We start from the raw sequence: 60,948 nt of genomic DNA, 5'->3' as shown, positions 1-60,948 counted from the left end.
TATGTTGAGTCGTCAGTCACAGAAAATACATTTATCCTCATGTAAGATTATAAGGATGATTATTCACAGCAAAATTCCATTACTTTTCAAAACAATCAATGATTTTTATTAACTCCATAACTTTTTCAGGCATGGAAAATGTGACTGTGAAAACTTTTCCTGGTTTTTCATGAGTGTGGGAACTTGTCAAATGCTTTACAACTACGTGTTTACAATAATATTGTGACAGAGCTTTTAGGTAAAAATCACACAACAAAATCACACTAGAAATGCTCTTTATTCAGCCCCAAATCCCAAACACACAAACTGTGAATTACAACAAACCAGCAAAAATCAAGAAAATATACAAACTAGTCTTTTCTTCCCAGCACAGTCACATTTTGTGCATCTCTGACAGAAAAATCACATTGTATAAAAGTAGGTCTTGATTCAAAAGGAAAAACATGTCTGGCTTGATTCTGTAGGAATGTAATATAACTGTATCAAAATATGCATGAAAATAACAGAACGTCATGACGAAGTAATCCTCCTCTAGTATCCTCCATTATCATACAACAGGATCTGACAATAAAACTGTGCAACATTAGTTTACATTCTCATAATTACAGAAAAATACACTGTAGAACAGGAACACAATGACGCTTATTTTATATATCCATCCACTGAGAGAAAACAATTTTAACATTGCAGAGGACAAAGTCTTTAAGTTTGAACGGGCTCCCCAAAACTTTCAGTGTGTCAGTGGCATTCACATAATATTGTAAACAAGCTAATAGCATGTCATAAATGTGCAACAACAACATTTCTACAGTAGTCTAAAACAGAAAAATAAAAATCAAGGGTTCAATAAGGGCATTTGCATTTTTGGCATTCGCATTTTGGGCATTATCCGCTATAGTTTTCTGCATTAAATCACTTCGCTTGTTTGTTTTGGAGAAGGAGAGGCCACTGCAGATAATTCTGTTCACGTTTAAAACCTTGTGAACATCTGGATCTTAAGTAATCAAAGAAATTATGTGAGCAGACATTAGCAGGTGCGTGGCTAACAGCCTGTCTCATACACAATGAAGAAAAACAATGACTTTTTTAAACGCGGAGCTGTTTTTTTCAGTGTTTTTACTGGTTTTAGTCACCTGGTCTGTTTGTTTTGGAAAGGAAGAGACCTCTGTGGATAATTCGGATCTCGGTAAAAACTGCCTGAGTGATGAATACTAAAGGAATTCTGACCAATAGTTTAAGCTGGGTGCAATTTGCAATCCTCACAACTAGATGTCACTAAATCCTCCTAAATCTCACACACTTGGACCTTTACAGAAGCAACAAACTCAGTGTGTTTGAGGTACAGAGGTAATGATGAGAGGGGCAGAGTTTGCTCCATCCATATAACATTGAGGGCAGAAGTATGGATAGATTTTCTCTGTAAAGTGGCAGCCAGTGAAAGAATACATATGTGCTTTAGAATTCACATCATAGAAAGAAACTATTCCCTCATTGTAGTCCACAAAGATGCCCACCTTCTCAAGCTCTTCCTTGAATGTGATTTGTTCTCTTGGTGTTGCGTATGCACAGTATATACCCTCATCAAGCCCAATGGCCCAGTAACCATTTTCAACTGACAAAGCTGTGTTCTGTTTTCTCTTAACAGACTCTCTGACCACTCCAAGAACCCACGCAATCTTTCCTTTCACTTGAACTTCATAGTAAAACTTCCCTGTTCTGAAGCCCTCCTTTGCCAAAACTTCTGGACTAAATTCAAATCTCTTTGGATTGTCGGGAAGATGCTGCACTGTGCCTGCACAGACCACGCGTTTTCCATTTTGGCTTATGACAAGTGAGTAATTTGCTGTTTCAGGGTCAAAAGTCAAGTCCACTGCATGTTCTCTCATTCTCTTCATTTTAATCTCAGGAAACTTCTCCATTATTTCATCAACTTTTTCTTTCAGCGGACTCACAGCACCTCTCACTGCCTCAAAAGACAGATCGCTGTGAACGCAAACGTTGGTCCAGTCTTTGTTTAAAGGAGAGCACAGCGTCGGGAAGCTCTGGAGGAAATGATGGTGATCCTCAGACTCCGACAGCTGCTTCAGCTGGCTGCTTCTGCTCTCCAGCTCAGCGACCTCCATCCTCAGTTCTGTAAGTAGACCTTCGGCCTTTTGCTTTGTTGCTCTATGCCTCTCCTCGATCACCGCGATGAGCTCGGCCTGGCATCTCTGGATGGAGCTGATCAGGTCAGTGAAGACCTGCACACTGGCTTCTTTCTCCTCCTCAGCTTCTCTCTGGCTGATGTCAAGTGAGTTTTCAATCTCAGTTATCTTCTCAGACCGTGACTGTATCATCTTTTGGATATTTGCCATCGTCTCATCTGTTTTGGCCATCACTGCTTCATATTCTTCCTCAAGCGGGATGACATTGTGACTCTTGTGATCAGTTTTGAAGCACAAGACACAAATACAGGCCTGGTCAGTCCTGCAGTACAGTTCTGTTAACTTGTTGTGGTTCCTGCACATTCTGTCCTCAAGATTATTCACAGGGTCTGTTAATGTGTGGCTCTTAAAAGAAGCAACTCTGTGATGTGGCTCGAGGTGCACCTCACAGAAAGATGCTAGACACGTCAGACAGGATTTAACAGCTTTTTTTTCCTGTAAATTCTGACAGATATCACAAAGAACGTCTGTTGTTACAGGAAGTGGTGGATCTGGAGTTGAAGCTTTACCTTGAGTTAACATCTTAAACTCAGCAACTAACTCAGACACGACAGTGTTTACTTTCAGTTCAGGTTTTGGAGAAAATGTAGTTTTGCATAATGGACACTGGTAAATGCCCCTGCTGTCCCAGTAGTGATGGATACACAAACTACAGAAGTTGTGTCCACATGGTGTTGAGACTGGCTCAGTGAAAACGTCCAGACAGACCGAACAAAGGAACTTCTCCTCTGACAGCAGACTGCTGCAGGTTGCCATATCTGGTGAAACGAATAATTTAAAAAAAAATGCATTTACAACTCATACATTCAACTGAATCATCTGTATATATTAGCTTTAAAATATATCAAATCTTCGACAAGAAACATAAATGGAGCGGCTGAACTATATTATCTTTCTTACCTGTAAAATAGCACGTTTTTAAGGTTGCTGCGCCGAAATATCGAAGCAAACTCCACTTTCAAAACATGTCCTTAAGTTCCCTCATTTAGTTTCGTTTCTGCATGTTGACGTCAGGAAAGCGAAAGAAAAGCCCGCCTTACTCTACCTCTGATTGGCTCATTCTGACAATGAACACCAACTCTAACCAATCCGAGCAAAGAAGATAATGAGTGTCAGCCAATCAGAGAGAGAGAAGGGCGGGTCGTTTCTTCGCTAGCGGCTGTGGGATTTGCCAATATGCCCCACACTTCCTGGTAACATTTAACTCTTTCGACTCCATCCACATCACTATAGTATTAATTTGTAAAGTTAAAAAAACTCGTACCATTTTTTATTGCCAAAATATTACTAATAATATTTAATTTATCTTGTGGCTGATTTGCTCATTTTGCTCATTGCTAATTTGGAACTGAAATTTGACTTGGCAATCTCTAAAGATATAATTCATCTACATAGAAGTATTAACCCTTTAGGAACTGTTTGGTGCATTTTACACACTTTGCATTCTTCATTTTTGAGAATTTTGGCTGTGCATACAGCACATTGCATACATTTTGACAAGAGTGTGTATTTTTGTTTCATCCTGTAATTTCCAGCTCAGCTCCTACAATAAGTCTAAAATACATTGTGTAAACAAAGTTGTTACATTCATACTGTGCCACTGAAACTCATTCAAACTGCAATTTTTGATCCCACAGCCCTCAAAGCATAAAACATACACTTTATTATTTCGGGGTGTCATTCTGGGCTTTTTCCTTGACATTTGTATATTTAGCTTTAATTTATTTCATCTTCAACAAAAAAACAAAGCATAGAGTTTAACTATATCTCTTTCTTATCTGAAAAGTAGCAAGTTTTAGCAAAAGCATGCAAAATATCAAAGCAAACCCCCCTTTAAAGACGTGTCCATCAGTCTCCCCATGAAGTCCCCTCTCCAGCATGTTGGTGTCAACCGGTCAGGACTCCTCCCCTGCCAGGCACTTCTGGTCCAATTTAACTCTTTTGACTCCATTCACAAGCACAAGTTTCCATTGCTTTTGGTGTTTGTCTTATATTATGGCAATTTCCTGCTTCACTTCTATAAAAGGGTTTTGGTTCATGTCCAAGAGATTCTCTGGTCTAAGATTAATGCACCGTCTTTTCCAAACCCAGCACACAACAACAGGGTCTGAAAGTTCTCTATTTCTTGATAAGATTCTTTGATATCTCTTTTTACATTTTGTATCATCCACCTGAAGCGTGCCGTAGATACCACCGCCTTTGTCATTGCTTTATAATTGCAAACTACAGCTGTGCTTTCTTAGGGGAGGCCAGTCTGTATTGTGGCCTCCAGGTGAGTCTGACCACAAGAGGTCAGGCACAACAAGCAGGAGAGGAGTGGCTCAAACTTTGCTCCATTGCACTTTTACAGGGAACTCCTGGGAGCTGAACCTGGGTCTACATAAAGCTACTCATTTAACTATGCTAACAAATCGTTTAAACTGCTTTAAAACAGTGCTGCTCTGAATGCAGAAAATATCCTTAATTTCTCAGTATCTTCAGAAAAATAGTACATTTAAAACATCCTGAGATTGAGAATAGTATTTCCCAATTATTCCAATCGACGGATGTTTTTGAAAAAATCCTTGGAAATATGTCAGTTGGAATGGTTAGGGGATCTGAACAGAAAAAAAAATATAGCAAGACATTTATTGCATTTTATATACTTTTTCACACATTCATCAATTCTCATTTTTTTCTGTGCAAAATTTCCCCACAGGACAAACACTCAGCTGTGTACCTAACGAGACAGGCACAATTCCATGAAACTGATGTTAAAACTTGGCAAACATAAAGTGAAATTGAAATGAATGGATGCATGACCCTGCTGTATTGTGCACGTCTTTTTTGTCTCTATTTTTACACACAGACCTCTTTTTCTCTTTGTCACTCACACACACACCAGTGTACGTTATGTTTGCTTTCTCCTTGTTTGTGTTTGACGTGCATGCTCAGTCATGCTCTGCTCCTAACCCCCTGTGGGAGAAAGCATTACAGGGCTTAGCGGGACACTAACTAACTGCAGCAGAATGAGAGTGGACACAGAGGCACTGGCTGGGCATAGAAATGAGCTGGCTTTTGGGAAAACCACATTTCTGTTTGTTCTACCATGTGTCACCTATGCAAATATGAAGAAATGGAAGCGGACAGGCTCCAAATCCCTATCCGCAGAATGATGATATTGTGTTTCATGTTCTGGTTGGATGATGCATACTAGGAAAACTTGACCTAATGAATGACATCGTTTGCTAAGTAATGTTGTTTTGGTAGACTGATTGTTGCCAGTCCAGGTAGCCATTGCAGAGTTCCTTCCCCTGCAGCCACCATCTACTCCTAATAGCTTCCAAGCTTATTGAATTACTGAGGTGGAAAAAGGGGCAAATGCATAGTGACGAGTCTGTTTTGGTTCAAGAGGAAATCTCTTGCTGTGATAAGTGGACAGGGACCTTTCAGCTACTTTGTTTAAATGATATTATTGACTTTAATGTCACGAAAATACAATCAGGAGTTAATTTTTTCAAAGAGTTTCTCCTCGCTTTTCTTTTCTTTTTCCACAAATAGAAACAGATTGATTTACGTACACATTGGCCCTGAAAAAATGACTGCACACTGAAGTTTTGTTCACTGCAGTCCGTTGCTCTCTTCCTTTCTTTATCCTTGTGTATCCATGTACGCCTCATTGAGAAATTCTTCAGGGGCAATGTGGTTACATTGTAACCAAGGTTATGTTGTTAATGGCATGGTGGTATTCAGCCTATCTTGTGGTTTTCAGGGTAGCAGCTCCATTTCCTTCTCTGTCACTCCTCATTGTGACCCTTTCAACAAGTTCACACTGTGCTGCCTTCAAGGACAGTCAGAAATGTGACAATCATGAAAACAAAAGTCAATGACAACTTTTTTGTTTGAAACTTTTTATGTGGCTTATGATGGAAAGTAATTTAAAGTGCATTTGCCCAGGTACTTATTTTGAGGTACTTGTAGTTTACTTAGTATTTACCTTTAATACAACTTTCTACTGTCCTGCATTTTGAAAGCTAATATTGTACGTTTTACTCCACTATAGTTTATGTAATTGACAACCTTAGTTACTTTGCAAATCCAAATTATCAGTACAAAATATAGATAGAGTTCTGATATAATATGAAAGATTAAGCTACCAAACAACTCAGTAACTGTGTAATGCAATATATGATACATCATTTTATGAAATTGACTTTTTGCATACTGATTCCTTTTAATCTGAGTACTTCAAGCACATTTTGATGCTGATGCTTTGTAGTTATACTTAAGTAAAATGCTGAACACAGGACTTTTACTTTTAACAGAGTGGGTTAATTCTCTGTGTAATATAGTGTCATTCCTCATTTAAATAATTTAAAAAAAAATCAAGCCAGACAAATTCTCACCATTTTATTTACTTTTTGACTTTTCAGTGTATCCATTATTTCCACACATTCTAACCAATAATCAATAATTATAATTTGATAATATAATATGTATTATTTTGAAATGGGACATTCTGCATAATGAGCAATTTTATTTTTAGTTGGCTTAATTTAAGTACATTTTGATGCTAATACTTTTGTATTTACACTTAAGTAAAATGTGAAATGCACTGTGTTGTACTAATATTGTTTTTTCCACTACCGGTAGCCAAATAAACGTATATTTTTCTAATATTTCTATCATACTAACTTAGTAATAGATTTTTAATTAAAATTTGTTAATAAAATCTTGCAATGCTAATTTGACACTTAAAATAGCTGCATTTCAATTTTTAGATATCCGCAAAAATATACCTCAACCTCTATATTTCGCTCTCTGTCGATATATATGACGTTATATTGCAAACTTTATTTTTTAATTCTACTTGTATTGACATTAATTGTATTTGTAGTGTTTGTGTGTATGGAAAACATCACTTCTCTACGTTGTGAGATTAATATGCGCATGGTTCCAAATACAAATACATTTCATAAAAAATATATAGAGTTGTCACATCTGAAGCCAAAATGAAATAAAATAAAATAACAGTAAATTCTATCTCTATGATTTGGTTCATTTTGTTAGTCTATTATTTTTTTTTCAGTGTAAAAGTCCTTTATCGCCTCTCAACGTCAATAATTCCGAGCTTCACCTGAAGGCAGCATCAGACAAACCTGCTGTCGGACACCCTGAAAGCAACAAGCTAGACTGGACAAAACGCTCACTGCTGCAGTGCCGCACACCGTGATTTGACGGGAACAGCACCAAAACGAGGTTGTTTATCCCCATCCAACGTTTGTCTGGTGAGTTTTTTCTCTTTTGTGAGACGAAAACGTTAGTTTGTCGTCGTAACAACAAGGTACTGTGGTTAAACTTTGTCCTGAGCATCAACGACGCAGGTGGAGGGATGTTTTTTTTTCTCTCAGGATGCTCGAGCCTACACCCCGTCCCGAAAAAGACAGGCATGAAAGTTTGTCCTAACCCGTAAAAGACGTTTATTCACTTGTGTTGTGGACGTCGAAGGACACCTACTGTGGTCAAAGTCCAAAATCTCCGAGGCAGGGCATATTATCAATCGTGTAGAAACCATTTTACGTTGACAGATAGCATCTGGATGAACGGTTAACCGCTAACGTTAGCTAGCTTTAGTGCTATAAAAATACCACAGTGACACGTGCTGTCTGTTTAAACGACTGTATTTGAATAATACATTAAAAATCAAACAAACAGCACGACATTGATAGTCGTAAATTGCATGTTTTCTTTGATAGCGATGGATAAAACTTTACTGGTGACTTTTGCTCAGAGCATCAATAGTATAAGTCGCTATGTATGGACACAGGTGACTTAATTAACTTTAACTGTCCTCTTTTAGATAAATGAGGACAGGGTTGTCATATAACCAGGGGCGTTTCTAGGATTTGAGGACACTGGGGGCTTTGCCTGCATCAGAGTAGGGGGGTCCAGGGGGATCCGAACCCAGGCAATGTTTTTAATTTTTATTTTCATTTTCTTTGATGAACAAGCAACACTTTTATACTTTTTTTAATGCATGTTGGCACCTAAAGCCTCCTGCAGACTGTGAGATTTTTTGCATCCTTTTAAGCTTAGTGCAAGCTACGTGGTGCAACATGGATCTTTATAAACTTTGATATGATATAAGGTGTGATGCATGCAAACTGAGCAATTGACATCACCTACTGAATCGCAGGCTACGACCTACGTCCATCGACATCAACATGTTTTTTTGGTGTGCGTTATCCATTTATGCGGCAGTAGTGTTAAAGAAAGAGCCACGACCAAAGATATTGCCACATTTCTGTCATGATGATTATCTTTTCTTTGAGACAGCCCAAAATCGCATAGTGCATACCTTGCTTAGCACAAACTTAAGAAATTTCTCACAGTTTGTTCTATGACATAAAATATGTCAGTGAATACCCCACTCACACACTTTGAAGCTGCGGCAAAAGTGCGACTGTAGTGTAGTTTGTTTAGCCTAACAATAGTTTTTCACTTTTGGTGATTGGAATCAGGCTTCAAAAATCCAGAAAGGGTGTTCATTCATGGAGACTGTCTTGCTGAACAAAACATGAAAGTATTATAAACACTTCTTTATAGGCACAGGGTTTATTTTCAGCAGTAATCCAATCCAATGTAAAAATCCCATAGGCTTTTAGACGAGGAAACCGGTGTGACGTTAGCCTCTGGGTTAGCCTACAGAAAAAGCTCATCCCTAAGGCACTCTATCAACTTTCATTGTACCTGGGTGAAGGCAGATGCAGTTTCGTAAAACCCAAGCATATCTGTATAACCACTGTCACTGTACCACTGGAAAAAAAAGTTCTTTATTGTAATGAGGATGAACCAGCCCCTTTCAATAAGGCCACTGGGATGGTTATGAAGTTTAGACCTGGGTAAGTATCATGAGAAATTCAACACTTTCCCTCCTAGACAAATACAACCAGCCTTGACTGTTATAGACTGTTATTAGACTTATGCTGGTGTATATTCAACAAACACAAAACCGGCACTATTTCCACAGCTGCTATTCCCTAAATGATACTGTGTAGATCATTTTTATGGGTCTTAGTGCTTCCTACCCCATGGCCTTGTATTTACAGAGATAAAACTGTGCTCAACTCAATTATATGCATAGGTTTATGATCTGTTTAGTGCTGTGAATAATTTAAAGATGTGGTTTGTGGATATAACAAGAGATGATGTTTTGAACTTGCATGCTGCATCATTTAACAGCTAATAAGATGTACCCCAGTGGAGACCTTGATCATAAAAGTACAGCAGAAGGAGTTAGAAAATGGGCAAAATTGCCAGTAATAGCATACCATAGTATTAGCTTGTTAGCATGGCTTGTTTCTTTTCCAGTTGGCTCTCTGAGATTGTGACTTGATACTACTGTGTGATCAGTTGGGAGTTATGTGCAGCTCGGAGGAGTACAGATGTGAGAACAGTAATTTTATTTGACTTGGTAAAGCATGCAGAGTTTGAATGCTGAGAAGGAGACTTGATGTTGCTGCTGAGATGCTGCGTTTGTTGTGACATTTGACAGGCAGCAGTATCCCTTTGGCAAACAAAATCCCTCTGATTATGCTCACCTGCTGTGGCACACATTTTATGCAGAGCTGTCATATGACAATAAGCTGAGTCTTGACATGAGTAGGTCTATTTTGCCTGACTAATTGGGACGGCTGCAGTTACCTGTCATTGTTTGTGTTAGTGTGTTTGCTTTTTGATCCTTTTGTTCCGTTTCATTTTTCTTTTCCTCAGATTAAGGTTGTGGGATTTGGGATGTGGAAGCAAAACTTGTGTTTTATCAGAAAGAACGAAATTCAATTATTTTTCTGACTTTATATTCGGTGTCATATGAGCAATATGCACCTGCAATTTGTTTTTCACACAGTTTATGTGTTTCCCATTATCCTCTGCAATTTCAGAATTAAACTGGAGGAAGAAAGATGTCTGCGGTTTATAAAGATGACCAGGAGGACTGGCTGACAGTGTGTCTCAAGTACCTGCTCTTTGTTTTCAACTTTCTCTTCTGGGTAAGTGAGAGTTGGGAGTGTTCAAGCTAGCTACACTCACAAAAACCTTACAGGGAAGAAAAAAACTTTACAGTGATAACACTTTGTCATCTATTTACTTGCAGTGTGATGCTCGAACAAAATTGAATACATTTTGAATATCCCTCTGTGTCCTCTGTCTAAATTCAGAGGTTTATGCGGGTCTGTGAATGCAGTGCAGGCAGAGCTCTCTCCATGACTTCTTTTATTTCTCAGCAACAGTTTGTGACTCATGGTGTGGATATTGATTTGTCAATATTGTATATGTGTGTGCGTATAATATACATATATATACATAAGTTATTCCAAGAAAACAAAATAAACCACAGTTAATAAAGAATCTGAAAAAGGCAGACATTCTTCATGAATTGAAGTCATTGGGAAACCCGTCACAACAGCAAAACTATATTAAAACACCTTTTTACAAACTCTCACACAACAGTAAAATGTGCAGTAAAATAAGTCACATGTATGCAGTCAAATATAGTCAGTACTTCCCAAACACATGCATTTTCGCTAAAATGTTACAATTTAAATCCGCTCCATCCAGCACCCCCTGAGCACGCAAGTGCATATGAGCTATCTGGCTGTGCATGAGACTGTTTGTACTGATCTGTTTTAATTTACATTTTTGAAGTTTCTAAACGGATGTTTTGAGATAGCTTTGCTGTAGTGAAACGTAGCACCTGTTCACCTCAATTAGTCAAAAATGTTTGCCTTTCTTTGGATTCTCTGTTCACCGTGAAGGCATGGGGGAAAAACAAAGTTTCCTTATAAATTCAATGTAACACACAGTGAGTAATTAATAAACAGGTGATTATTTTGCAGACAAAGTATTACATGGATGAGATTTATTAAAATGCTCTTGTATAGTTGTCATGAATGTTGAAAATAGCTAAAATGACCAGAAGTTTGTGTTCTTCTTGTACCAGGTTGTAAACATGTTTATTTTTGCTGTAAAGTTGGGCATTATAACATAGGAGTCTATAAAGATTTACTGGCACTGGGAACCATCCTCAAGTGGCCATAAGAGGCACTGCAGTTTTTGGCACTGAACTTCTTTTTTTCAGTCCTGAAATGTTTCTTAAATACTGCAGACAGACAGAGACAATCAGGGAGAGGATTAAGCAGTGTTTTGAGTGGGGAAAAAGCTGAGCTATGGCCTCGGCCCAAAGTGAGTCATAGATTATTTAGGGCTTGTCAGTGTTCGATGGGAAACAGTATGTCAGACCTGCTCTTTGGCACCACACTTTATGATACTGCAATTCGCTCCTATAAGTGTATGCTCTTACAGCTACTGTGCAGAGTGTCTGGGTCACTTTGAAGCATTTTGAAGTCTGAGGCAAAGAGAATATTGTGTACAGAGAGAGACTTCAGTTGTGTGTGTGGGAGAGGTTAAAGAGAGAAAAGGGATCAGACTTGGGTTTATACTCGGTCAACACCTTAAAACTCTCCCTTTTCTCCTTGGGTCACAGGCTCTACTCCATATTCTTACTCACATCACTTTTTAAGACTTTGTTTTTTCTTTGTCCATAAGTGCAGCATGATAATGTGCATCAGTCATTAGGGCAGTAGATGTTTTGGAGGATATTTCCTGTTTTTTCAAATTCAAAAAGAGCAGAATGCAAAACACTCAGCTAGTCATCTTGCTAAATAAAAAAACCATCCATTTTGATACGGACCCAGCAGATTGGATTAATGCATGCCTTCTAAATAGGATTTTAAAGGATTTGTATTCAAGCAGTTTCGATACTGGATTTGGATTTGATAAAACTAACTGGCAACCTCCAAGGCTGAAAAATAAAGTCAATATGTAAGTGCCAGAAGCTGTAGTTCCTCTAATGACCTCTTAAAACTGGCTCCAAAACGGAGTAAATCCTCATAGACCCCCATGTTAAAATGCAGAAATAAACATGCGTACAGCCTGGTACAAGAAATGGTTTTGGTCTCTATAGCTTATTTCAACATTTATGACAACTGCACAGCTTGACAACTGTACAGGTTGGCTGAATTTTTTAAACCTTTTATGAATGCCCAAAGTTGCGCATATTTAAGGGCACGCTGCTGTGAGGTCTCACTGCAGTGTGTGTGTCACATCCACACTTTGCTCCTCCACAGCTCCACCCTCTTGTTCAAATATGGTTACTTCTGGCTAAAACAAACACAAAGGTGATGGCTGAAATGCTGAACTCGAGGCTTAAAAATGCCAGTCCATTAACCAATGGGTGTGGTAGCAGTAGCTACAACCATTATTTATACAGTCTGTGGATAAAACCAAGCCATGGCAGTTTAAATGTACACTTAAATGTATACTTACCTGCAATTCTTGAATAAACAAAGGATTATATGTCCAAAAAAATGTCTTAAATTTGGTTAAAAGTTATTTATAAAAAGATTACATTTAAGTGTCTGATACTTGTAGACATCCAGTTGAAACATACGCAAATTTATTACAATTCAGTTGATTTCTCAAATTTTACTTCAAAATAAAAGTGCTACATATGCAACAGTTTGGGAAGAGTCTTCTCCCTCAGGCCCCTGTTTATCCAAGTGGTACTTCTTGGCTGTGTTGTTGTGAGTTTTATGGATCTTACTTTTGACGGAAATGGAATGGGAGGATGAAGGGGAGAGACTCTCTGAGGCATTTCCTCTCTGTCCGCTTTCGAAACTGATGAGAGGAACAGATCCTGGACGCCACCCTGGCTCTGTTATCCAGGATTGTTTGTGAGGAAGTGGTCATTATGCCCTGATTTGACCTTTGAAGTCCCACCGCTCCTTCGACTGTTATTCTTTATGCCTGGCCTCTTCTCACTGTTTCTTTTTGTATTTCCTCTCGAAAACCTCTTTTCATTCGCCCACTGTCCTCTAATGACGTTGCATTTTGTGACTCATCTAATAGCATTGAACTTGCTTCCTATTTGTCACTTTCTGCCCTGTAAAAAGCTGTACAGTTTTTTCTTTATTTGTCTTTCTTTTAAGAGTGAAGTGCCATGACACGGTACCTGTTTTCACAATATTTTCTTTCCCTATTCAAGTCATCCATATCTCATCTTTTTCCATTTTATGAATCATACCCTTTCACCGTGCTTTTATTGTGACCTTATCATATCTTGTCATCTCTTTTTCTGCACTGAGAGCTTTTGCGTTGTATCTCTTTCTTTATCTTTATGTTCTAATACCATTTTCACCCCACCACCTCCTCTCTCCCTCTCCCCTTCTCTGCCAGGTGGGTGGAGCAGCTGTTTTGGGTGTAGGAGTCTGGACACTAGTGGAGAAGAGTGACTACTTGAGTCTGCTGGCCTCCAGCACTTTTGCAGTCTCAGCGTATATCCTCATCCTGGCCGGCAGCCTGGTGGTGGTTACAGGCTTCTTGGGCTGTTGTGCTGTCATCCGGGAGCAGAAAAGCTGTCTGTCCACGGTGAGACAGGGGACCCATGGGGGTAGGGGTCATGTATGTGACAACAGAATGTTAATTTCGACAGATCTGCAAAATTGCTTACTTAATTCTTCAAAGTTTTTGATGCCTTGACAAAAATAAAAAAAATAGTTTGCATAGGTGTTTGCCTCTACAAGTAAGAATTTAAGATATGTTATGAAGAATTAGTGGTGTAACGTTCCACTGATCTGGATCAACAAATTGACTTAATGACCAGCAATGAGTAAGAAAAAGTATAAATAATACATGTAAATTGTTAAGCTGCTAGCCACTAGGCTAATGTATGCAGTGTAAAAGTGCTTAAGGTAAATACTGTGTGACGAGCCAAAAACAATTGCTTTGTCTGTGAACCTTGACAGTTGTTATTTGGCTGAGCTGTCATGTCGATCCCTGTATTATGGCTGTTGGGTGAAGTTTGCCTTCATGGCTAACTGGCACAAAGCCCTGAAAAAGATGAGATCAAAAAAGATCATTGTTTGGGTTAAATTGAAAATATTTCTTCCAGAAAGAGCATTCTGACAGACAGAGTTAAGTTATCCTTTGTGCTGTTGGATGTGTGCCAGTGGAGTCAACTTAAAGTAAACTTAACTGCTTTTAACTGGTTCTAGTTATTAAGATTATTTATATGATATTTTCATCTTTTATGATCAAAAGCAAAAATCAAAGGCATATCAGCTTCTTCTGTAAAAGCATGTGTTAAATGGGCAGATGATATCCTCTCATATTGATACAAGGCCCCTGAATTGAATTGAATCAAAATTGTATCGTAGCAGACTTTATGATGTCGGCAAATATTGTATCCTTGTTAAAAGAATCGATATGATGTCGTATTGTGATGACACTGGTGATTTACAGTCCTATTACAAATACATTGGGTATTATTTTCTCTGAATACTAGTTTCTGTACGAACAAGAAATGATATATTAAGTACGTTTGCTACCTTTTATATGTGAACGGTTTCTCTATTTTCTGCATTGCATGGTGGGACAACTATCAACAGCACAGTCAAAATTCAAGCAGATTTATTTTGCATCCTGGCAGCTTTCCCAGTGTGACTACGCTGGATGCTCATTTACGGATGAGTGCAATACACATTTAGCAAATATTGTGATATAGAAAGGTTGGAGATTCCTTATGTTACACATCTGAAATGCTGCGCTGTCTCATAAGTTATGTAATTTGAATGATGATGTGGGCAGCACAGTGTTTTCAGGTCCAGGCTACTTGTTAGTGGTCTTAGATTGTCATGTCTACACTGAGAAGCTAGATGCTCGCCCACACGCATGCAATGGTTGCTTGTTTCTCTCCCAGGTCTAAGGTCTAACACTGGATGCTGACAAATGGCTCTGACAGGGACCTTACTGTCCTCATTATTTTACAGAGACAGGGCCCGATGGGAGAGTAGGCAGGCGGTAGGTTAACGTTCACTGCCGCAGGACTATTTATAGGTCTGTCTATCTACTGTTGATGGATGGAGCAATAGAGGAGAAAAAGGGGCTTGCAGGATTGAAGAGGTGTAGAGGATTTGGAAGTCTGTCGTGTGTCTTGATTGAATACCGACTGTATCGATGATAGTTTTAGAGTTTTAGGAGATTAATGAGTGATTTCAGTATGTGTTTGTGTAAAAAAAAAAAAAAAAAAGAAGAAAAGATTGAACGTAGCATTTTGTGGGGGCAGCAGGCGCACAGAGACTGAAGTGTTTGAGCAGAGCTGAAACACGCTGAGCAGGCTGCATGACATAGTTACTGAAAAAGAGAGGAGAACATTTGCTAAAGTGTCTGTATATTAATTCAGTGGGATTATTGCTCCCTTGCAGCTTTCTATTTGACCAGTGGTTTCACTTAGTTTTAAGAGTCACGCGGGCTGAATAGTAGCATCTGTTGCTCAATAACGGTCTCACGTGAAGCACTGCTGTTTCTGACGTCGCACTGTTGTGTTTGCAACAGGTCGGCCTAATTAATGCATTTCCATTTCATGGCATGACCCGTGTTTATGTGTGTGGTACATGAGCTATTTTATAACCACACAAAAGTTTATCCTTGAGTTATTTTAGCTTGAGAAAGCTGCAGTTTTGATCTTACTCATTCTGCAACTGTCAGAGCACCCTAAATGTGTGGGCGATGTATTCGCTACACAGTTTATATAACTATCCCCTGTGTTTCAGTACGTACAACAGTGCTTATCATGACAGATAAAGCTCACAATTAGAGCCACCAGTATTTATTTTTCGACATTTTAGTTTTTAGCTGCTGAGGAATTGATCTTGTGTTTTATTTAAAGAAGTAATCCACTGCTGGAAAGATTTTCATAAAACTGGGCTGTCTTTGCAGTAAAAAGACACAAATACTTTTGAAACTGGTGCTACATGACCAGAGAAAATCAGACAGAAAGGGCTGCGGCGTTCACTTTTGCTTAAGAGGAACCAGACCAATAAATGCTCCAACTGGTGGTTGACGTAAAGCGAGCCTGTTCATTTTGAGAAGGCCCCCCAGGAAAGCTGTTCAGCCTTGCTTCAGTTTTTTCCAATTGCCACTTGCCGTATTGCTGCAGAAAAATCCCCTGCGGCTCAATTACGAATCTTTCTTTGATGAACTTTTAAGCCATGGTGGTTTCATGTTTGTAAAACTTTCTGTAAGCTGAGAAAAGCGATTTAAAAATCTGTGATGTCATCACAATGTGAAATCTTTAAGTCAAGTGGGAACTTGCAAGCGGGGCCAGCGGAAGAAAAAGAATGCGTATATTCAGTAGGCTGCCTACTGCAGAAATAAAGCCACAAGCTACAAACTTTTTATTGGCTTATGTGCCAGGGGAACAACTCAATTGGAATGAATAGGTGCTATTTTGCTATTGTATTATCATGCCTTCAAACATATTATCTGAGGTTTTGACACAACACACAATATTGCAGCAGAGTATAAACTAACTATCTCACATTTTAGTTAATAAGTAAGCTAAAATATGTTTCTGAAACCATTTTAGGTGAGAAATAGGCATCACAGTTACAGAATCGGCCAAGTACTTCTTTAACTTCATGAATCTGATGTCTGATCCATTAAATTCCTTTTTTACTGATAAATACAAATGGACGTATGTGCTGATGATTAATATTTATTTCTACTTAATTAACTTTTTGCTGAGATGGTGTTTTGAAGTTAATAATGATACATAATGGAACTCGTTTGGAGCAGTGTGGAGGGCTCTTTAAAAGATGCCCGAGAGAAATCTGATTCTACAGCCTGTCAGATTGATTTCTGCTTCGTCTGTTTCCGTGCGTCATTTCCATCTGCGTTAGAAGTGACAGATGCAGCACAGTTGATGGAAGTTTTTATTGAGCCGTCACGAGCGTCAGCAACTTTCTCAGATGAGGTAGCTCAGCAGAGAACTGCTCTGATGACTATGAAGCTGAACTATCTGGATGAAAGTGAGTTTTTTTTGTCTTAATTTACTGAAGTGCCTCCTCTCGTAACCTCTCCCTGTCCTGTTTCATTCACAGTATTTCTTCTGCCTGCTGTTGATCTTCTTGATAGAACTGGTGGCTGGAGTGCTGGCTTATGTCTATTACCAGAGGGTAAGTGAAAATATTTGTATACATTTTTGGTAGTGGATGTTTTGGGTGCGTGTTTTTCCGGGGAGAATGTTTGAATCGCTATTTAGATTTGAGTGGCACAGATTGTGTTGGCCCTCCGGGTGTGTGTTGAAGAGCAGCACTTATTGCAAAAATAGTTAAAGCTCTGCAGTGAAAACTCTGAAACAGAACTGTAAAATAGAGACTAAAATGCTATTCAGAGTTTTCTCTCCTTCAGGGGGATGTTAACTTACTTCCTGATTACCATCTCAGAAAAATCAATTTTTTTATGGCTGAGTTCAGAAACTGAACAGTTGTTATGGCAGACACAGACTCCAGGGCATCATTTAGGAATGCAACAATTGTGAAATTCTGAGCCTATAACAATGTTTTTTTTTTAATTTATTTTGCTTTTGTTGGTCTTTATTCCTCCTTTTGTACCAGGAAAACAAAGAATTCTTCTATATAGTAAAATAACTGAAGTCTTTTTAGCCCAAAAGAATAGAATAGATATTTTTTGTCCACCATAGTGGAAATTTGTTATTTTTTTTTAAATTTTTGTTTTTTACATCACCTTTAAATGAGGACAAATTCAATCATATAAATTTATAAAACAACCTTTAATATAACTGTCCTCCACATGAAAAACATAAAAAACCTGCTTCAAAAATGTTTTCAATATATATTATATATCAGTGGCTTCTAATATCTGTTTTGTATTACTATAAAAATATCAAAAATACTTTAAACTAATACTTTATTTACTTTTAGTTCCTCACCAAAAACTAAATTTTACAGCAGTACATACACAAGTTTGCAATTCTATGTGCCTGTCAACGAATATATATGGATAACGCCATTTGTTTGCTGTGTTTCCTTGGCTCATCTGACCCCCCTCAGTGATTTTATTGCAGTCAGCTGATTTCTTTTTCTCTTTTTTAGTCTTTTTTTTTTTTCCAAAAGCGAAAAGGTTTCTCACTGATCTTTGTTCGGTTTCAAAGGACATGGGCGATGATGAGTCAGAAGCAGAAGATCATTTAGCTTTTCTTTTTAGCTCTTCTTGCTTCTATACATGTATATGGGTTGTCAGATGCCACCTGCACTGAGCGTCTTGCTCAGTGTCTGGGGTTTGTCGAACACACAGTTTGAAGTATCTTGTTATCTCACAAACATCTGCCTGTCACTCAGCTAGGACTGAAAAGAGCACCATGCTATCTGCGGGCAAGCTCCGAGATTTATTATAATGGAAAAGGGTTCAGCACAGGATAGAATCACTTTAAAGATAAGGGCTCTCATCCTCTCTCCCTGTTTCTTGTCTCTCCAGTGTGTGTGCACACATGGGTGCACACAAACATATCCACACATCAATGGCTATATTTAAAGTCTATTTTTTGCAGTGTATTTTTCATCTGTCTTTTCTATCGCAGCTCTCACAGATGCGTGGGAGTTGCTACCTGTCTATCTCGTCGTAATCCACCCACTCTTTCACTTTTGTCAGGCTTATCACTTCAACACTCTCTCACCTTTTAAGTCTTTGCTCATGCACATTTTTTTTGCATTTGATGTGTTGCATCTGTAACAAATGAAGCAGCTTGTGGTTACAAAATAAATTTAGTTCTCTTCCATGAACACTTCTCCTCCTTCTTAAGCTCAAACACTGTGTTTTCTCACTGTTTGCGGCTCTTTCTTTTTGTTCCTCATTTCCAGCTGAGTGAAGAGCTGAAGCAGCATCTCAACCAGACTATGAGCGAAAACTACGCCCAGCCAGGGAGGGAGGCCATCACATTAGCCGTGGACAGACTACAACAGGACGTATGGACAATATTTATAAAAGCCTCTGAGGCTTTGTTTGAGTTATGAAACATTATATGCTGCACTTTTCTTCAGCTGGCATAGTCAAGTAGAGTCTAACTTTGTAATACAATACTGTGCAAAGGTCTTAGGCCACCATAGATTTGTTGTTTTAGCAAAGTTGTAATGAGGATATATATATATTTCTCAGTCTCTTTATTAAGATACAAACAAAGAACACAGAGAACATATATATGCATACACCAAAAATGCTGACAAATGCATACACCAAAAAAAGTCAGGACATATTGGTTTCTCCAGACTGACGTCAATATTTAGTGTGAAACATGGAATCGTACAACGATAACAAACGGTAGCGCAGACAATCAGTATTAAGCTTTGGATATGACCTGAATACAATTGGATGTATATACGCCAGAAGATTAACATTATCAATCTCATTGTCTGCCTAAGAGAGTTCAAGACATGCTAAGTGGAAAGGCATGTCACACTAAAGTTATTTTATTCTGAAATATTTGTGTTTTTAATACTGTATACAGATTTCCTGTATGTTCTGGTCGTATTTTAGTAAAGAGACTACTGACAAATAAGGATATATATGTATAATCATTACAACCTTGCAAAAATAACAACGTTTAAGGTGGCCTAAGACATTTGCGCAGTACTGAAATTCATTTTCAATGACTCAGTCTGCAGCTTCCAAATATGAAGAAGTTTTGTATTGCACTGAGATTCTGAGTTCTGTGTTATCCTTTAGGGTTTGCTCATAGTATTGCTCCAAATTGACAAGTGAAATAGTCAGAACTTAAGTCATTTTGCCCAAGCCCCTGAGACAGAAGAGGGCAACTCCCTTCAGTCGCAAGAATTGTCAATACTTTAAAGAATAACGATTTGATAAATTGGTTTGAACTGAACAAATCTGAGTTAAATTGCTTAAAAAAAAGAGTGACTTTTGCTTTTCTAATAGTGTGACATCATGAAATCAACCCCTTTGCTCTCCTCTTTCTGTCTCTCTAGTTCAAGTGCTGCGGCAGCAACAACTCCCATGATTGGATGGCGAGTGTGTATATTTCATCAAAGCAGGCAGAAGGCAGGATGGTGCCCGACAGCTGCTGTAAGACCATCACCCCTCACTGTGGCAAGAGGGACCACCCCTCCAACATCTACAAGGTGGAGGTTAGTGGACTACACACTTTTTGAAATAAAAATGTCATACGATGAGCACCATGTTGAGTCAAACTCTTATATAAACTTGTATATAAATATAATGTTGGATTTATGGAATTTTCTATTGACTGACTAAAATGTTCACCGCACATTGCTTGCTGCTTGAAGAAAATATCACTGGAGTGCTTTTTAGATTTTCCCATGCCCTGGTTTTTCCCTTCTTGAACTAAAATAGAGACAGAAAGAGAGAAAACACTTTAGTTTGAAGCTGTTCTTTGATAAAATGAGCTCCCTGGAAATGAATAAAAGATGAGGTTTTGAATGCTTATCCATGCTGCTCAGGTGGAGTTTTTCCACTGTCACTTTCAGCTCCCCCTCTTGATTCACACAGTACAATTATACGCAAAGGTGTGAGGATACACCCTTAGAGTTAAACCAAAACACGTCTATATATCTCATACTATATTTAGGTCTAAGTTTAAAAAAAAAAAAAATGTGAGGGGGGAGTTTTTAGCCTTAATGGACAGAACATCTTAAGCGTGACAGGGAAAGAGAAAGGGGACAACATGCAACAAAGGGCCGAGGCCAGAATTGAACTGCAGCGAGGACTTTGTGTACAGGGCACCAACACTACCAACTGAGCTACCTAGGCGCCCCTAGGTCTAAATTCTGTTCTGTTGGGGCCTTAGAATGAATGAAAAGAATGAGTCCTACTCCAGACACATTTTAAATAATGTAAAATACTTGTGCTAATTTTAATATTTTAACATTGTTTTTACATGTAGTAGTTTTAATAACAGGGTATCTTCTCTTTCTCTAAAGAGAAATTTGCTTGCGCTTTCCTTTCTAATGCAAACTCTAACTCTCTGCCAAGTCCACTTTGTGCTTGCTGGAGGTTTCAGATGTCTTTGGTGGTGTTGTGTCAAAGTCTGTTCGTCCATCAATACGTTTCCTGTATGAGATGGTGATTGGCTCTTGTATATGTGACATACCTAATCTAGCCTGCTGGGGGATGTTTGAATCTCAGATTTTAGAGAAATGCACCTCTCTGGTGATAAACATTGCACAAGATCAGACATTTTAGGCAACATCAACAGAGGAAAAACACATTTTTGAGTGAAAGGGGGCTTTAAATTATAAATAGCCTTGAGTAAACTAGCTTGTATAAACTAACATGTTCTCTGCAGGATGGGTTCTCTTGTTCACAGTTTGGAAGTTAGCCATGCAGAGCTGCAGACAAGGCAAGCTTTAAAGGCTGTGCAGGCCTAATGGCTGTCTGTGTAATGGTATGCATTATCTGTGATATGATTTTAACTCTTTTAGCCATTGACTCTGCAGGGTGGATGCATCACTAAGCTGGAGCAGTTTCTGGCGGACCACCTGTTGGTGATAGGTGCTGTGGGAATAGGAGTGGCCTGTCTGCAGGTAAGTAAAATACGATATGTGCTGCAGCTCAGATCGTTGTTGAGGAAGCAGAATGCTGTTCCGCAGTCTTAAATCCGAGTAAACTGTGTTTCATACTGTCCCAGTGATTATTTTATCAAAAATTAGAGACCGCTTTTATCTTTGCATATGAATACTGTCCTTTGTTGAAACAGCCCAGACAAATGGGTTTTAATTTTTCCATTAATGAAAATGTACCTATGAAGGTCAACAACCTCTTAATGGAAACTTCTTTTCACCTCCCTCTAGTCTCTCACTAGTCATCATTATCCGATTTTGTTCATTCCTGTTATTTGATTTATCCCAGCCTGAGATGGATTCGAGCTTTTAAGCCTCACAGAGGTCAACGAGGCGAACAAGGGTGCCTTTTTATTGTAATTCTGTGCTGCCTGTCAGTCCTCTTGTATCTCTGCACTCTCTCTTTGCAAATTAACTTGAGGGAAACTTGAGACCAAACAAAACTGAACTGATTCTTTCCAGTGACATTTATATGACCGATATGCCCTTCAATGTCCATGACCATTTTACGTGAGGTTCTGGATGAACAGTTTTAATCAGGAACATGGGAACACAGAACAAGGCCAGACGTTCTCTACTGTAACTATTGAGGTTTAAAAAAAAAAAAGCTGAGAGATCACCAGTCTGTGACGAAGGAATTTAAAAATAAAGCTTGCTGTTATTTCAAGATCGTTTTTCATCCCCAAGTGATCTAACCGAGATTATGCTGGACTTACAGATGAGGTGCTGAACATACAGAACATACTGGGATAAATAGATGTAAAGCCAAATTGCTATTTAAGCCTGTATAGCAATTTAAAATGTTTTAATCCAAGCATATGTTTGCCATCCTTTTGCACTGTAGACTTACTGTACGCCCTGTCTTTGTCAACTGTTCCAGTCTGTTTTCATGTGTGTATACTTTCTTGTCTCTAGTTACTGACTGAAATATCACAGATTTGTTTAAATTCATTTTAAATCAACTAGTTTTTGTCACTTAATCTCGTGTGACCACACTAACCTGTCTATGGTGAATTGCACTGTGTGTTATGATGTGTATTTGTGTGTGTGTGTGTGTGTGGTGTTACCGTAGCTGGCCGGGGCCGTCTTGACAGCCTGCTTTATCTATCTGCTCTATAAAGAAGAGGAAGAGGACTTCGGTACATTGTGATTTAGCTCTAGGGCAGCTTTGTGGTTTAATCAACTGGAGAGAAAAAGGTTGGAAGGCACTGTGAAAAATTTGATATCTGACTGCATGTTTGTCCTTGTGGTCGGCCGCTCTGTGTTTAATCTGTGGGCTACGTGTGTGCTAAATGAACATGTGTATGTTACATGGTGTTTCGCTGAGTGTGAAGCATGCAGCTGCCTGGCTTTGGCTGTTTATTGCAGATTGTTGCCCTGCATGTTGTGATAATGGGCTGTTGTGGCTGATGAAGAAGTGATAAAGGTCAAACACATCATGAGAATGGCTTGATTAATCAAAATGCAATTGCTTCTGCAAGCTGATGTTGGCAAGAGTCATGTTTTGCATCTTTACACAGGGGGCCTCAGACTATAAAGTACCTGGCTGACAAGGAACTGAAAATTGCCTACGGTGAAATGTGTGTTTGCAGTATGTACCAAGGTTTTAGTTGTGTATGTCTCTCAGGTTTGCGCTCGACTCTTTGCTGGCCAATGTGGCTGTAAATATTACAGAACTTTGGCCATATGGAAAACACCTAAATTTAAAAAGCAATAAACACCAAACACACAAAGAGACAATCGGACTACCATGGAAGTAGTGTATGCTATGGACTGCCTCGGTGAATGAAGTTATGAAAATCCTGCAAAATCTTGCAACATATCTTTCATGTCATACTGTATTGGGCTATTTAATATGCGATTAATGAGTTTATTTGGCATATTTCCCACTGGACATTTTGCCTGTTGATATTTCCATCTTCTGGAAAACTTGCAAAACCAGCAGAAAGACCTTATCACTGACCTTATCATCACTCCCCAGGATATTTTCTACTTATATGGCAAATTATTGTGAGGGACTTTGGTACGCAGTTTTTGGATAATTATCTTTTATTAGAAGGCGTAATCACCATACCTGTATTTGTTTTAGAAGAGATACTGCACTGTATACTAATGCTGTTTTTCGCTTCATTTTTCTATCATTTCTATTCACACACCTCCAAGCACACCATCATTTAGGAAGAGTGTTAGTGTTGTTGCTATAGAGACGTGTGCTAAAAAAGATTTGGCTATCATGAATGTTAAATTTCTTCAATGTTGATTGATTGGAGCTCTTTTTAAGGTTCCTAGATAAACATTTTTAACAGACATCTACCATCCAACAGGACCTGAGTGTTTTCTTTGTTTCTTTTTTTGTTTTTACTGTTACGTCATTTCTTTGTTGTATCAGTATCCTCCTGTCTTCTGAAATGAGGCCTCAAGAAAACAAAAAAAAAGCAGAGACTGTTTTTTCTAATTTTTCCTGTTATCTCATGGTTCTCTGAGCCAAAATATACTCTTTCTGCATATCCATCACCGGTGGTGGCAGAGAAGTGAAAAAAATCATCAAAAGCCTGCCTGAAGAGAGATTGTGATGAGTCAAAACACAATGCAGACTCGCTCAATAAGGCTTTCTCAGAGGGCTTTTAGAGACTCAGAGATTGAATCTGGGCATTTGCCTGTTTATCCATCAAGCCTGGCAGGCCCAGTGGCTTAGGTCAATATCTCTTTCTGCTGTTCTTACTTTATTTTTGGACCTTTTCTATAGTAGTACAGTATAGTATATAGTGCTTCTGTGAGTCAGATCTCATCTCTTAAAGGCTCTGCACTCATCTGTGTGCTTACCCTGGTGCCGAGAGATTACAGTATCACATCATGTGTCTTAATGAATGTAGAAACCCTTGACACTGAAACAGCAGCGTTGGCTTATTTTAGAGGATTTATACACCACAGTTTCATTTAAGAGAACACCATATTGGAGTACCATTTTGTAATAGGGTAGTAAATACGTGACTCCTTTTGTTAAAAAATATCTAATTTCTAGCTAAAGCATGCAGTTTTAACTTTTGATCCACAGTCCAGCAATTATGTGATTTCTGGGTCAAAACCATATTTGTCAGCGACGTAGCAAGTAGAGTCTTACTTAACTTGAAAAGGGTGAATGTATCAAGTAATGTTACAGCTGCAGTGGATAACCTTTTTAGCAAATATGACAAAAAGTAATTTGTTTATAACTCTTGTTATCCTGACCGCAGTGCATGAGCCAGATAATCTAAAAAAAAAAAAAAAAAAAAAAAGAAAGAATTTTCCTCTGCCTTCTCTTAGTGCGCCGTGCTGTCAGTCACTGCTCGTGAGCTGCGGTCAAACCTTCAAACCAGGCGGTGCTGATCAAATAACAGTCAAGATTCTGTTACTGCATTGCCTATTTATCAACTCAAATGTGTACAGAAACATAACTTTGTGTATTGTTTAGCTGTAAAATGAGAGTCTTTTTTGACCAATGGATGGATTAAGCTTGAATGTTTTCAACCAGGTGGCTGGGTCACAAACTTTCTCATTTACTACAATATGTTTCTGTACACATTTGAGGCAATAATTTGGCATTACAGTTACATAATCTGGATTTATATTTCAGTGCTACATGGTTTGAAAGTTTGACTGAAAATAACGAGCAATGAGTGACATGATTGACAGCTGCGTTAGTGACTCCGTGGTTCTGATTGGTTGTTTTTTCTTAATTCTAGAAAATGCCTCTAGAGGCACTAATAGGAGGAAGAGCAATATTTTTTTTCATAGAGAATCTGTCTCATGTATTGCTGTCAGGATGCAGTGAACGTCTTAGCAAATACGACATTTTTTAATTTGTTTTATAATTTTTATAAAAGTTAGCTTTTCCTGACATTAATAAATGTGGTTTGTACTTGTTAAATTGTTAACATTAACATAATGTGTCTGTGGTCAACATTAGGCCCTGATTTCTGATGCAGAATGCAAAATTATGGTTATGAACAGACAAATTATTTGATGCACAGTGTTTAGCCGTCATTGTTTTACTTAATATTGCTTTGTCACCAGAGTTTAGTTTCGGTTCTGGAGCATTTTGCTGTAAAGAAAATGGACTACTAAATCATCTTTTTGACCCCAGCGCTTTATTTGCATTTGTGAAAGCCTGTGCACACACATGTTGCTGCAGCAATGGATGCTTGGCTGCTGCCATCCCCATAGTAACCACCTTCATACTTTCCAGCCGTCTCTAACCCCCATCACCTTTAACCCCTCTCTGTCCTCACGGTCAATAGCATTCAGGCCTCCCGCAGTCTTCCGTGGTGTCATGGAGCAGCAGTTTCTGACCCAACACTTCCTGTTTTCAGGTCTGTGGGATGGTTTTCACCAGCTGCTTGTACAGAAGGATCAAGATGGACCCTTACTGAGTACACCAGACCCACAACACACCACCTTCAGCAGGGAGATGGAGCAATGACCTGCTGACACTTAAGCTACAACCTCTGAATCTTGAACTCTGACCTAAGCCAAGCGCAGAGACATATTCCAGGTCACTCACATTGCAGTCAGAAACAAATTATGCTGTTCATACAAAGCATATCAAACCAGGCTTATACATTTCTGACTGCGATCTTTGCTTACTGGAACATGTCTGTTTTACATCATTGCCTTGGCTTGGATGCGTGCTTTATTTTGAGCAGGACCAAAGAAAGGGACATACTCTTAATGCACTCTGCTCAGTTCAACTAATAATCCAAAGTTTACTCTGGTGTCACTGCTAATGAGGAAAGGTATATCTGGTTGTATAGTTTGTAAACACAATGTGCCTCTTTCACAATTCTGCTGGTAGATAATTATGTACTAATGCTGTGCCTGAAATCTTAAAGGGAGCTGACAATGCACTGTGATACACGGCAGCAGTTGAAGTTTATTATCTTTATATTTGTAGTTATGGCTATATATTTCTGAAAATAGCAGCAGTGAATGTTAAATTGTAGGTTAGCTATTTAAGTGTATGGTTGCAAACATTTAGACCTTATCACAATCTAATAAGCAAAGGAAAAAGTCATTTTCTCAAATTTCTGAATCTGCAACTCCACCTAGTGGTTAACACTGGCCATATACTGTACTGTGTGTGAAATTATAACTGTATGCTACCCTTCAGAATTTTGCAATACCTCAAAATAAGCTATTTATCTTTGTGTGACACTAAAGATAAATGTACATGTCAGATGGATTTTAACATTAACAAACATTACTTTCTGTGGATTGTAGACCAATTTTCATCCTTTCCCTAGACACACTCAGCTTTCAATCTCTACAGTGAAGCAGCTGACCTTTATGAGAGCTAAAGAAAGCATATACTATGTTTCTTTTCACTGCCTAATCTATCACTTGCCATCCCTTTTCCCATAGCTATTACTCATGCAACAATGAGTGGCCTTGTTGCTGCCGTACTGTTGAAGTGAGAAGACTTGGCTGGCCTATTATGGGTTATAAAGTAAGAGAAATATGTTCTGTGTTGTTTCTGGTTCAAAGATGTAAAAATGAAATATTTAGTTGTCATTTTTGTTTCATTTATATTCTTTGCAATGATGCAGCAGCTAAACCAAGACTCTATAAAGGGACGTTGTGGCTCTAGTTTTTCTCCACTGACTAACTCAAAAGGTGCTAAAGTATGTTGATGGTTTATGATGAGATATGACATTGGCATGTGCTCCGACTACTGACTGTGCTATTGAAAATATTGATACGAAACTCAAATAAAAGTTTAATTATTGCTGCATTAACAGATCGCATTGTGTTAATGGAAAACACATATTGAAAAGTGGGCAGCAATGATTGCTGTTTGGCAGTAGTTGATGAGACTATGATCATGAGAGCATTATGTCAGTGAAGTCAGTTTATTTTTCTGGGCAAAAGTTTGTCCCAGTACAATTTGTGCAGCATATGACATTTCTCCAACACAGCCTCCTATGGGCTCTGTCAGTTGTAGCAGTGAACCACTAGAGGGAGACAAAGGTTTTCCATTTGTAGGGGTACAGGTTTGCAATTAAATTTTTCGTGTCAAATAATCCTGCTGGTTTCTAAAATAGAGCATAAATCGGCTAGTTTGATTGCACCTAATGCTCAAAATGACATTCCCTAATGGCAGAGAATACTCCTACCTGATGGTTTTGTAGTACTGTGTTTGTAAAGACTTATTTTTGTCATCTCTGATGTGTTCAGGGCCTCACAGAACCTTGTCAAATAGGATCAAACATGTTTGATATTTTCTACTTTTATATGCTCCTTGGATGATCCTTTTTCCGGAGCTGAAAAGTCGTTTCTTCTGACTTTGGTGTGCTCATGAACTTTAATGTAGACACAACATTGATGCATTGATGCTACAAAAGAGATGTGTTGTAATTAATTGGTCAGAGCATTTCAACAACACATTAACAGTTTGATTTCATCACAGACTTGTTGTTACACCAGAACATCCTCTAAAATTTCTTAAATATTATTTTACCTGATTTATGCTAATAAATAACTTTTCTAACTAATTCAGGTCACTCTACATGGACAGAAAATAAGAGGTACAACCTAAAGTGATATTTCAAATGACATATAACCAAAAATTTGAGGTAGAATATGTGAATCAATGAAAGTCTATTACCATCAACCAGAGGTGTTGATTCAAGTCACATGATTTGGTCTCAAGTCCAACCCAAGTTACAAATGGATGACAATAGACTCAACCTGATAAAATACAAGAAAATAAAAAAAAAAGACTTGCAACTCAACTTGGATTTTAACAACTTCTGACTTCACTTGGACTTGAGCCTTTTAACTTATTTACCTTACTTCCCCCAAGTACAAAGACTTAACAACTGCATATATGATGTCTACTCCGTATCTTGTGTACAAAAACTTGTGCAGACTTGCCGACTTGTGTTCTCACTCGTGGGTGTGTTGACATGACTTTATCCAGTCTGATCACATTTAGTGAGGAGAGTATTATCAGTTGTTTAGGACTCAAAACTCAAATTTCAGGACTTGGAACTTGACTTGAGACTTTGTTGACTTAGTTGACTGTCTTGACTTGCAAAGCAATGACTTGGTCCCACCTCTGCCATCAGCTGAACATTCACTTTGGTCCTCCATGTCTCTGCATATATGACATCAACTCAACTTCTGAACCAAAATTTTCGCCGACACTCTGAGGTATTGTTCTCATTTGAAGGTGTGTTCTTGGAATTTTCCTAGTCTGATTACATTTAATGAGGAGCGCATACTGACTTGTTTAGGCCTCGAAACTTAAAGTTTAGGACTCGGGTCTTGACTCGAGACGTGCCTATCTTGACTTTGGACATGAGGCTTGAGTGCAAAGACTTGCAACTTGGACAGCAATGACTTGGTCCCACTCTGCCTCTGAACATTTGGCCACGTTTCTGCATATATGACGCCAGCTCAGATAAACTTGTGTACCAAAACTTTCGCCCACCTTCCGGCTTTTTGTTCCAACTTGAGGGGGTGTTAATGTCAATTTTTCCAGTTGGGAATTTGTCTGCTTATTCCGGCACCACATGAATGCAGGGATCATTTGCAAGTGTTTTGTTGTGTTTTTGTACCTATGAGAACTAAACGTTATGGTATTCATACAAAAAATGATTCACTTGTCTGTTTTTCATAAGGGCCCTCTTATTACGTCAGATCCAATTTGCTCTTCTGAATAGTCCTAACCGTTCTCGGCGTGTTTTTACAGCCGCAGTTTTGCGTGCATCTTTTAAAACCTGTCTCCTTGTATTCACTCTGTGGACATTAGTGTACACACAATAAGCAGTGTCAGAGTCGTGCAAGATAATGTAAACTGCAGTGAGATCTCAGGTTGAGATTGGTTGCATTATCATGAAGTGTGTGGGCTACATTAAGAGGACATTGTGAAAGCTATTTGTACGTGTGGGGTCTCCCACATTTCCACATCGGAAAATCTCGCAGCCCAAACCGCATTTATTCATTATGCAGGGCTAGTGCAGTTTTGTGTGGTTTTAGGCTCTTGTTGAGGCAAAGTCTCCACATATTAAACACAATGCCATGCACAAAGAGTGTGCGCGTTATTGTTTGTGCTATATTGTTGCCATATGACCTAACTACTTGTCATTGAAGCACAGCGTTTCCCTTTTTCTTCAGTTCCCCATGGCTCCAGATTCCTTACAAGACACTTTGTCAGCTCAGAGCGATCTATCATCGTCACCCATTTAGGAAAAAAGGGCAAAAAGTTTTAAAAGAGTTTGGATGTTCTCCAACAGTTTGGCTTCAGTGAGCCCATAGAGTCTGTCTGTCCCTTTGTCTTCATCAGCTATAGGAGGATGGCTCTCATTTCCTGCAGATGTCACACATACTGCGATGCAGAGAAAGGGCACACTAATACTGACAAGATAGAAACACACATACATGCGTACACACACACACACACACACACACACACACACACACACACACAGCTCAGAGGTTGCACACATTAGCATGTGGTTTACACCCTTTGCCAGAACAGACCCATAAGGGAGAATTAGGAGCAGCTGGAGATTCACTACTCCCATGTGTTGAGGCCTCTTTGCATCACAAGCACACACACATTCTTACTCTCTTTGTCCTCTTCACATTGTAGCCGTAGGGACAATATTTCAATGGAACAGCCCATGAAGTTACTAAAGAACACATGTTGCAATATCACTTATCTGTCGACTGTGAATGTGCGTTTGCATGTGCACGGATAAAGTAGAATACAAAGCAAATAATTCCAGAGATGAGCCCAAAAAAAAGTACAGATGCCGTTTCTGAATTTGAAATGAACGCATTTAATTGTTCACAGTTCTATATATGTCTCTTTGCACGTGAGTGTGCTATAATGCTCTTGATTTATGGGTTGTCTGTGTCTTTAAGGCGTTTGTTGTGCTCTTGTAAAACATATTTTGGCAAACACAGCTATGGTCTCAGTAAGTGCACCTGTGTTCAATATGTGCAGAAATATTTAAGCAGGAGTTGTGGTGATCGAACAGTGAGGTGCCTTAAGCATAATAGATGTGTGGGAAAGGGCTTCTGTAACACGTTTTGTTCTGAATGTAGCAAGTCTGAAGTTGCACAAGTTCCACAAGTCTTCTTCAGGATTTATGGAGGGGAGTCTCCCCCTTTTGCGATGTCTCCTATGGGACCTTATAATGGAAACAATATGTACGGTAGTCAACAACAAGAGAAAAATAACTTTTGATCCAGTTTGAATTGACCCATGAATTACAGATATGAGGTTTGTCTTATTAAAAGATGATTTTGCAATTCGAGAAAATCACAGTGTGTGTTAAGTATGTCATAGTACCATTTAGTTTTGTGTGAAACCATAGGTGTCCAACAGACATCACTAACACCAGCTAGCTTCCTAGCTAGTGGGCTTGGGTGGTATCTAATTTTCATACCTTGTTGAAATTTACAGGGTATACAGTATATGCACAAAATGTCAAGACAGGTTGTATTCTCTACTTATATATCCTTAAACAGAGAAATACAACACACTTTCTAAATTCAAGTTTCTCTCTTTCACTGAACTAAGACTAGCTAGCTTAATCATCTTATTAATTTGACAGAAACAAAATAAAACTCACCAAAACTGTTTCAGTCTTGTTAGTCATTTAGTTAGTTTGTCAACTGTTCTGTATTGTAGTCAACAATCACCAGCACTGGTTGGTCCAAATAAACCCTTAATTTACAAGTTAGATGTAAAAATATGCTGTTGCGGTATCTCATTGCCTTGGCCAGCTGTTTTACAGTACTGTAATGTTATCCCAACCACTCGTGGTCGCTGTGTTTGTCAGCTCAGCTGCTTGTTGCTAAGCAGGGACTACTTTCTGATCTGAACTACATACATTACATCCTCAGTACAACATCCCTGTATGAGGGTCTCTATGTTTTGATGGTATTGAAAATCACAATGTCGTGGATTAGAAATACCCTGCTTTATTGTCACACTGGGGTACTTCTCAACTTATCTACCTACCTCCTTACCTTGTCCTACACACTTATTAGGACTGGATTTGGCAGTTCAATACAAATTAACAAAAATCTGGTTTGTTTTCTGGTTTTAAAGTTTGAAAGGGGCTCAGTACATTTTTTTCTGATGGTGTTACATAGGAATAGTATGGACTTTGCCTCTCTGTTGTGCCGGTATTGGTTATTGAAACTGCCTCTGTTTTTGTGTCTGCATCAAGATTAGGAAGACAATAAGTGTCTTGTCCTGAGCTGAACTTCGATTACATCAGTGTCCAAAGGATTGGCGCTTTGTTTGCCCATTACAGCTGACTAAACCTGCCTGAAGCCATGTGAACATACAGACATAATAATGACAACAGTTTGTGAGGAAGGACTTTGAAGTGAAGTCCAGAACAATTATACACACTGCTACAAAGTTGAGTCAGATTAGTTTGAATGGCAGTTTGCATTTGTCAGCTATTAAAGGGGTCTGGAAAACTGACTTCAAAGCAACAACCAACCAAAGTCCAAGGACTAAATTATTCTATACACAAACTGCAGGTGCATGGATTTACCTCCACATAAACACCATGACAGAGAGTACTTGTGTTTTGAGTTTTTAACTGCTCACCATCTATTATTTCCAAGCTACATTTGTGATTAATTCTCAATTGATAATGTGAAATTTAGTGTCAGGCTTGGTGTGATCAGAAACAGAACCAGTTCTACATCAGATCTGTTTTCTAAATCTACCTTGACCTTCATACTTTGACTCACCCCTCAATGAGTTTCTGTCAGGCCTGCAACACATTGCAGTAGCTCTTGCCCAAAATGTGTTTGACAGATTTCTACAGGGATCAAAGGGAAGGAGACGGCCTGTGCAGATAACTGGACCTCAAGGCTTAGGAGCCTGGGCCCAGTTATACAGAAAGAATCTGATTTTGGCGGATTGGATCAACACATGACAACAGGTTATTTAATGGGATCAGATTATGTAATCCATTCTTGGTTTTGATCAAACCTTCAGTGTGTGTTGTTCAGAACTTTCTTAGCAGATTCGGGATACCTTTGATCAGAAAAATAGGGATTATCCTAATCTCACTGGAAAGGTGGATTCAGGCTGGATTATAGGAACAAAATCCAATACAATTTATAAAGTGGTCACATATATATTCATATATTTTACACATTTGTTAAACTGTTACAGTTTTGCTTATATTATAACTCTGTATTTTTTACACTGACACGGTCAAAAGTAGCCCTCAACAGGCACTAGCATTCATGTAGTATTTGTGGAGGTGGTCGGTTGGTTACACTAAATCAATAGGAAATCCTTTAACTCGACTTTGGAAATACGAAGTCAACACTTCTTTTTCTGCATGAAGTCAGGATTTCAGTTGTTGATTTCGAACTATGAGCATCTGGGTCTTTGTTTTGAGAGAACTTTAGGTATCAAAGTAGTGTTTCCCAGTGAAAGGATGTGGCCCTTACAGGTTGCAGGATAAATCTGAAGGACTGTGAAATGATTTAGGTTTAGAAAAACAGAAAAACACATTTCTGTAAATTGCTGGATAATTTTGCATTTTTAGGTCCAGTTAAAACAATTTAAACTTTTGTTGAACTGGCCACCCCTTGTACACAGTGCAATCTATGACTCGGGGTCGCAAGTAAACAAAGCTTCATTTTAAGGGGTCACATGCTAAAAGGGTGGGAGCCACTGTCTCAAAGCAGACTATATTTGGGGCTGTGAATGGCAAATCTGCTTTGCCATTACTCTAGGTGACATATTTTATGGATATTTAATATTATCAGAGTTCCCACAGTCATGGAAAACTTGGAAAAGACATGGGATTTCAAAATCACATTTTCCAGACCTAGAAAGTCATGGAAATAGTGTAAATTATAGTATGTATATATGTGTCAACATGTGACAACATTTGGTTGTTTTTGTTTATTTGTTCATCACATCTTTCACTTCACGTATACAACTTTAAATAGCTATATTTGGGTTTTTTTTTTTAAATTTTTAAAAGAAATTGTTTGTTGAACTTAAACATTTTGCGTGATTTCTTTCTTTCTATTTATTTATTTATTCATTTTTGTTTTTGTCAATTTTTATAGAAAACATAAACTCCTCAGCAGATCTAGAGAACCAGTTTGGAAGGCATGATTCTTTAAAAAGTTTTGGAGATGTTTTCTTTTTCTTTCTAAGTCTTCTGCAATTTTTTGTTTATTTGATTTTTTTGGGTTATTTTTATAGACAACTAAAAAATTTGGTTTGATTTTTTTTTTCTTAAAGTTTTTGATGGCATTGCTTCTATAAATTACCCAAAAATGACAGTGTTTATCACAGCCAGAAACTATAAAAACAGAAATTATGGTTAGATTTTCTAATTTCTGACAGTCCTTGAACACATTATGTGGGATACTGAAATGATGGTGAAATATAGAGTCTGAATCTTCCATTTAAAAAATGCCAGGCAAGCGGGGCAAGAAAAAAAACTGTGTGTCCTTGAAGATTCATGGAATAGTTTTTAAATTGCGTGACAATGTGTGGGAACTCTGTATTATATTCATTATGTAACAATAACACTGACATATTGGCCAACTGTTTATTTTTTTGAGAAGTTTTCTTATATTCCTTAAAGGCAAGATGGCCGGTGACCCCTCTGTGAAGCTCTGGTAACCTCTAGTGGGGGTCAGGACCCTCAGGTTTGGGAGCCAGTGTTTTAAGCTTTAATAACAGTAAAGTACTCAACTCGCGCCAACTCTACCAGGGCTTCATCACGTTGCCCAAAGTCGGATTTTGAAGCACAAATTTGTGTCAAAATGGCGCCTAGCCATAACCCGACTTTTGGATGCATATTAAATGTCTTCTAAACCATACGTGTGATGTCAAACTAAGTCCATACAGCCCGTGAGAGGAAGACATGGCAGCTTTAAGTTTATGGTTTGTCCTGACAGCTAATTACTTTTTAACTGTGACTGCATACCCCAGACCCCTAAATGTTTCTCACTGGCTTCCCAGTCCCCCCACAGTTGAGAAAGCTGTGGTTTCCGAGGTATGTGTGTATGTGTGTGTGTTTCCACAGTGTGTGTGGGAAGGTCTTTGTCCATGGGAGAATGAGTTTAGATGGAAACAAACCCCAGAAAGTGTTTCAAGACAGCGTTTCAAAAGCCTGCCGTCTGATAATGATGATGAGCGTTGTGTTGATGGGGGCGTTGATTGATACCAAGCAGATGACGGGGTGGTTGCAAGGTTACTCAACCACATTGTGATGTATTGCACCTCAGCCACAGGTACCATAGTGGTACCTGGTGGAACTGCGATAAAGCAGGAGATGGTGTAAAAATGGATATATAAGGCTGATGTGTCCACACCCTCTGATGGAAACTTCTGCGTGTCCAGGGTTCCCACGGTCATTGAAATCCTGGAAAAGTAGATGAATTTCACAATCTAATATTTCAGGCTTGCAAAAGCCATGGAATTACAGAAAATCATTGAAAGTTTTAGAAAAAATATGGAATTTTGTTGTTAAAGTTGTTACATCTTCGATAAGTCACAGAACCGTAGGACTGCCACGCCAGAAAAAAAAAGATCAGTATAAGGTAATAATGTGAAAAGTTTTTTTGTTATAACGTTTTAACATTTTAATTAAATATTTTAATGTTATTATGTCATACAAACTTACCAACATGATCACTTATCACGTTTTAACATGAAACATTTCACATCACAACGTAAATAGTATCTTGTTATAACAAGAAAAGTAAAAACCTGCTAAAGTTTATATGAAGTAATAACATGACGGTATCTTGCTAAAACATGAAAAACATCTTGTTGTAACGAGAAACTGTTCGCATTATTACCTGGCATGACAGCAGGATGCTTTGGTAATAACTAACATTTGGATTAAATTTATTATACATTCTGTTTGTATTATATGTTTTGAATTTGCATTAAATTTTGTTATTGGTCCTTGACAAATTGTGGAAAAGTTGGGAAATTTTGTCTATGAAAATGTATCGGGGCCCTGAATCTCATAAAGTTAGAGTGATGTCCTATTGTGTACTTGACCAGCATCAACCACTCTGATAAATACTGACAGTTAAATTAACATGCTTACATAATCTAGCTTTGTGTATCAGTGTGTTTGTGTAACACCCATAGATTGTTGTGATTTGTGGTATGTGATCAGATTTGCTTACATTACAGTCGGATCGACAGGCTCGTTTCCCAGCGTGAGTCAAAGAGACGAATCTGCTGGGTCGAGAAAGAACGAGCTTCAAAGTGATGGATGTTGTGTTGCTTATATGTGGTAAAGCGGGCCAACAACTAGTCTCTGGAATGCCATGCTTCAAGTATGTCAGGAGCGCTGGACTTTAACATGGCTCCATCGGCATTCACTGATGGTGTCGTTACACTGTAATTTATATGGGCTGAGTGGTGTTTCTGTTTAAAGCGACGGTTGGAGTCTGTAAACTTTTACAAGCTGGCTGTAGTCTGTTTCTGCACCCTATGGATTGTTCTGTCATTTGGTTTGCATGCACAAAAATACACTCAGCTTTGTAGAGTTTTGTGTATTAAAAAAAACCTTTTAGCAGCAACTTCAAGAATAAACGGCAACAAAAGTGCTGTTTTTTGACTAAAACAACACTATTTGAGTCTGTATGTGTTTACCATATGCATTTTTTAGGGGTTATGTGTGCGTACAGCTGACGCACATGCGGTTTTGTGTTGGCGTGCGAGATGTCCACATGATATCGCTAATTTCTACCTTTCCGGTCAATGAAAAACATGACACGTCAGTTTTTTAGAAATGAAGAGCAGCGGCGTTTGTTTAAACCCCAAGCTGCGAGCTGGGAAGGATAAGACTTGTATAAAAACAGATTAGTCTGTCAACCTGTGTTTGTTTATACTCGGAGATGAATAGAAGAGGAAGAGGCGGATATGATATTTGGAGGGGAAGTGTATTTATCATACGGGGGCACAGGAACCAAATAGCGTGAGAGGAAGTTTTGCTTCTCCCTCTGAGATTGATGGCGTGGAGGAGAGCATGGGAGAGACCTTGACTTGGTCATGAGAGTGGCGTGAGTTCTGAGACAGAAACGGAGAGGCAGAGTTTGTAATCAGTAAACAGGCTCTCCAGTGCCCTTTAGGAAGTAAACACTTAAACATGAGGCGCTGTGCCATTACAGCGCATGGCCTTGAGAGTCAAGATAGATGCAATGAAGACAGATGGCAAATTGGTTGAAAGGGAGGAGAAAGATGTTTGGACTTTGAAAATGCACAAATTCAACAGAGAATTTGGACTAAATGAGCACAGGCATCATACTGTGACGCACAGTCTTTGTTTCAGAAAGCAGACTCATTTGCTGAATGGCGTTTTTGCATAACTAGAGGCAAGATTCCTGCTTAGTTTTATCAATTTAATTGGATAGTATGCAGCACTTCAAAAGTTTACTTTTTTACTGAGACAGGACTTTTTTTGGTCCAGTCTTACATCACCACAATCACATATGAATTACATGACCTTTAAGAAGGAGTTTGCTGAATGCCTCGCACTAGGGCTGTCACTTTTTATTCAAAATATGAGCATTTGTGATGACTTGTAAGTATTGAAAATGTACAGTCTATAAGTGCAAAAGATTGTTTAATAATAATACTAAGTTATTTAATGTATCACTTTTTAAAACATGCTGTTATAGTGTTTCACATTTTTATAAAATGCATAAAAATTCTAGTACATACGTACACATAAATAGTAAATACATACAGTATATAAATCCATACAGACACGTATTCACAAAACAAAAACAAGACTTACATTTGTAATTTATTTATTTAAGAAGGGACACTGTACATTAATCCACATTTAAACGACTGTAAATGCAACCGAGTTTGCTGGGGAGCTACACCATGACCAAAACTAATGAAGAATTTAAAAAAAGCCAACCTATAGAAATGAGTTTTCAGGAGCAACTTAAAACAAAACACAGATTTAGCTCTTCTGATAAAACAGAAAAGACGCAAAAGCACGACCACCGCTGGATTTAAAAATAGGGATGGGGGACAGATAGAAAGCCTTGATCAGATGATGGATGTGGCTGACTGGTGGAACAGAGGCTCACCATCTCTGCGATATATGCAGTAGCTAGAACATGCAAGACTTTTTAAGTAATTTGTTAAATTTTAAAATCGCCATAAATTTACAGTCAATTAACAGAAGACCGTTTATAAGCCAACAGACAGTTTGCAGTAGCTTGCCTTGTGATCCAGCAGAGCATGCTCTTACATTGTGTACTCTCTTGACCTATCTGTAAACTAAGCCTGCTGCGATAATTCAGGACAACGGAGAGCAAAGCTGTCTTGAGCGAACAATCGCGACACCAAAGAGTCCGAGTAGCAGTATGTGAATTTTGGGTTCTACACCGTAGATTGGGGAAAAAAAGAACAAACTTTCAGCTTTGTACAAATCAGCTGACTTACTCTACAATAACGGCAAATCTGCGCACTCACCTGCTAACATTAGCTTGCAAGCGTACAACCTTATCTGAGTGCCTTCTATTAGGCAGAGTAACCTTCAGCAGGCCCTCTCCCAGAAGCATGTAAAAATCACCACCACCACAGCTAAGAAGATTTATATGCAAGGGAATCTCAAGAGCTGTCGTTGAACGATGTGAGCAACACGTGCATGATAACTGGTTATGTCAAGTAAATGTTATGTTAAGTTTTGACATAGTAAAGTAAAGTGATGTCAGCGTTATTTTGCATGTCATTTCATATTAGTTCCACCTTGATTTTTGGAAAAAGTGAAAGTCCTGCCTCTCACATGATTGAAAAATTTCATCTGATAAAATGAACTATGCAGGACAACTTGCGAACAGAGATTGTTGCGTTCTATGTCCAAGTCAGGAAATCATGTCACTTAGTTTTACATTTTTGACATGTGAAATATTAGCTAATTTCAACCCTAATACAGAGTGTTGTAACATCCCTTCCAACAGTTTGTCTTCTTCAACTTCTCCAGCATCTGTCATCACTCATGTCATTCATTACTTCCTGAAGTATCCTATATATTTTTTTTATAAACTAAAGTCTTAAAATACCTCTGATAGAGTCAGAGGAATGTAAACCAAGCGAATGAATATCCTCTTGCTGCGGTTCTTAGGGAAATCATGTGTTTACAAAAATTGCAAATAGTGTAATTGACAGTTTCACGGCAGCAGTGCACTTGAGGTATTTATCTTTATCTCCACCTTGATGTAAATATGATTTTGACATTTTACAAAGCTGTAATGCAGGTTTGGAAACATAAACAGTCGTATGGTATTTCATGGGAGTGTGATACTGTTTATGCATGCGGCTCTTGAAGCGTCAACCTTAATTTTCTTCTCTGCGGATAGAAAGGTACGTGTAAGGCCATGAGGTGTGCAGCTGTGGGGGCTTAACAGTCTTTACATCTGGATATTCTTTTCAACACTGGCGAGGATGAAACGTGTCTCAATAAATCAGCATTTATCCAGCGAACAGGATTTTCAATGTTGTAGTTGTCGGTCCCGGCGGCAGCTGCTGCATCCCATCTGCGAAAAGTATCTGCAAATTAAATGGTTATGTGGTTTATAAACAAAAATAGCTTCAGGTTCACTGTTTTTTCATGAAAAGTTGCACTCCTATAGGAAAAACTTTCCGGTTTGCCTGTATGAAGAAACTCAGTACTGTACGCCACTGCAAAGCATTCAAGACTTTGAGTTTACCCACCTGGCAGTTTGGCCAGAAAAAAATAAGTGGGCTTACCTTCAGTTGCACGCACTATTGAATCTTGTAAATGTGAGTGAAATCTGCACTGCCAACACTCTACTACTGACCCTAAAATAACATTATTTGATTTCAGTCAGGGGTTACATAAAGAGTGGTGGTTCTTTGTTCATAAATTTCCCTGCAGCTGCTTTGTTCATTTAAAAAAAACCCTCAGTATTAACAATCAAAGTCCTATTCTTCACCATATTTGGTTGTTTTTAAAAATGTACACAGAATAAATATGTATGCTAACAAAATATAGAGAAAAAGTATGCAGAGAAAGTCTTACCTCACAATGTATATTAAAGATCTGATTCAAACTGTGAAATGTAGAAATGTTAAATGTGCTAAGCGCCAATAAAAAGCTCACAGAAGTGTATCATTGCCACCCCCAATGCCTGCTGTGGTGAGTGATGAGGTCCGTATCTATAGATGCTAAAACGTCAACTCTGTACAAACTCTATATTTAATTAAATATAATATTTTAATATTATATTATATAATATTTTATTATATTATAGTATTATTTGGATTTTTTATACTTTTATACATCATAGTGAGATAACAGGAAACACAGGACAGAGAGATGCACCAAAGATTCCCTGCAAGTCTTAAACCAGGGATGTTGGGGCTCATGGTCAAGTTGTAACCCCTGAGCAACTTGAGTGCCCCAAAATTTATTCTGCATTTTATATTGATATTGCGCAAGTTTGGTTTTGATCTCTAAACAAAATAAAACTACTCACTGTAGGTTTTGTTAAAATGTTTCTAACATCATGATATGAAAAAATAGTCTGAGCTTTCGTGCCTATATGCAGCTGATTGTTCTAAAAAACGTTTCAAAGTCAACGCTTACATTTGGTTTTCCCTCTCAGGTGATTTGAATTCAAAACTATACGGGCAAAAAGATTTATTGGTGACAGTCTGAACTTTGAGTGTGGTTTGCTGTTCAGACAGTTCAGCAGACATTGGTAAGCTGTTTCTTCAGTGTGGCAAGGAAAGTTTCACCAATACTGTGACCGCAAGTGTGTGGGGGGGTGTTGTGGGTGTGTGTGTGTGTGTGTGTGTATATTGGAAACTCTGGATGACTCTAAAATGGGCATACCATCGTGTAGACACTCAAACACACACTTGTATTTCTCTGCCAGAATAGGATCCATGCTACACATAACACAGACTGTCTCTGACACACATGCCTCACATTACTCCTGGCGTCTTCCTCGTTTTTCACAGTGAGTTGTGTATGTTTTTTGTGTGTATGTCCTGGCTCATCTATTTACATATGTTTGCATGGGATATGTACCCCATGTGAATTCAATTTCCTCTCTAGTACATAGACTAAAGAGCTGGCACGAGTTTGCATAAAACCAGGATTCGATATCAACCATGGCACAATGGCAGGTGGCCATAAAAGTTTCTCTATGACCACAAAATATCTCCTGTAGGTGGTCGCTGCAGCCACTAAGTGTTATGAGGTATCCTCTGAGAATGAGCCTGCATGTCTCAGAATACCACTCTGATCAAAGGTCAAATGAATAAAGAAAAAACCACAGTACTAACAGTACTCGTCGCCAGCTAGCCAGGACTCAAGAGTCAAGTCTGACGGCGTCCTGTTATAGCCAGTACATAAAAATATGAGAACCTATTTCTGATTAGATACAACAAAAAAACAGGATTAGGATGAAGCCGAGTGCCTACATGTGATTCTTCTTTTATCCACCAGGTGGACTCGGTGCTCTAAATGACCATTTTGGCATTGAGCAGGCAGGCATCCGTTTCCAGATTCCCTCCTTGTTAGAAGTGTAAACCTTCAACTTGGGCTGTGTGCTGATGGCTGTGATGATGGTGTGCATCAATGGCAAACAAGTGAATCATTCAATCCTCAGTAAAACAAGAACAGGCTTCAACAAAACATTGTGTGCCTCTAAAGAAGCGAAGAACTGTTTGTTCCCTTTACTTCTTTCTCATTGTTGCATTCTGAGTCTTTATTGTTGCGCTCATTTATGGTGCTGGGAAAATGCTGTGTAGAAAATGAAATTGCAGTTATGAATAAGTAATTATGATTTTTGTTTTTTTTTTAAACACAAGAAACAAACAGAAACAGATGCAGGGGGCAAGTTCACATGGGCACTAAAACAATCACCATGGAGACCGGGATTTAAGTGTGTTCGTGTCCTTTGTGTTGTAAGCACATGCGTTTTTGCAGGGCTCATGTGTGATGCTTCACAAAAGCTGACCCGACGTCTATTACAGAAGTGTCTCTCTGTGTAGGGACGAACATGCCTCCATTTGGCGAGCTAAATCAACCATGTCCGTCTCTGGCCAACTGGTGCTGTGTGATGATAGAGGAACACTGGTGAGGAGAAAAACATGGTAGGTGTTAGTGATCATCACACAAGCATAGAAATGGGATCTGAAGAGAGAAATGTCTTAATGAATAGAAACAGCGTCGCAAAAAGCTCCTTTGAATGAATTACTTAATCCCGCTGTTTGACTGCTATCAGATTTTAGCAATATTATCAAGTGATTCTACGAAGTGACAATGACAAATCATACAGTCAGGGAATCCTCTCACAACAAAAACGTCTTCCTCTCCCAGACACTTATTGACACGCTTCCATTTTAATTCATTTTAACCACCGTGTGCCTCTTGAGACAAAGAGTGTCACTGCCTGCCGCAGATTTCTGCCAGTGCTCATTATGCAATCCTAAGCTTTGATAATTCCTCCAGTGCACCGTTTAATTAGAAACACATGGCCCTGAGATCGCAGAGGAGTACAGAGCTTCTAATGTCTATACAGCCTGCGCCATGAGTAATTGTTTCTCCCTCGCCAGTGCCGAGCCATTTTTTAACCTGCTGACAGCCAGCAAGCAGGAGGAGGAGGAGGAAAGAGGAGGAGATGAAGGAGAGAAAAGATGTGAGATAAGAATTAGTTTTTTGTTGTTGTTATTTGACTATAGGCTAGGAAAGGATTTGAGGAGATGTGAGAAGCAGAGGCAGCAGATGAAGAGGCCAGCTATGTCCTCCTTTTTCTTCCTCTCTTTTTCTTCTCAGCCAGGAGTTGTTAAGACTGAGGGAGGTCCCAGGTGAGCTGGAGACCAATGGAGGCTGACATCATGACAGGACACTTCATCAAAGCCTGCGGAGGCTGTTTGGATACCTGCCCGGGCTCAGGAAGAACTGTTATAGCTTCTCCTATATACTGCCAGGCAGCGCAGGAACTTTACCGGATCACGAGATTGCGATAGGTCATGTAATGTGTGTGTGCGCAGGCGAAAGACAAAGTGCGGTCATTCATTTTTACTGTGACCAATTGAGGATATCTCGTAGACGTTTAATCTTTTTCCATTACTTGTCACCCCTTTTTCCTCTCCGTCTGGGATAATTGATTTGTTGCCATGGATATGATATTACTTTTTGTCTCTTCTTACTTTTTGAGTTCATGTTTTTTGCAAATGGCTTCCTCAGTCATACACACACGCACTTAAGGCAAATCTCTTACAGGATGAATGATTATACAGCAAAGGACTGATTGAGTGGGAGTATTAAAAGAATTCTTCAACTCGCAAATGACCATTTTTATATCAGTTAGTTATCCTGTAGAACCTTGAATTCATGAAGATTTTTTTTTTCCTCTTGCCTTCAGTGAACAAAGAATCCAAAAAGATGCATATTTTTCATAGAGGTCTGCGTTTTCCAGCAATACTATATCAAAATATCTGTTTATAATCTCACACAACTCATGCAGTATGATCAAAGTGTTATTAATCCAGTCACATTCTCAGTACCCTAACCCAAACAGACAGCTGTTTCAGATAAGGAACAAACCAAGAATGTATGTGTATCTATGCTCTCTTCAAAGCCAGGCTTCATTGACAAAAACAGTCATTTTTCCTCGCTAAACATATGAGCTGTTGGTCTGCCGCTGCCTCGATTAGTAGTTTGTTTGTGTTATTGTGTGACTTTGCTGAATCTGAACAAACTCCAAAGTCACACAATAATGCAAAGTAAGTAATCGAAGCAGCAGTAGATCAGCAGCTCCTGTTTACAGGGAGGTAAAATGACTGTTTATGTCAGTGGAGTCTGGCTCTGAAGAGAGATTAAATTTCACTTTCCATTCAGTTCCCTGTTGGAAAGGAGTGTCTGTTTGGGAAGTACTGAGCATATGACTGGATAAATGAGACTTGTATTATATTTCATGAGTTGTGTGAGTTTTTTAACAGATTTTTTGTTATATTTTTCTGTTGTTGGACCTCTAGACTTCAGAATAAAAGTTTTCTTTACTATTTCAGTGCAAAAGAGGGTGAGTAACTGATAAACAAATGGAAATTTCTATTTCTGGTATATTCCTAAATTAATAAATGAAGACTTTCCTTCACAATAAAAATGCTCAGAATAATGGATATATCAAAAAAGGATAATTAACACTTTATCAAATAAGTCTGATGACACCAGTGCTGGAACAGTAACTTGTTTTATCAATAGTCAAGCAGAAATTGTTTCATCAGTTAGGGTATTTATCACACAAAAAGCTAAGTATTTGCTGATTGCAGATTCTTAAGTGAGAGAATCCTCTGCTTTTCCCTGATTTGTATTATTATAAATTGAATATCTTTTGTGTTTATGATCATTTTGACTGACAAAAGAAGCAACTTACTTAGATATTACTGAGCTGTGGGAAAACTTGAGAGGCACTTTTAACTATTTTCTGATATTTTATAAACTAAATTAATCCCACCAAGTGACATTACTGAGCTGAATGTCTGTAACCAAATCCAAATCTTAACCATCATTTCACACATTTTGTTGGAGGTGTCAATGGCTAACGCTGAGGACCGAGCTTCTATTCTTGGTGAGCGGATTTCTACTTGTCATTCACCCTCATGTCGAACTTTGCCACGCTGTGCTCCACGCCTATCTCCTCTTTGTCAGATGTCAGTCATTCCTGGCCAGCGGCTGCTACCCTGCTGGGCGGCGTGTAAGCCGAACTCAAATGCCCACAGCTGTTCGCGGCCCCTTTAGATGGAAAGATGGAGGGAGAGGAAAGAGGGAGGAGAGCGGAACTTGAGAGTCGTGATCAGCTCCTCAAAAAGTCACCAGTGAACCCTCTCCCCGTCTTTCTGCATCTCTCTGTGCCCTGTCCAGAATAACCATTAGGCCGCTGTGGTTGCAGCTCACATGACTCAAATCCTCCTCTGCGGGATCTAACTGTTTGGCACCTTTCACTAGTGGGTTGGTGATGTCACAGATCCGGGGGCCCCTCGCTGTCATCGGGAGCCGGACTCCGGCGCTGATGTCACAAAACTGGCGTTGTCGCGAGCTAGAGCCGCTGACGGACAGCTTGGTGTGTTTGTATGGCGCAGATGGTTGGGGAATGGAGAGGAGGAGGAGGAGGAGGAGGAGGAGTGGGGGACTCGGGTGCCAGCACGCGAGGTGGCAAAGACTCGTCTTATCAAGTGGTGCCACATGCGGGCTCTGATGTGCCATTGTGACAGGACGTTTTTCTCCCTTTCATCTAATTTTGTCTCCTATTGTCTATTTATTTCCCTATTGTTCCTCTTCGCCTCATTCTCTAAAGTCATTAATTAATTTCTCTTTGGCCTGTGTTTTTTTTTGTTTTTTTTTTGCTCACTCTTGCTTCTTCTTTGTCTTTCTTTCTTTGTCTCCCTCTCTCTGGCTTCTTCGCTATCTTTTTTCTTTCAATTTGTGTTTGTGGTGGTTTATCTGAGTCTCTCATCGGTGCTCTGTTTAGCTGTTTCCTGAGCTGTCTCCTCCATTTCTAATTGGAACGCTTTTTAATCCCTCTTTGTCCCTCTCATGTGCTGTTTCCCTCTCTCCCTCTTTCCCTCTCTCCTTCTCTCCATCCCGCCCGTTATTCTTTGTCGGGGATTGTGTCTTTTTCCCCTTTGTGTGCTCTGACAGGCCTCTTCCTCTCATTGATAGCGATGGCAGGCTCAACCCCACTCTATAATGCTGCTGATATTTTTCCCACTGGAGACCCCACTGTTGCTGCTGCTGCTGCTGCACTCCCCTGCATCTGAAAAAAAATGGACAGAGACACCCGCCTCCCTCCCTTCCAATCCATACTTCTCTGTTTCCTCTAGCTCTGCCAAGCTTCTACCATTCAGCAGGGGAGCAGTTCAACAAGACTGGTTTGTTTTGGAGAGTCACTGGGCCCCAGCCTCATAGAGATTAATGCTTAGACAGACTGGGATGACATTTATGAGGCATGGACCGGAGTAAGGGATAGAAGACGGGGAAATAGTGTGGGGTAATGGTGTTGGATCAGATGTGACCCTTTGCAGACATACATGACCACTTCAGAGAGAGACACAGAATGTGTTTTGGGAATAGAGAAAGAGGGAAAGACGCCACATCTATACGTACAATGAAGTCTTCATCCAAGATGAAGTCACCATCACAGCGAGCCATCCATGCATTAGCTACATCAGCATCATTCAGCAGCCCCTTTTGCACTGCCTGTTCAAGGCGGGAATATCACGCTGTTATTCTGCCTCGCTATTCTGTATAATCGTGTAATATGGGGACAAACTTGTATCTTCTTTAAAGAAGTATTTCACCAATATAAAGATGGCCCTAACATAAAACTAGGCTGTTCCTGTAGTAGAAAGACACAAATACCTTTGAAATTAGTGCTGCATGACCAGAGAAAACATAGAAAATGGTGTTTTTGGTCAAGAGGTAGAAAATCTACAACTACCAGAATGCTATGTGCCTAACGTAATGTGGAATGGTCCGTGTAAACGATGGTGGCGTTACAGGATCTCGCATTACAGTTAAACAGTAAGCTAAAACATGTTTCTAAAAAAAAATTTGAGGCGAAAACTATACTGCTGAGTAACTGAATATTGAATTTAGAAAGTGCTGCCATATGTTGTATGTCACATGAGAGGCAAAGATGTGGTGTTACGCCCATTCATTGTTTCCAACAGGATGAGAATCTATGTGAAGCTTGTGTGGTAGCTTGTGACAGGGATGGGTCAGCAAACTTTCCCTTTTAGTTGGTCTTGTGTGTCGCTTTTTTTATTATTCTGTGCCCTCTCTCTAAATTTGGACGTTTTTGTGGGTCTGTGAACGTGGAGCACAGTTGGAACACTTTCTATTTTTCCTCAGCAGCAGTTTGGGAAGTTTGAATCGTGCGTGGATGATTGTTCACTCGACCCGGCAGAGGTGATCAGTTCAGTTTAGATCGATGAGTGAGAGAAGCAGCTACTGCAGAGGTGCAGCAAAATTAACGTCTATGTATCCCCTTAACTGTGCCTGCCGTTCCTCTTCTACGCCCATGCTCATAGTATGGTCTGCGCTCTGAGAGTGTGGTGCAATGTACAACTGAAAATTTATTTAAGTAGTGATCCTGATGAATGTTACAACTCCAAAAACTTAAAATCAGTACTTAGTGGCCTATGTTTTGATCATGGAGGGCCGCTATAAATCAATGAATGTGTGGAAAACTATGCTGTTCTGCCTCTTTTGCTTTCACAATGCTGACATGCTATTTAAAATGACACTTGGAGTGGCAGAATGCTGCTGTGGTTTGGTTCTGTGTAAAAATGCAAAGGTGGTTAAGAAGGGACTTATAGTGAATAGTGGCCCTATGGCAAATTCTCCACGTAAAAAGGACTGGTGACATGCTAGTGGTCAATTTGACTGATGACGACAAACTCCAGAGCCAACCGAGTGTTAAAGTCAGCAAAATAATTCATTTGCCCAGAGTAACCATTAATACATGTATCGACGTAACCTTCAGTTAGAAGCGATCGCTGCACTTGAACAGACTCACACAGCAGTCATGAATGTATCCATAAATGTCTCCAATTATATCCGCCTGCTGCAGAATGATGTATACCGCTCAATCGCCGTAAACCAGTGTTTACTCTGTGCTGCACTCTAACATGCACAGCAAACAAAAGGGTACTGGGGGGAGAAGTTATCAATATGGATCCAAATTAGAATGGATCTGAGAAGAATTAGAACATGCACATTGCTTTCTCCCGGCGCCGGGCTCCATCACTCTTCACAGCCATGTGATCAATGGGACTGAGATGGTGTAGCCAAGCTGCTATCCATTCTCATTACTGACACCGCCGTCCACTCCTGCTATCTCCGTGTTGTCCGCCAGAGGCTGAGAAAGAGAGAGAGAGAGAGGGAGAGAGAGATAGAGAGAGAGAGGCTGTCAGTAGCATTGTTGGAGGGGATTTGCAATAGTGTTGAAAGTAGGCTTTAAGTTGACATGTTCTTTGCAGTCGAGTTAGTGTTTTTAGTGCACGGCCTTTGGCTGAACTTCACGTGTCTTCTACATGTAGTGATGAACTTGTGCAGTTGTGTTTGTAGGAGTATCACTGCTGATGAAAACTTTGTCTCTGTTACAGTATGTTCCTTTGTGCTGCACTAAAACTAGAACACATCCTATTTTCTGTCTATTTTAAAATATATGGTGTACACAGCATTGAAGGGACAGTTTACCCCCAAATTAAAACACATATTTTTCCTCTTACCTTTGGAGCTATGTATCTTTCTAGATTGTTTTGGTGTAAGTTGCAAAGTGTTAGAATATTGGCCGTAGACATGTCTGTCTCCTCTCCAATATGCTGGAATTAGATGGCACTCAGCTTGTGGTGCTCAAAGTGCCAAAAATACATTTAAAAAACTCAACAACAGTGCCTTTTTCCAGAGATAATGATCGTGACTGCTCATTACATTTTGGTGTATTACTTTTCATAGGAAAATGTACAAACAGTGCATGAGAACAGTCATTAATGTAAACATTAATGGCATCCTCCTCCGCAGAGCTGTAACATTTGTTAGCTTTATGGTGCTAGGTGAGCGAGCATTAGATGCACGCTTCCTTCTACAGTGATACAGTTGAAAAGTGTAGTTAGGTAGAAAGAAAATAGTTCCTACATAACACTGCTCATGAAAAGGTCTGAGGATTATCTTGAGTAACTGGGTCATTATTACTGGAAAGAGACATTACTGTTGAGTTTTTCATTTTTTTGGCACATTGAGCACCACAATCCGAGTGCCATCTAGTTCCATAATATTCAAGAGACGGCAGACATCTCTATGGCTGATATCTCCAACATTCGGCAGCTCACACTAAAGCAATCCAGATTAAGAAATGGAATTACAGGTGAGAAAAAATATGTATTTTTGTTTTTTGGGTGAACTGTCCATTTAACCTCCAGGTTCTGTGTGTATTTATAGTCTTGGAGTCTTTTTGTTGTTAGCACAGAGTATCAACAACACTGTATGCATTATAAGGAGCGCTGGAAAACTTGAGTGAGCAAGATGGACACGACATGCAATTCCATCCAAAACATGCAAAGAGCAGGAGTGGCCTTTTGGGCTTTTTCCACAGTGAAGTCCTGCAGAGTTCATATTATCATCAGCCACTCTATAGCAAACATTCCTGCTTCTTCTTTGAAGTTGTCTGAATCAAGCAGAGTCCCACTGATTAAATTCTGCTTCCCAGCGATTTCATGAGGTCATTTGTGTCCCATAGTGAGTAATTGCTTACGATGTACATATGCATGCTTGCACAGTCACATGCTCACATACATTAGCGCAAAACAAACATGGACCCACATACAGAATAGGAACGTATGGATTCACAACACAAAAGGCTTTGTCCAATGAATCTATACCCACTATAGCCTGCAGATGTTCAGATGCAGACAAGAAACAGGCGTTTGCACACGTGTGCACGTGCGCTCACACTTATGTAGCCCGGTCTGTTGATTTTCAATAACTGGAGCTTCTGTAAGGGAACATGCCAGAACACAAGATACATCTTGTCATGTCTTAATTCAATTATTGTGGAATTCTAAATATCCATGCCTGTTTGTCTTGGTTGAGTTGCACATTCATCACAATTACGTCAACTAAAATCCCCGCTCAGCTCTCGACAAACAGCTCCATTGTGAGTTGGAAGCCTTTGGGTGCTTGAGGGATCAGGGTAATTAGATTGAAAGGGTAAATTATTTTTCTACAAACACATCAGAGTGCTGTTGTCATGTAAGAAGCTAATTGTTTTGGGGGCAAAGAGACGCACCAGTTGGGTACAAGAAGCCTTTTGTTTTACTGTGTCGTCTTGTGTAGTCAAACATGGAGCTGTTTAAACAGCCAGAGACATTTGATTTGAGTATAAGAGTACTAGTATGACATATGGCATGGTCCTCAGGGCTTTGTGGGTAATCCAGACATGCCAGAGGCTATGGGAATTGCCAATTGGGAATGTTCAACACAGACATATCTTTTCCCTGTAGAACTTTTTTTCTAGTTAGGGTAACTTGTGCAGCAGCAGTATTTATATTTTAGAGTGACCTTTGAAGCACCACTTGTGTGGTGATTCATATCTTATCCGAGTTGCACCTGCAAAGAAGGACAATATCATTACTCACCCGGGAGAAAACGGAAGTAATGAAATGTTACATCTGGACCGTTCTCGCAAAACAAAGCACTGAGCCTGCAATATGTACACAATATCATATTGTGTTGTCATGTAAATATTTTGAAGTATTCCTGTTTTATTAATCCCGAGTGAATTGTTATGACTGAGAATGGGCCACAGAGGCAACAACGGCTGTGAAAGGTGATATCGATTCTGATGAATGCCAAATGCGCGCCTCTGGAAATGGGAGCAATTTCACAAGGGCCGAGGGCTGCATTAAAGCACAGCGTGGCTCTGGTTTCAGCCAGTGTTCATTTGGGAAGTGCTGCATTCGATTCATTTGTCCCTGTGTGTCGTTGCGCAGTCATGGCAGGTTACTGATGGCTGTGGCGGTGGAGCAGTCCTCCATCACGGCTGACGGGTGTGACAGTAATGCAGACCGTAGCTGCTAATGGGACCTCCGGGACTTTCTACTGTGTGCGACATCAATCAGGATCCTCAGCGCGCTCACTCAAATGGCCCTCCTCACTCACTCAACACATAGCAGATGTCCCAGTCCGATCCTCCAGCATACGTATAAATAATGCCAAATGCATGCTAATGACGTTGTTCTGTTGCTTTGACAAAACAAATCTCCATAATGGCTGCAAATGGCTGTAAGGTGTTGGGCGTGTTCTTGCATCCTGTTCCATGCGGTTTAATAAGAATTCAGTGTTTCTTCTGCAATATTTGATATTTGTGTGGTCGAACTAAAACTGTACTCTGGACTGAAGTCCACGGCAATTGCTGATATTAGTGAACCATATCAGTTGTTGACAAGCTGAGTGTTTTATTGCACTCTTAAAAATAGGAGCTCCAACATGTTTTTTCGTGACGGGCTGTGGTTTTTCCCCAAACCACTTGCATCTGGAAAAACCTTTTTTTTTTTTTTTTTTAAAAAAAGAAAGGGCTCCTTAAGCGTTCTCTGTAAGATAAAAAGGGTTCTGTAAAGAACCATTTTCATCCAAAGAACCCTTTTAGGAAGAAAGAGTTTGTGTTGTTTGTTGTTAAGCATGTGTGTTAAGAGATCCTCACCCTCAGATATCGAAATCTTTGTAAAAGGTTCTACAAAGGACCAAACAAATCCATCTCTTCCCTTTTCTTGAAGGTTTCAGGTAAAACTAAAAAGAAAAAAGGTCCTACCCACAAGCCCCTATGAGAGATTCTACAAGGAACCTTCCCATGGTGTAAAGGTTCCACCTAAAACCCTCTCAGGGAGCAGTCCTTTGGGGAAAATCTAAAGAACCCTATACGTTTGTTTGTTAGCGGCTTTATTTTTAAGATTGTACAACAGAATTTCAGATTACTGGTGTTTGTTTTTACATTCAGTTTAATTATTAAAACTTGATGAGTAAGATGATGTAGGCTACTTGCACCTTGATATATTGAGAACAACCACAGTCAGAGCCTGAGGTATGAGTATACTATGAACTGTTTTTCACAGATGGGAAAATAGCACATGCTTCTAAAATTGAAGGACCATGGTGACCTTGTGGTCAAAGCGAAGCCATGAACTCCTCGGTATTCCTCGGGTCGTGGACCGTTGTTGCAGGCCATCTCTCTCCCTCTCTTTATTTCCTGTCATCTCCCGTCAATCTGCACTGTACTAAAGGTTCCCTGTTGAGTTTTCTTTGAAACAAACAAAAGTTTCTGTTAACATTTAGAGTTACTCACCTAAACACATTGTGTGTCCCTTAAAGAGTAAACATTTTCTTACTCATAAAAGATTGCTACATTATTTGCATCCATGTTAACTAGCTTGCAGTCTTCTTTCATGCTTTTGTTTTGGCACATTATCCTGTATATCACTGGAATAGCATAAAATGATGACTGAATTTTCTAACCAAGACTCATTTAAAGAAGTGTCCTACTCAGCTTGCTTGCTGGGTGACACCATCAGACCTGGTTTAACGTTTCTTTTCTTTGCAGTGTACTGGGGACATTTTGGTCCCCAGATTTTTCTGGAGTGAATGCTGTTGACTTTAATGCTACATCTTTGTAGCTGAGGACATGCAAACAGCAGCATGGAGGGAGAGAGAGAGACTGCACTGTGAGGTTACGTTCACAGTTCACAGAAAATTAAAAGGATAGTCTCTGGCTTTTGTTGATATCTGGTTTTGGCACAAAATGTTGTACATTTGTGATCCATTGTTAGCTTGTTTAGGATATGACATGAATGCTGGTGTCATACTGATCATGGAGCCTGTTTAACCTTTAAAACTTTGTATGAAAAACAACAAATCATCGCATATTTGTACTGAACTGCCAAATCCGATACGACTGGCATAGATCTGTGTTGGGTTCAGCCCTATGTGTCAACGATATGCAAACAACACATGGACCCAAATCAGCGTGGATAAATAATTTTAGGGAATTGGTGGTCAAGAGAGGTAGGTAAACATTAAGCATACTGTATATTTGTCAGCATTGCTAGTTATTTCAAATAGCTTTCAGTAAAAAACAAACAAAAAAGACAGATTTATGCTTAATTATCCACACTTAAAGGGTACATCTGTCTCCATGGTGCAGCACATACCCTGTTGTGGCTCACCTTACCGCATTGTTCCACCAAAGGACGGGGCCAGTCTGTGGTGGTCTCAAGGGTCCTCTGTGTGCAGTAAAATGACTCACCTTCACAAAGGATGCCACAAGTTCTTCTGAGTTAGTCGAGATGTCACTTTCTTCTTTCCCTTTTACCTTGTCCCTAAGGCTGGGTGCTGAATCGACACACCAGTGTCTGCTGGAGCGGAGCATCGATCCCTCCCCCAGTCAGCACGTCCTCGGGGGGGAGGAGAGAGGGAAGAGAGCGATATGCTTAGAACAGCATAGCCCCTCTTGTATTAAAAATGCTGAGACAGAGAGGAGATGCGCTGATCTGTGTAAGATACACTCCTGAACACAGCATGATGGACGCGATAGACTGTAACCTTTTGGCAGAGTATCAAAGTGTCAGGTACAACAGCTTTCGGTCTTGTTGTGGTTCTTGTTGCAGTTGTAATCTTTGTGTGGAGGGCAAAAAGCCTTTATTCTGAAAGTCCAAACAGCTGTGGTATATTTTAATACTACCTGTTCTCAGTAGTAAATCACAGCTTCTTTTCGGGTGCACATACGCTTTGTCACCTCAGCCTTTCAAAAACAGGATAGTCCTTTTGTCTCAGTGTACCTGCTCATTTCCTTTACTGGATTAAAGGGCCACAATTCTCCCGCTACCATCATTTTTACCCCTTTTCACCCAGACAGGGAGGGCTTTTTGTAGTTGGTCCCCTCCCCCTGTAGGCTGTAATCACCCTGAGAATGGGGTAATTAGGGCCACTGTAGGGTAATTACCAGAGCTTGAGTTGTTTAATTACGGCCTTCTGCGGAGCTGTCTGATGCCGGTGACAGTGGAGGCTCCACTCACTGATGGAGTGATTTCATCCTCTTGACTGCAGCAGCGTGTGAGGGACGGAGAGAGATGGAGACGCGGTGATAGAATGGGTGGGCGTGAGTGGGAGGGATCGCAGGATTGAGAGGGAGAGTGAGAGGTATGGGCAAAAAGCAAAAGATGCGGGGCTGATGAATGTACACGTCTAGAACAGCGAGGGGAGGCAAAGCATCACAAAGCAAAGCAAAGCATTTCATATCTGAACAAAAGTGTGCCATTGTGTGATGTATTTTGCCCAAGTTGTTTTCTGTTTTTATTATTCTTCAAATGATTTATTAACCCCCCTCATGACTGTGTAATATCAATAAAATAAGGGAGAGCAACTGAGATAGTGCTCTGCACTGCCTTATATATATATGTGTGTGTGTGTGTGTGTGTGTGTGTGTGTGTATAATATAGGGGACACAAGGGCGTGGGCAGGAGGGGAGGTGGATGAGTCGAACAAACATGGACTTTGATGCAGGAGTTTGCTGTTGGCTTCCTGTTTGACTATGATGTTTTTTTCTACACCTACCCATGTGCCTCCTTCCCCTAATCCTAACCATCTTTGACTTTATTGATGTCCTGGCGTTGGTTGTCATGTGCAGTTGTTGCCTTAACATAACCACGTGCAGCGTCATCCCACCATGTGCATTTGTTGACATCACAGGGTGATACCTAAAATGTAATAATTGGATGCAGAAGTCCACTGCACAGCTGCAATATGTGACGACATGGGGTGAGAGCGTGTTGGACTGACGGCCGCCTGTGATGAATGAGGCCATCTTTTATTGGCCCAACAAATATTGCCAACAAAAAAAATATATATATTAAATTGATGGATTAAACTGACAAAAATCCCCTCAATTAACAACAGTTTCTATAATGCAATCATGCATTAATCATGTAACCCTTCCTCGAGAGTGGACAGAGTCACTGCCTGTCAAGTTGGATAACTAAAGTTCTGATTTTGTATCATATCATACTTCCATGTACTTAATTTAAACACGAGACATATCTGAAAGGAGGAAACAACAGGAAGAAAGCCAGTAGGTGTTGGCAGTTTTGACGGCTAACATTTCTAAATGTCTTGTTCCTGGAACTGAGTTGGTGGAGCTCACGCAGGGGGCAAAATGACAAACGAGTGTCCCATCGGCAGCGCAGCAGGTCACTGTTTAAAGAATCACACATGAACATGACCGAGAAAACCAGGGCCTCCCTTTCTTCTCTTCCAAAGGGCCATGACGCCAATGGATGGCCATTTTGGACTCCAGCAGTTAAGGACCTGTGGACCTGAAGATTTGTGGGGCAAAGGGCGGGGGGTCATTCCCCAAACTAGGGGAAAGGAATTCACCCCGGCGGCCTGACATTCCCCCAACTGGAAAGACGACTCTGTCTGCCCAGGGTGTCAGACCAATCCCAAAATAGTGCATGGTGAGAAGTTTCCCGCCACCCACAGACCATGATTCTACAATCCTAACCAGACTCTGATTCATGCACATTATTAAAACCATGTCCTAATATTTCAACCATCAAGGTCAACAACCAGACGGCTGCAGAACAGTTTAAACTGGACTGGAACATCCAGAATCACTCAGCATTTCAGTCTAGTGTGGTCAAAAACTGAAAAGGTCTGCTGGACATATTTTCATGCATGTTTACTAAACATCAACTTTTCCAGATTTTTGATCTTTTATGACTGGTGATTGAGCGCGTCTTTGATGGAGCGGCGACCTGTTAAATCTTTGTTCGGATTCCAATGAGTTGCATGTGAGCTGTGTTTGTATTTCCACTGTACCAGAGACCCTCGTAACTCAAAACACCAGATGAAGATGTGAGGACTGAAAATATTTCCTGACAGATGTGTCGATTGACAGTGGCTCTTTGACCTTTTGAACTTTGACCTCATCCTCCCATAGGTTTAGTCACGTTGACCCCCTTTTTGGGGGCAGGTATTTTTGCATTGGTTGCAGGCAGTAGTAGAATGTACCTAGATACATTTATACAAGTACTGTACTTGTACTTGATTAAACGTATTGTACTTTACTCAAGCAATATTATACTTTTTAATCTTAAACACTTTAGTTACTTTAAAAGTTAAGTTTTTTGCATAAAAAACATAAGTTTATAAAATCTGTTTTTTTTGTTGTTTTTTTTAAATAAGTTAAATTACCAAAGAGTTAATACAAGTACAGCTGCAATGATTTGTGGATTCATCAGTCAGTCAGTTGACAGAACATTAATTGCCTGTTTTGATATACAAGTTGTTGGTTTTTTTTCTATTTTCTTTATAATTTTGACTTCAGCGTGTTTTTCCCCCTCTATCATTTTGAGGTTTTGTGTTGTTTTTAAAAACTATATATTTTCTTTAATAGTTTTGAGGTTTTTGGGCGATAAAATATATTTTAGTTAATTGGGTATTTTGTTTGTCTGTGTTGAGTACTTTTACTTTTAACACTTTAAGTTTATTTTCCTGATAATACTTTATTACTTACTTTTACTTCAGTAACATTTTCAATGCAGGACTTTTACTTTTAACACAGTATGTTGACAGGGTGGTATTAAAGTAAAGGATCTGCATACTTCTTCCACTGGTTGCTGGAAGTGTTCACTGAAGCAGCATTTTAGCTCAACTGATCCCCGCTCCTTAGCAGCAGGTTGTAACTCTCCTCATTCCTGAAGCTTGAATGACAGACATGTGTTTCATATACTGATCTTCAAACAGATGAGTTACAGTTATTGTGAACGCTGCAGATGTGACATCCTATCATTCTTTAACATATTTGGCATGGTGCTGGACAGATGTTACAACATGACAGTAAGTCCGTGGGGTAGGGATGGTGATAGATGAACCGGCTGCCTTCCTGTGGCTGATGAACCACAGCAACGCAGGGAATCATCCCCGCTAGAAGACAGGGATGACTGACTGTGGCACCTTATGGTAAAAACCACAAGACCTTAAACCCATGACCCACACTGAGCTTTTATTTGTTTTCAGTGAGTGTATATTAACACTCTGTGAACGCAAGTCAGGTGGAACCGTCGGTCATATGAGTGTAAAACGAGGAGACACCAAAGGCTTGTTGGGAAGTGCTATTTCCAGACGGCCTCGCCCCTCCTGGCGGTTACGACGCAGGGTCGGATGGACACCCTCAAACATCTTTGACACTCTGCACTCACTATCTCTGTCACCAAGTCTGCTAATGTTTCTTCTAGGATAGAGATACAACAATTTTTAGATTTTGTTCACGCGGAATTTCAGAGAGAGGATTCAGGAGCGTTGTAGACAACATTTCCTTGTCTGGGTTCAACAACAACTATCTCATGAGGGCTCATCCACATGTTTTGGATTACCTCTGATGTATTTTCCATGTGTGGCATCCTTTCATAAGTTAAAGGGACAGTTAAAGCCAAAATCAAATATGCGTATTTTGCTTCTCATCTGTAGTGCTGTTTATCAAATACATTGTTTTGGTATAAGTGGCAGAGTGTTAGAGACAGCAGCCATAGAGATGTCTGCCTTCTCTTCAGTACAATGGAGCTAGATGGCACTTTGTGTGTTTTTTTTTAATGTGTATCACATAGCATCATTGCAACCCCTAATCACAGCAAAATTTTATGATGAACTTTAAGCAACTTCGGCACACTGCATTTACTGAAATATGATATAAATCAATAGTTTAATTTATACACCTAAATCCAACTAGGGCAGTCTAATGGTGAAGACCCAAAAGAAGCTAAATAGATAAATAAATAAATGGTTATTGTGCATAATTGTCTCCACCACTTCTCTTCTTCCATTTTACTACAATTTACTTAAAGGGACATTTCATTCCAAAATTTCATACCGTTTCCACAGTAATCCTCTTATAATGACCATGTCTGTCTGGGTCAGAAATCATTTTCTTTATTTCTAGCACAGATTACCATCTGATTGACATTTGTCAATGGAAAATACATATTTTTCTTCTTACCTGTAATCTGTCAGTCTACATTGTTTTGGTGTGAGTTGCAGAGTGTAGAACTAGATGGCACTTGGCTTTCGGGGCTCAAAACAAACAAACAAACAAACAAACAAACAAAAAAAAAACATTGAAAAAACTCAACAGCAATGTTTCTTTTCAGAAATCATGACCTAGTTACTCCAGATAATCCACAGATCTTGTTGTGAGCAGTTTCATGTAGGAACTATTTTCTTTCTATTGAGCTAAAAGGCTGTTTGCTTGCCGTTTCTTTGCTGTGATTGGCTGAAGATTGATTGCTCAACATATAATTAGTTGCCTCCAGCATAATTACTCTTTCAGTGTCGAAGTTCCCATACAGAAATAACTCTACCGCATTTAGAACGCAACTCCTTTGCCAACATGTTTGCTGCTTACGTATGGTCACCTGGCAGATTTCTCCCAGTTCAGTAATGCTTTGCTGTCCCAGGGGGGGTTTCTTTTTAAACAAAACACACCGCTTTTGAAACAATTTTCAAAGCATTTGAAAGAAGAAAAGGAACTTCATATCAGTGACCTTCCTCAGTTCCAGCTATCTCCTGCATCCGTCTGTGAGTCTTCTCTCCAATTAGTGGGAGAAAAACAACCTAACTCAGAGAACTGAGACAAATTCAATCGCAGAGTGGGAAAAAAAAGCAGCCTCAGTGTTTGATCTCTGCAGGCAACAGCATAAAGAAACCTTCGCTGAAACGTGTTATCTTTAGAATAGACTGCAGCCTCACCTCCTCCACCTCAGTGACCTTGTCATTTGGCTCACTGTCTTATCAGAGGAGGGAGTGATGTCATCCCTTTTCACCATAACAAGAGGTGAAACCAGACTCTCCTGCAGCCAGTCAGTTAGAAATAATTAAAGCGGAGGCTCGGTGATTTAACAGGAGACCACAGATCGATAATAGCCTGTAGTGTGAAGAGTGAAAACGCTGGGTGTGTTTTTGCGGCAAATAAAAATAAAATAAAAAGCCCTCTCCGTGGATTCTGATGTGTTTCCAGCGTCACATGAGGGTCAGTGTAATGCAGTCGGCTGCCAAAGTCTGGTTTTTAATTGGCTCCCTTGTGTTGATCATTGGACTGTTCTCTCCTGGACTCCTGAAGCAGCAGTACAGCGTTACTGCCTCACTGCCTATTAGAACTGACAGTTTAGCATCCATCACTTAATGTGTCCAATTCTTCATCCTCCTGTGTCGGGGAGAACTTGTCCGGCTGCTCCACTTTTCTCTTGTTATTTCTGCTTTGTCGGCCTTTTGTCCCTGGGTTCCCGCAGATCCTTAAAAAGTCTTAAAAGGCATCAAATTCATTAATCTATATTTAAGGCCTTAATTGGTATTAAAATATCTTGAATGAGCCTGTCAAAAGTCTTAAAAATGTTAAAACATTGGAAGTAGGATATTCGTGCTGTGTTTACATGGGAGGTTGCAGATGGTTGATTGCAAACTGGATGTCATTTTAGTGAATGAAAGCAGGACGGTAAAATTAGGCAACAGTAGCTTTGCAATCCAAAGTAAATTTGCTGACCTGGACAACAAAAAGCTAACAGTTTTGTTAAACAACACCCGGAATGGTATGATCAAAAATTGAAATCCTACAGAGATGTTACAAGAAAAGCAGACATATGGCAGTATGTTGGAAATGAATAATGAAATGACTTGGAGGGACGTTTTGGAGAAAATTTAACAATTGTTTTAAGTTTGCAGTAGCATATGAAGAAAAAATTTGTAATTTTTTTTTTTTTTAGATTTAATACCAGATTTTATGTCAAGCAGATCAGGATAGAGGAACCAACAACACTCATACACATTTACAACATACAATCAAATGAAAAATCAACAAGCTTTTTTTTTTAAAGGAATGGGTACTAACTGTATACGACAAAATATATCCATTGTTTTTCACGTTATGTTTTAAAAAAATTTCAGTATTTGTGGTAAATCATCCAACTTTTTAAACTGACCAAAAAGTAATGTTTAAAGTCATGTTTAGTAAACTTTTGAGCAAAATCGTTCCCAACCTATAGTGATTGATGTCAATTAATGTTTTTTTTCTTCAGTTTGGGTTATTATAAAATTAGTCCTAAATTCTTTTCAGATTGGCATTCAAAAAGTCTTAAATCCAACTTTCTGTAAGCTGTAGGAACCCCGAGTTTGGGCTGCAAGGACATATGCAGAATAGCATTAACCTCGTCCACAGCATCTGTCAATCAACACAGCGCCTGTCTTTTGTGCATCACGTCACTTTTCGCCGAGCGCCTTTAGCAGAGATGAAAAAGCCATCTGACCCCTTTTAAAGTGGAGCTCTGCTTGCAGCCCTGTGATCGCTCTACCATTTGCGCCCTTCCCCACGGTTCGGGTTTGCCCCCACATTTCATGGCTTCAGACACTCTCACTGAGATCAAACTCCCGACGTCCTTACCACCTGCTGGACTCCCTCTGAAAGTGCTAATGACCCTGTTTGTCTGCGGAGAAAGCAGCTCTTCCCCCTCAACTCCATTCTTACTTTATAGTGATTACTTTGCCACTTGTGCCCCAGTTGTGTGACCTTTAGGGCGGAGGACGGCTGAACTTTCACTGTAGGTCTTTGGTGGGAGAATAGTGGCCGTCTTGGTCAAACACCTGCTGACTTGCTGATGACACAGGTGCTGACATGTCCGTGAACACGTCACATAGTTTAGATTTCTATATTAATACTTGTTTGGCCTCCAGCTTCAGATTTTACTGTGTCAGTTTGATAAAGCCACAAGGAGAGAATACTGTCAGTAGGAGGACTATTAAACGTTAACGTCAGTGCTGGCTGGTTGTTCACAGCCTGAAAATAAATCAATAATTCAGTGTAAATCCATCCTAAATCATGACAAAGGACCAGCTGTATCATTTCCATCTGGCCGTGTTTCAATAACACAAACTATGTAAGGAATCTGATATGAGAGCTGTGGCTGTGTATCCGGTGTTTTGCAGTGATGCGTCTTTCCTCTATGTCAGCGGTTAGGATCGCAGAGAGATCATCTGAACTGCGATGATGCTTTCCTGGGCTCCAACCAACTCGACATTATCCATCAGACTTGAGTTTGCCGCACCCCACCCCCCTCTGCTCGAGGCCTCACATTACCATGAGCCCGCAAAGTAATTTGTAGATAGATAATTTCAATGACCTCTGACAGCAGCTACACATTGTTGGCTGTTGTCCTTGTTTGGCTAAATTACTCTCAGAGGTTCAGCTCGTTGCTAGTTCTGAGGGAAACTGGCAAGAGTGTCTGTGGTCGCCCATTTAGTGGTTTTGGCTGGTGGGGCAGGGGATCAGTGTTAGTTAGTGGAGCACAATAACGTGCTTCATGTTTCAGTATCGACAAAGATAACCAGCAAAAGATGAAGACACATTTAAAATGTGATTGGCACTTATATTTATTGTGCTTTATGGAGAGACGCAGTGTGTCCAGCAGGCTGAGTGCTGCTGGATGTCATGAAAATCTCCTGCTCAAATAGCAGAAACAGAGAAGCCGGAATAAAATGAGAACTCAGAGTTCATGCATCAATCACTTGTGCAGATGCAGCTTATTTTTTAAACCTTTGATGCTGGGTTCGTCTGTTGTGGGGTTGTCACGAGACAAGAACGTCTAACTCGATACC

The 60,948-nt window shown here is 39.5% G+C and overlaps 2 protein-coding genes across 2 annotated transcripts; one reads left to right on the top strand and one right to left on the bottom strand.

Annotated features, from left to right (window-relative positions):
• Positions 1-258: 258 nt before the first annotated feature.
• LOC121961368 (E3 ubiquitin-protein ligase TRIM7-like) lies at positions 259-3,185 on the bottom strand. Its single transcript, XM_042511325.1, has 2 exons — positions 3,105-3,185; positions 259-2,962 (listed from the first exon to the last, which is right to left on the bottom strand). The coding sequence occupies exon 2, from the start codon at positions 2,958-2,960 to the stop codon at positions 1,326-1,328; it is 1,635 nt and encodes a 544-aa protein (XP_042367259.1). The 5' UTR covers positions 2,961-2,962; positions 3,105-3,185; the 3' UTR covers positions 259-1,325.
• A 4,112-nt stretch (positions 3,186-7,297) lies between these two features.
• Positions 7,298-27,462, top strand: tspan11 (tetraspanin 11). The gene is made up of 8 exons (XM_042511655.1): positions 7,298-7,471; positions 10,124-10,231; positions 13,476-13,667; positions 17,180-17,254; positions 18,959-19,063; positions 20,081-20,239; positions 21,569-21,655; positions 26,041-27,462. Exons 2-8 carry the CDS (start codon positions 10,145-10,147, stop codon positions 26,098-26,100), a joined length of 765 nt encoding a protein of 254 aa, XP_042367589.1. The 5' UTR covers positions 7,298-7,471; positions 10,124-10,144; the 3' UTR covers positions 26,101-27,462.
• The last annotated feature ends 33,486 nt before the right edge of the window (positions 27,463-60,948 follow it).

Source organism: Plectropomus leopardus, chromosome 22 (assembly GCF_008729295.1).
Source record: "Plectropomus leopardus isolate mb chromosome 22, YSFRI_Pleo_2.0, whole genome shotgun sequence".
Classification (NCBI taxonomy): Eukaryota; Metazoa; Chordata; class Actinopteri; order Perciformes; family Serranidae; genus Plectropomus; species Plectropomus leopardus.
The sequence above is the reverse complement of the archived record's forward strand: the minus strand, read 5'-3'. Positions and strand labels throughout refer to the sequence as shown.

Bases quoted from the DNA above. Each gene is read 5' to 3' on its own strand.
- tspan11 (XM_042511655.1), top strand. From the start codon at position 10,145: ATGTCTGCGGTTTATAAAGATGACCAGGAGGACTGGCTGACAGTGTGT. The intron at 17,255-18,958 runs GTAAGTGAAAAT...CCTCATTTCCAG, and splicing joins CTTATGTCTATTACCAGAGG to CTGAGTGAAGAGCTGAAGCA. The intron at 21,656-26,040 runs GTAAGTAAAATA...TCCTGTTTTCAG, and splicing joins TAGGAGTGGCCTGTCTGCAG to GTCTGTGGGATGGTTTTCAC.
- LOC121961368 (XM_042511325.1), bottom strand. From the start codon at position 2,960: ATGGCAACCTGCAGCAGTCTGCTGTCAGAGGAGAAGTTCCTTTGTTCG.